General features: G+C 31.8%; 3 protein-coding genes across 3 annotated transcripts; 2 read left to right on the top strand and 1 right to left on the bottom strand.

Annotated features, from left to right (window-relative positions):
- Positions 1–10,234: 10,234 nt before the first annotated feature.
- Positions 10,235–10,651, bottom strand: LOC114381747. Its single transcript, XM_028340969.1, has one exon. The coding sequence runs from the start codon at positions 10,649–10,651 to the stop codon at positions 10,235–10,237; it is 417 nt and encodes a 138-aa protein (XP_028196770.1).
- An 11,562-nt stretch (positions 10,652–22,213) lies between these two features.
- Positions 22,214–29,460, top strand: LOC114382767 (condensin complex subunit 3-like). Its single transcript, XM_028342372.1, has 12 exons — positions 22,214–22,648; positions 22,907–23,110; positions 23,578–23,723; positions 24,306–24,574; positions 25,029–25,126; positions 25,530–25,677; positions 25,768–26,207; positions 26,749–27,263; positions 27,356–27,416; positions 27,530–27,808; positions 28,150–28,411; positions 28,861–29,460. The coding sequence occupies exons 1-12, from the start codon at positions 22,283–22,285 to the stop codon at positions 29,172–29,174; spliced, it is 3,102 nt and encodes a 1,033-aa protein (XP_028198173.1). The 5' UTR covers positions 22,214–22,282; the 3' UTR covers positions 29,175–29,460.
- Positions 29,461–44,370: 14,910 nt separating this feature from the next.
- On the top strand, positions 44,371–46,268 carry LOC114380818 (nudix hydrolase 18, mitochondrial-like). The gene is made up of 5 exons (XM_028339877.1): positions 44,371–44,606; positions 44,990–45,104; positions 45,225–45,308; positions 45,551–45,679; positions 45,769–46,268. Exons 1-5 carry the CDS (start codon positions 44,509–44,511, stop codon positions 45,976–45,978), a joined length of 636 nt encoding a protein of 211 aa, XP_028195678.1. The 5' UTR covers positions 44,371–44,508; the 3' UTR covers positions 45,979–46,268.
- Positions 46,269–72,089: the final 25,821 nt, after the last annotated feature.

The raw sequence follows: 72,089 nt of genomic DNA on the forward strand, positions 1-72,089 counted from the left end.
AAAAATATTGAAAATATCTTTAAAAATATTTATTTAGCAGTTATTTTTTGCTTAAGTAATAATAATTGATATTTTTATTATTTATGGTTTGGAGATATGAAAAAAAATATCCAAAAGATATTAATAATGACTAAATATGAACTATTTTTTATAATAAAAATATATTGAAAATATCTTTAAAGATATTTAATTAGCAATTATTTTTTGCTTAAATGATATGAATTGATATTTTTCTTATCTATGGTTTACAGATGTGAAAAGAAAAGCAAAACAAATCCAAAGGATATAAAAAAATATAAATAAAGAAGATTTGTTGACATCAAGCGCAAGTCCAAAAAGGAGGGAGTGAAGCTAAAGAGAAAAGACACTGAGTCTCAAAGCACTCTCACTACTACCTAGCCACAAAACTCTTTCTCTCTTTTCTATTATTATCTTTATCCCTTTCTTTACCACAATGGCTCCACCTAAAGAAAATTTGACCATCATTTACCACAATGGTCACATTGCAGACGACCTATTACGTTTACATAATTCATTTGAAAAATTAACAATTGTCTCCTTACTGGAGCAGCTGAAAAAGTTGCTTAATTGTTATTTTGTGTCCTTATTTCATTTCATCAAGGTCAGACACGTTATATTTCAGCAACACAACTACAAGACAATGACGATCTTAGGCGCATGTAATTCAAAGAGGTATAACAAATGGATTATCAAGAGTATCAGAGGTCATCACACTTGTCTCGCGTCAATGTTTAGACAAGATCATTGACAACTTGACAAACACGTCATAACACAGATCATCCAACCAATTGTCAAAACAAACTCAACCATCTCCATCAAGACGTTGATTGCAGAGATCAAAACGTTCATGAATTATATCCCATCCTACAATAAGACATTGTTAGCAAAGCAAAGAGCGTTGGAGATGATTCATGGAAACCGGGAAGAATCATATGCCAAACTGCCAAAACTTTTGGGAGCTTTGCAATCTTCTATTCTCGGGACTGTGGTCGCTGCTCAAACAGATCTTGTGTATGACAAAAGAGAAATTGTATCGAGCAAAAGAATGTTTAGATGTGTCTTTTGGTCATTTGGTCCATGCATTAAAGGCTTTGCATATTGCAAACCCATAGTACAAGTAGATGGTACATGGCTTTACGGGAAGTATACTGGTACAGCTACAGCACAAGATGGAGCTAACCATATCTTTCTGATTGCCTACGCCATTGTAGAAGGGGAGACAACTTCAGCTTGGGGTTTTTTCCTAAACAAAATTGCAGCTGAATGGCTTCATCAATTACCCAAACAAAATTGGGTATAATGCTTTGATGAGGGAAAACTTTGGAGACATATGACTACCAATTTGTCTGAGTCTGTTAATTCCATGTTAAAAACACACAATTTGGAGACATATGGCTATCAAGAATCTAATACACACGTTGTAAATGAATTCGACAGACACAATTATACTTTTATTATAATAGAGACTCAATCCCCACTTCAAACACACAGACCACCTAGAAGGTTTATAGTAGTGTTACAATCCCAAAAGTGTGATTGTGGTGAATATTAGGCTAAACACTTACCATATTCTCATGTCATGACTACTTGTAAATTTGTCAATGTTGATCCCATGAACTATGTGCCGATGTTATTCACTTTACAACACATTTTTCATGTCTACGAGAAATCCTTGGGTTTACTGTCACCCGAGTCAATGTGGCAAGAATATGAACAAGATCAGTGGGGTTCTGATCCAAGGAGAAAGATGATTACAAAAGGTCGTCCCGTTTCAGCTCGTATTCCCATTTAGATGGACGAAGAAGAAAATAAACGGGAAAGTAGTAAAAAATGTGGAATTTGCCTACAACATGGTCATAACAGAGACAATTGTCCTAACATATCTCCATATTAAGTTTTTCCTTAGCCAAGTGTAATTGTTTAAGTATTTTATTAATAATGCAATATAATGTTATTCTATAAATAAATTGTTAAACAAAAAGTCTTCTCATTTTTAATTAAATCTAATGACATAAAAAAACTAATTATATTTAGTAATATAATTATATTAAAAATAATTAAATTAGAAAATTCAGATTTTAAATAAAAATATTCACCTAAAAAATATCTTAAGTAAATTAAATAATAAAACAAAAATAATTATATTTAATAATATCATTTTCTTTTAAAAAAATAAAAAACAAAATTATAAAATTTAATTTAATAAATAAGTAATTTTAAAATCAATTAAAAAAATTATATAATATAATATTTATATTTTATAATATTTTAAATTAAAAAAAATGAAAAGGAGAAAGAAAATTTCAAATAGTATATATTGAAAATTAAATTGTGAATTAGTATAGAATGAGAAAAAGCAGGAGAGAGAAAATGTATTTATAAAAAAAAATCCTATTAGTTACACACTCTTATCAAATTTGAATATATTAAATTGATTTAAATATTTTTTCATCTTATAATTTAAGCTTTTTTTCATTTTTATTCTTATAAATCATTTTTTTTTCATTTTAGTCATTTTAACGTATTTTTTTTATTTGTCATCTTTAAAGAAATTTAGATATTAACTTATACAGTAAAAAGTATTATTTAAAATACTTTAACGATAAAAAATAAAAAATATTTTATAAGAATTAAAATAATTTTTTCTTTAGAAACGAAAATAAAAAAAATACTAAATTATAAAAAGAAAATATATTTAAACCTAATTAAATTAAATAAAGCCCCTAAATCAAATGTATGATTTGATATTTTGAATTTAGATGATAAACTAATCATCTGCCAGACTTCAATGGATTATTATTTTTTATATAAATAAAAAATGATAAAAAAGGAAAGCACCTTTTTGTTCTGACTTCACATGACATAGGAAAACAACTCTAAAACTTCTCTGCACAGTAGACAGTGTAGCGTGTCTATATAATATATTGGAACTATTAACATAGACCAAACTTTTTTTAACGAAACTTAAATATTTCTAGCTACTCAACTAACTTGTGAAAACTAGAGAACATCCTGAAGAGTTTTCTTTATTATTTCCTCATAAATTTATCTTTTACCCCTTTTTTTATTTGATACTATACTTTTGTCTTCCAAGTGATAATTCAATATATTTTTACAAATTTTAGATTTGATATGAAACTAAAATAATCATCCGTTAAAATTTAGTCACACATAAAATTTATCATCTTTCTCATGAGTATATTTTACAAAAATCAAACTCAAATCTTTTTCATAATTCAACATGTATTATTAATTGAGTAATAATCATTAATTTATACTTTACCCGTTTATAATTGACAATGGAATATCTTATTAACTTTTTATTTCAAAGCAACTGAGCGCCTGATTGTTTCGTCATCTGGTATTGAAATAATGGTTAAGATTAATTAATACACGAATTATAAAATAATTTCAATGAAAGCATAATTTTTTTTATAGTATTTGGAAAACCGTTTAAACCAATTAAGTCCTTAGCGGTTGAGATGCACAGTATGTCACGAAGTAATTATTTATTCAGGTTTACAGAAGAAAATATAAGGAATCGACCCATTATTTTATATTGGGAATATGAAAATCGACCTTTTAGTTTTCTATTTAAGTTGAAGGTTGTGAATGGTTTTCTTTGCATCTTATAAACGTCAGTATTTTCATTAGAAATTTAGAACTACTGTATGAGTCAATTTGCAATATATATTGTATATCTTGTCGTTGTTATTTGGTTACTGCAAATTAAGAATTGATTTTATTCATATGCAAATTCTTATATAATTCTAGTAGATTTATCAATGTATAAAAAAAAGAAGAATTCAGATCATTCAGGAAAAATTGTTAAGAATCATTAGAAGTGAAATTGCTAAAGCAGTTTAATTAGTTGATTCAAAAGGTTTTAAATACAAAGATAAAAAAAATAATTGAACACAGAATCAAAGTGTTTACTAGTAGTATAAGGTTAGAAATTTCTTACTTAAAGAGATAGTAGCTTAAATGATAAAATGTTATATAAAATTGTTTAGAATATTATTGGCTGCATGCTAAAAGACGTTGAAATATTGGCTCTCATTGAATGTTATTTGGTTGTCTTCAAAGGACATATTTGGTTGCCAGTGAGCTCATATTGCTGTTAATTTGACAATAACAAATTAACGATAATTACTTAATTACACACTTGCTGCGTCTAGTCCTAACATCACATAAACTTTTTAATTATCAATAATTAGTAAACTTGCATGAACTGCGCCGCATAAGGTGACATGGCCCATTTAATTAATTGCTTCTTCTTTCAAAACTACCTTAAATTAAAAACTTCATTGAATCAATATGTAAGTAAATTAGGGTACTATGATCTCTCAATAAACTAATGATGACATCGTATATGTTTTTTCTTTTTTCTGGATGAGAATTTTTTTATGCCATTGGAGAATGAAAGAATCTAATAGACGTCCGATGACTGATACAACATGATTCTAGCTGGACTACTCTATGAGGATTTATATATATATATATATATATATATATATATATATATATATATATATATATATATATATATATATATCATAGAAACCATATAATAAAAAGATATTTTAGTTAAAAAAATAACGAGAAAAGGACTTGTTATTTTCTATGGATTGGTGACGAAAGTGATGATGAAAGGATGAGAAAGACAAACAAAATAATCTAGCATATGCACCCAGCTTAATTACATTAGAAACCAGAAACAATGAGAGAAATGGTTCTATTAGTATTGTCATCATCATTGTGTACATATATACTATACACTTCAATTAATTGATGGCACCAGCACCAATATAGTCAAGAATGCCTCTCCAAAGTCCACATTATTATATTTTCTAGACAAGAACATGTACTGTTGTCCTCTCATTTTTTGTTTTTTTATACGATTTTTCTCACCTGTACAACTTTACCCAGGTTAAGTCCTATTAATTATATACTTTTCACTAATTATACTTATCTAGTTAATTGTGATTCTTTGAAAAGATTAATTTCTCTCTCCTAATTATGATACAAACTCACCTTCCTATACTAATATATATAATCTCTCTCTTCCCATCAAGTAATAGAAATTTACCAGCTCTTCAAATTGTACAATTAAATATTTTTCCCAAACCAATTACCTTCGCATCCAATTGCAACAAAAAGGTAAAATTTGCTTCATAAAATGCCGAAAACAAACTTTGAATAAATTTGACATATAATAATTTATCAAGCGTTTTTTCTCGGAAGTTTTTTATTATATGCTTGTAATAATGTTATAATGGAAGATTCAATTTTATATTTATAAATTAATATATTAGTCAAATAATTTATATTTATGTAAGCACTAATAAAGAATATTAAGTCAAATATTTTTTTTAAAGAATTTTTTTTAACGTGTTGCGTATGGAAGAAAAAAAAATATTGCGGTTACTTTTTTTAAAAAACATTTTACTTCAACGGATTGGTTTCAAGTCTTTAATCCAAAATGCTAGAGATATCAGAGAGTCAAGGAAGCAAGGTAACATTAGGGCGTTTTATTAATTGCTATTTGCTAGTATAATTTTTAATTTGAAATATAATGTTTTGCTCCTTTTCTAACAATGAAATAACATTACAAACGTATAACGAAAGACATCCGAGAAAAAAACGTTTAATAAATTATTATCATATGTCAAAGTTATTCAAAGTTTGTTTTCAGCATTTCATATATGAAACAAATTTTACACTTTTATTGCAATTGGAGACTCGCAGAATGCAGAGGGATGCGAAGAAAATTGGTTTTTAGGAAAAATATTTAGTTGTACCATTTGAAGAGACAGTAAATTTTCTATTAATTAATGAGAAGAGAGAGATTATTATCCTGTCATTAATAGGAGAGAGAAATTTTTGGTTTTTTTTTAAGAATCACAATGAACTAGGTAGTTATAGTAATAGTAAGTGAAAAGTGGATAATTGATAGGGCTTAACTTATCTAACTTTGCACAAGTTAAAAAAATCATTTTTTATATCATTAAGCATTGAGTATGACGACAATTTAAAATATTAAAAGTTTGATTTTTTTTACTAACAAAATACTAACAATTGATTATTATTATTTATTCATTAAAAAACATTGAAAATGATGCCATGAACATGACAGCGAGCATATTACTTGGTGTAAAATCACTTCTTGTTCGTTCATCTATACGTGGGATTTTGATGAAAACGGAGTAATTTCACTAAATGGGAATAATTTTCAAATAGGGATAAGTTGTAGATATTTTTATAACTTTTTGATATGAAATCGTAAAAAAATTGACGATTTCAGCGTTTTTTATAATAAACTAGTTAGTAACCTGTCTGTACACCCAAATCGTTTTAGTTTTTATAATTTAATTTATAAAAAGAGCTACTAAATTAATTACTATAAACATTATAGTAACTTTTAAGCTACAAGAATGAAAAAAAGATACAAATTGTTCATTGAAACCAAACCAAATATAAGAATACATTAAAAAGATTATAACTCTATTCCTAACAGCAATTAAAAGGGTGACTTTATAATAAATCAGATTATGAGAGTGAATCTTTATTCTACCACATTCAATCAAGATAATGAGAATGACTTTAAAACTGCACCTACTCTATGTGAAATCTTGAACCTGCTCTTATTGCTCTAATTTTAGCACACTTTCGATGATCAGACACATACAACACTTGGCATCTCATTCCATTTCCTCATTTTCTTGCTTATGCCTTACATACTAAACAATCTCTAAATTTTACATCAGTAAAAAATTAGTAGACCAGATTGTGCCCCCCACTTATAAAATTATGCCAACTTACTCCTAGCTATATGAAACAACAAGCATCCATGTATTTGCATCATTCATCCATTCCCTATGATATGGCATAACCAAACAACAACAAAAGCAACCACGTGGCAATGCATTACCCTGAGCAACACTTATATTTATAGTTCAAATCCACATTTCTCAAGCACGCACTGGCTAAGACATCCACTAACAGAATTTCATGTGCATCTCAAATTGCTTGGATATTGTTGGAAGTGATCATAAAGATTTCCAGCAAATACAATGTATGAATTCAGAGGGAGCAATTAAATCTCACATTACATTCTGGTTTGCTTGGAGAATTTCGATTTATAATAAGTACTTTAAAAAACAGTCCCTGATATTACTGATAAGAAAGCAAACCATAAACACACACATATACACACATACACAAAGTGAAATAATCTAATTATGTATATTTCTTTCAGAAAATTCAGCATGTGAAATTGAGTAAGTCTGTTTTTTAGTAATGTAATCCTAAAATTCTAATTTAGCCATCTATGCGATAAAAAAATTCAGTAATCCAGTGAATCATTGACTCTGAACAGTCCCTGATAATAACAACAAAAAAATCCCCAAACATTACTAAAATTAAGCTAACATGTTTGTTATACTGCCAAATCATGTGTATAATAATACTGCTTAATCAAAGAAGCATTTAGTTGAAGAATACAAAATATTAATTCAAAAGAAGTGGATTTTATGATAGATATTTTTTTTTTTGTATTCTTCAATTAATTACTATGATTTGGTAGTATCATCTATTGAACTATAAATTTGCACTATTGTTTGGATAACAAATTGCATCACCTGCACATAAATTGAAAAGTGTAAAACTTTTAATTAAGTAAATGAATGACAATGTGAGGATTACATTATGTTAGGTTCTAGTAGAAAGGAACAATATAAAATAAATTACTTACATAAAAAAGGAATAGGCAAACCAACGAATTTTATGGGATATGGATCCATCTGAAATGTAAATCTACATATAAGGGGTAACACATTTTAATATGAATCAATTAGAGATTTTGATATTCACTAATATATACATATCGAGTCAAATTTTAACAGCAACTTACATGCTCAAAAAATAATCCTCTCCATAAAGTCCTGTAATTTCAATATGGCATCAAAAAATTGAAATTAATTGGCAGGTGGGCTTATTAGTTTTATCAATGAAATGTGATAGTAGTAGATGCAAACATATTTAAAATCACTTAGTAATTATCATGAAAAAATTAAAGATGTATCCATTAAAGGTTTTGGAAAACCTCTTTGAAAACAACATTGAGAGTAGATGTCAATGGTTTTCTTTCCTTGTCATGGATGAGGATCTTAGTCCTTGTTCGCTTTGAACTCTAGAAACGCCCATGTATAACTTACCGTGACTAAACATTGGCCTAGGCAAGTATAAACCAACGCTTACTAGTGATTGACCTTAAGATTTGTTGATTGTCACTGCATATGAGACAATGATCGAAATTGTCTCCTAATGAGTTTAAAAGGCCATGGAGACTATGATGGAGACATAGACATGCGTGGTATATATATCTCATTACTAGTTGTATTTGCAGACATGATCTTTACTCCAATAACATGATTTGCTAGCCTTGTGACAATCAAGCGAGTACCATTGGACGACCCTTTTGATCGATCAATATTCCTTAAAAGCATGATTGGTGTGCCAACCTTCAATTTTATCTTATGATTTGGAAGGCCGGATGTTCTAAGAGGGTTCAGAAATTCTGGTGTAAGTGCATCAAAATTTTGGCTCTCAATTGATTCAAAATTGTCAATAGAATCTGAGCTCAAATATTTTGTTTTCATCCCCTACAATAATAAAAAGAAAATAAGAAAGATTCTACATATAATTTAATTTGTGTGGAATGTAATTTGCAAGATTCATAAGCTAATATTTGAAAAAGGTGCTTGGAATTAACGACAACACATATTCATTGATTTTGTCAACTATTTAAATTGTTGTTGCCAAGATAGGGGTGAAAGATTCTATTAATGTAACCATAAACACACCATGGGCATTAGTCACACCAAAGGACATAACCAAATACTCATAGTGACCATAACGGGTCCTAAAAGCAGTCTTTGAAATATCCTCAGACTTCACTCGGATCTGATGGTAACTTGATCAAACATCTATCTTGCTAAACACACAAGCCCCAACCAAGCTGATCCATAAGGTCATCTATTCTAGGCAAAGAGTACTTATTCTTAATCGTCACCTTATTCAATTGGCGGTAGTCTACACACAACCTCATGGTGCCATCTTTCTTCTTCTCTAACAACACTGGTGCTCCCCATGGAGACACACTAGGTCTCATAAACTGCTTATCCAATAAATCCTCTAATTGTTTCTTAAGCTCGACTAACTCTATAAGAGACATCCTATAAGGGCTATGGATATGGGTCCAACACCGGGTACTAGGTCTATGAAAAACTCTCTCTTTCAGGTGGTAAACCGGATATATCCTCAGGAAATTCTCTCACAATAGGGAGGTCACACATGGAAACCTTGGTTTTTACTTCCAGGTTAGACAAGATCATGTGCACTTGAGCATCTTCTTTTAAAGATGTCACAACTTGGTTGGCAGAAATAAACATTTCATCCTTACTCACTCCAAAATATCAAACATCACAGTTTTATCAAAACAATTTAACAAGACATGGTTGGAAGATAACTAGGCCATACCCAGAATAACATCAATTTGGCTCAAAGGCAAACAAATCATATCAATTAAGAATGTTCTACCATAAATTTCCACAGGACAATTCAAACACACATTAGAAGTTAACCCAAAACCACTAGTTAGGATCTCTACTACCAGATCTTTATTTAAAAAAGACACATAAAGCTTAAGTTTCTCTACATAGGAATAAGATATAAAGGAATGTGTTGCACTGAAATCAAATAGCACAAGTAATGGAATCCCACTTATGAAACATTTACCTTGGATTAAATCTTTGGATTTCTAAGCTTTGATGCCATTAAGAGTAAAGACTCTTCTTGTGGCTTTCGGACGTCCAGTTTGGTCATTCAGACCTCCACCATTTCGCTCCTTCTTAGGATGTGGGCAATCCCTCTAAATTTGGCCCTTCTGTCTGCAGTTGAAACATGTCATGTCTTTGTCTGCACAATTTGAAGAAATATGGCTTGGCTTACCACACCTGTAACAAACTATCTAAGCTAAGAAAGTTGAAGGTTTGCTACCACTACCACCAGAAAACCCCATAGCAGTAGTTCTCTGATTGCTAGGGCGATTACCATAATGCTTAGGAGGGATCGGGTATGGTTTTCCTCGATTTTAGGATCCATTCTTCTTGTTCTTCATTGGACCCGTACTTTGATAATACGCTGCCCTATCTCAGAAGTCTTCATCCCAAATTCTACACATGTTCACCAATAGTAAGAATTGATGAACACCTTGATAATTCATAGCTTGCTTCACCTTAGGTCGCAAGCTATTAAAAAAATTCACACATTTTGAGCTTTCACCATCCCTTCCTTGGTAATGAGGAAAATACCTCACTAGCTCTTCAAACTTGGTTGCGTATTCAGCTACAGTCGTGTTCCCTTGCTTGAGCTCAAGGAATTCCATCTCTTTGTTGTTCCTAACATCTTCAGGGAAGTATTTCTCCATAAATACCCTCTTGAAGGTTTCCCAAGTCACAACTTGACCTTCAGCCTCCCAGCATTGGCGAGTGTTCTCCCACCAATACTCAGCTTCTTCTACCAGAGTGTAGATGCCAAAAGAAACCTTTTGCTCCTTTGGACATGCCATCACTCAGAAGATTTTCTCAATCTCCCGTATCCAATTCTGAGCACCATCAGGGTTGTATCCTCCATTCAAAGTAGGGGGATTATTTCTTTGGAAGTGATCAAACCCTTGATACTCAACAACTCTTGTAGCTTCTCCTTTATTATGGTTCCCTATAATCTGGGTTAAGGCATGGAGAGCATCAACTATCGCATGATAATTTTGTCCAGCCATTACTCCCTATGCACAACAGGAAGTGAGAGCATGGAAGAAATACACACAATAAAAAGGATAAGATGATTTCATATCGATCTGGAGTCCCACTACTTAAGTTACTCTTGAGAGTTGATGCCTCAAGAAAATACTCCTCTAAAATAGTCTTCCCTTGAGACAATAACACTCATTTTCCATCCTTCATATTTCTGACCGCTTGCCATGTCATCCCATTTCACTTCACAAATTATACAGATGGCCAGTCTGATAACTCATGACAAGACATTGAAATTCATGGTATAACATATATCAGGGATACAGACATGTTATCACTACATCAATCAAATCTCTATCACTCATGGAAACACAACAAAGTGAGTAAGTTCCAAATCCAAACAATAAACACCAAGCATTCAACGAGGTAACCAGAGAACGTACAGAGGAACATAACAGACTCACAACTCACTGGCCAAAAGGTTCGACTTGCTCTGATACCATTAATGTAATGACCCGCCTCGTCGCTACAATATTACTAACTATAAAATGTGACATTTCAATTTTAAGTGAAAGCTCCATTAATTTGATTATGAAAATGATGATAAATTTTTCGCGATGTACATTCATCAAATAACGCACAAACACGTGAATAAAGACACACATACACACACATATACATCTATTAAACCACTATACATCATTCAAATGTCAGAACATAATTCAATTTTTACATATATCTAAACTTGGGACTTACATGCCCAATCAAAAAATTCAAGGAACCAACTAAGGAAGAGTTGATAACAAAACACAACTCTCCCCTAAAATAAATTCTAACATTATCACGTTGATTTGACGGCTCTAACAAAAGACTTCCCTCCAAGTCACCTACTGCTGCTCATCTTCTCCCATGAATGAAAGTTCAAGATCATCACAAGCATCAATCAGACGGTAAAAAAATTGCAAGGGTGAGTTTATCATAAAAGATCAACAAACACCAAATGACAATGATTAACAAGAAAACAATAACAATAAACACAATCATTCTCAATAACCCATCGGTTCAACATACACTTAACAAACTAGTCATCAACTTTTTCATAATTCAAATCAATTATGCTCAGAATGATGCATGTACCTAACTCAATTCTAAAATGCAACGTGGTACCATTTATCAGGAAATAGCCTAAGCGCGTCTACATGACACTCTCACTTAGGAAAACTAGGCAACAAGTGTCGAGGTCACCCTGTCGTGCACATGCAACTTCCCCCCATAGTGATCAGCATGAGTCTCAAGGAAGTTCCAAACTGAGTGACTTGCCCCCAAGTACAAGTATTTTTCCTCATGAAAAATTACGTGTACTTACTAACAAAGTTTATACTATTTTTATGCAATATGAAATATGAAACATGAGCATCATCAATGCACTGACCATGTATAATTAAAGATTCTAAGTCATCCCCTTCTTTCTCCAGGGATGCTTAAAACTCTTTAAACACTCTATTTCCCCTTCCAGGGATATCCAATATGGTCACTGCACCACCCATGTACATACACAACATACATCATCAACATCATCTCATTTCAATGTTATTGTCAACATCAATATAATCTCATCTCAACATCACAAGCAATCACATTCCACATACATACATATAAATTCATGCATGGGATTCACATTCCCCAGGTCTTCCGACAACATAAACCTCATACAACAAGAATCCATAATATCATGAGACTAATATTTTAAGAAAAATGCTAAATTAAAGAGGACAACTATGGTATTCAAAACCAACTCTTATGCCCATTTAAAATTTAATAAAGAAGTAAATAGAAAAACAGATATAAAATTTTGGACAGAGTTTCCTCTGTAACTAAGACTTTTTCCAAAAATTTCAATCAATACAACAACAACATCATTGACAATTTAAATCATTAATAACAAATATATCACATCACATTAGTTAAAAACACAGTTTTTCTTGAAAACCAACATGCACATCAATAACAAATATATCATATCCAATTAGTTAAAAATACAATTTTTCTTGAAAACCAGCATGCACATCAATAACAAATATATCATATCCCATTAGTTAAAAATACAGTTTTTCTTGAAAACCAACATGCACAAGGACAAACATACATCCCCATAATTGGGTTCCTTGACCCCAACTATGGTATCAAAAATTCTAAACAAATAATAAACTCCCCCCACTTATCTATATCTCTCTCTGTTAGTTCCTTGTGGTGTTGTTCTAAGATCTCTTAGGTTCACATCCGTTCGTCCAAACGCAGAGCTCTATATACCAAATGTTAACTTGTTGGCAAGTGCACCAATTTGTCACAAGTAGTAAAGTAAAATGAAAGGCTGAGTGTCGAGTCCACATGAACTTTGTTTGTACTTAGATTGGTGCAAACCCAATTTACCAACAAGAGATAAGGAAATTTAAAATAAAAGATAAAGAGAGACAGAACATAAGATAGAGATTTAAAGTAAAAGATGATAAAGATAGAAGATAAAGATGATAATGTGTTTGAATGCTTAGAGATAAATTTAGAATTTAAATATGCTAGCCTAGCATGCCTAACTATCCTTCATGCAATATTAACATGTTTCTCTATTTAATGTTATTCCAATTTTCACCCATATCTAATTAGACACTCAACCTTGATCCCTCATGATGAAGAACCTAATTTATCTATTATCTCTCCTAAATCCCTTTGCAAAGACAAAATAGTAAATTGCATAAAGTATGGAGATGTATGCATAGGCAAAACAAGATCATTCTATTCCTAACAATGAGTTGTTTAGATGCCCTTTTCCATTTCATTAGAAATTACCATTTCCCAATGTATAATCCCTAAAACAAATGCATAGATGATCAAACCATACAATATAATGAAGAGCAAAAAAGAGACAATACAAACAAAAATTACATTTAATAGATAGTAAAAGAAGTTACATTACAAGGCTGTTGGCTACTAGGCTCCCAACAAAGAGGTTTTAGCCTCTCATTGTCATGAGAGACTTTGCACTTTAGGGGTTCATATGGATAGAAAAGAGGGATGGATAAAGGAGGAGAAGGGCATAATGGACATAGAAAAAGGGTTTCTCTTATTAGAGATACTCAGGCTTAGGATGCATTCATTAGAGAGCTCTGAGTCTCGATGTTTTTTTCCTTTGCTTTCTACTCTCCTTTTATAGGCCTAAGGTAGTTTAAAATTCACGCGACCTTGCGCTAAGTGGGTCTTCTGAGCTTAGCGAGTATGACAGTGATCACACGCTTAGGGCAGGATTCACGCTAAGCGCGCCTTTGGAATTTCTTGTGGGCCTTCTTTGTGCTAAGCGTGAGCTGGCCGTTAAGCGATGAGACGTGCTAGGCTTGTCTTGTGCGCTAAGCGAGCTGTCCTAATCTTTAACTTTTTTCTTCATGTTTTTGCACCAATTTTCCTCCAAAGCACTTGAAATTTTATTCTTTTGAATCCTGCTGGTAAAAAATTACAATGATATTAAATTTCTCATTATTTCATTAATAACAACAATAAAGTGAAGGAATTCAAATCGTTCTTAGCCAAAATTGACTATCAATTAAACTCAAATTTCGCAGTTATCCCCAAATCAAAGATAATTTAGTATAGATTTCAAAGACAAGGTTAATATCATCTTTTGGGGTCAAATACCCATCCAATTTAAAAAAGGGCTAAAAGGATGTTTTGAGATCCATATCAAAGAGACGTCATTTTGAAATTCTGATTAGGCTACTGTGACCAGGGTTCAACAAATGTTACAAAAATAAAGTATATTTTATAAAAGGTAACTTTTCAAGGGTTTTCTAAATGAAGTGTAAAAACATCCCATAATGGTACCCAAGTCATAGGAGATGCAAATATAGACTCAAACTAACTAGGAAAAAGCATAGAAATCATGGTTACCTCGAAGAAACTACGAAGGGAGGATTGGAGGCTTCTTTCTCTACCAAATCCTCGAGTTGTGTTTTGAAGATCCTCTCCGATTAAACTGTTTTTCTTTGTGCCATGGTCCGACGGCAAGCAAAGGCGGCTTATGGCAGTCACCTATGGTCAGTGGTGGTGGTGGAGGAGGTTGGGGGTGTTGGGGGAGGGTTTAGGGGAAGAGATGGAGGTAAAAATGGTTGTTTTATGCTGCTGGACGTATTTGTAGCCTGCAAGACTCGCCCAAGCGAAATTTGGCTCGCTTGGACGAATTCTGCTCCAACAAATTTTACTGCTTTGGGGAAAATATCATATCTCATACTCTAGATGTTATATTGCAAATCCCAACATTTAAAACATGCAAAATTGGGTTGCAAGCCTACAATCCAAAATTGAAGGCAATCCAACGGTTAACGAATTCAACATCACAATTTTAATGAAACAGATTTAGGTAAAACTTGAAATCTCATAATTTCGACCTAAGTCAATAAAAGTCCACATAACTCAACATCCACATCAAGTAAATCATACATGACTAATTCACACAATACCTTAAATCATCCAAATTTATCAAGTAATCAAATAACACAAGATAAACATCAAACATCTATTTTCAGTTATCGAAATTTCAAGGCGTTACAAAACACTTCCTTAAGAACAAATTTGAAGGAGATGGACATTGAGAGAGCAACCAAGGAGAGGAAGGTTGAGAGAAGTTGTTTTTGATGATAGAGAACAAAGGGTTTTTGGTGATATGATAGAGAAGAAAGGAAGGAAGTGAGAGTTCGATGATAGCCGGAGAAGAGGAAGAGCAGGGTGCAACAGAGTGAATCACCTTATGTCAACCATTGTTCTCTCTGATAATCAAAATTTTTTAAAAGCGCATTTTAATAGCTCAGTTCTATCTCATTCTTGGTACATAACTTTTTAATAGCACAAAAATTTGAATTGACTAAAACACCCCCAAAGTGTACATGTGTCAAAATTCCAAAAGAGGTTAAATTAAGAATATCAATAGGCCTAATTTTTTGTAATTAGATATTAGAGTCGTAATAACTCCAACAATTTCAGTTTTTATTTTAATTTTTTTTATATAAAGTCATAAAATTTATAATGATTTCAAAGTCGTGCTATTTTTTTAATTATTTATTTAAAGTCATAAAAAATTTTACAACTCAAAGTCATGCTAAATTTTCTTAAAAAAATTAAATTAGTTTTAATTTATACTTCCGTATATTGTTTTATTTAATATTGTCTATATTTTTGTTACTAATGTTAAGGATTATTATTTATTTTGTGGACTGTTATTTGTTTTGTAAATTAAAAAAATGGTGTCGACAAAAGACTTAAATTCAAATTAAAAAGTACTACACATAGATTAGTTTAAGAAAAAATGAAAAATGTTAATAGTGGGATGATGTCCGATAACTAGAAATGTTCATGGTTTAGATTTGAAAGACATAATTATAATAAGTGTCCATATAGACAAGTTGAAAACTAATATTATTTTTATTTTTTAATTTTATATTTGTGTTTACTTTGTATTATTTAATTTATATTAATGTATTATGTTGTTTTCATTTTAACAACTATTTTTATTATTAAATTATTTCTGTTGTTAATATTAAAATAATTTTATCAAATAAAATTAATTAATGATATTGTATGAAATTATTAGTTTACTTAATGATGAATATAAAAAATAATTAAAAGACTTTAATATTATTTGATAAATTTTAAGTTAATATTATTTTTTAATATAGGTATGAAAAATATTAAAAACATTGAAACAAAAACTATTAAAAAATAGAGAAGCCATAAAAATTAAAACTACTTTAAAGTTGTTCAAAATTAATTTTGAAAAAAAATTAGCACAACTTTGAAGTCATTATAAATTTTACAATTATATATATATATATATATATATATATATATATATATATATATTAAAAATATTAAAACAGAAGTAATTGGAGTTTTTATGACTCCACTATAAGAAAAGATTGAAGTTGTCAATTTTTTTTCGACGTCATAAAAATTCGTACGACTTATCCTTATTTAAGAATTAATTAAAAAAAATTACCCTATTTAAAAAATTTCAAATAGAATTATCCCTTTTGGTCAAAACTCCTCATACTCATCTTTGTCACTAACTATAACTAATTAGCATAGCATAAATTTACTCTAATATAATACTACTATTTTAAATTGATGTTATTGCTTATTAGTCTTTTCAGGATATTAATTAAAGAACTTCAAGAAAAAAATATTTATTATGAAAATTATACGAGGGCGTAAAAAAGATTACGAATATCATAAATTTGTATATTTTAATTTTTTAACTAATGTTCTAAGAAGTCTGATTAATAATTTTCTTAAGTTAATAACCATCAGACTTTTTTTTTCCTAGCCTATGCGGAAAATGAGTTTTCAGTTTCGGATTCAAAAATCTGTGGTGACTCGATCGCTATGCATGCCTAGTGCAAATTACACAAAACTTCTGTGTCTGTCATAGGGTTTATTGAAAGCACCAAAATGGCTTTGTTATTGTCATTGACTCATTGTTGATGAAAAAAAAAAACTTGGATAGTTAGACTTGGAGATGACGAGGGGGCAACATTGTAGGAGATGACGGGTTTTACTTCTCTTTTATTAGTGTCCTAGAGTGTGTGGCATCTAGTGCCAATTTATCAATTGCAGGCTTTGCTTCTTGTGTACATCTTCAAGGTGTGTAGCTTGATACAGCTACTGTTAGCCTGTTACACAATTCATTTTTCTGCAAATGTAGTCATCGACAACATTATTTTTCATTGCCTAAATGACTAGTTTTGTTCTTAAAAGTGTGAGACCCCGTTATTCTAGTTCTTGGAAATAGTAAAATAAAAAAAGTTCTTGAAAATACATTTTGTCACTCATTTTAGTCCAAAACTAAAAAAATGTGATTTAAGTGACAACATTAACCTACTTTTGAGGATTAAAATAATAAAAAATAGTTAAGTTTAAAGATTAGATGATAAACATAGGAACTTTTAAGGATGCTTTTGTTATTTTATTACTTTAAGGACCCAATTGACAAACACCTCCTACTTTTGGAATGAAATTGGTGTTTTACTCATTTTATATTAGAAACAGTCTTATTAGATATATATTATTGATAATATCCTCTAATTGAAAGTTACAAGTTAATCTTTCTAAGTATGTGTTAAGATCTGTTGGGGAGTTAACTTTTTTTACAAAGATATCTCATACACATGAATGTGAGAGTTTGATTCTTTGTTGTATACTTTGAAAACATGGTTACTTATACGAATGTAAATGAGACTATCGTTATACTTTGAAAGCAAGATTACTTATACAAGGGTAAATGAGACTATCGTTATTTATGATCTATTTAAATCTGACTCTTAAATGCTTGTTTGTTTAATTAAATAAATAAACTCAAACTTAATATTTGATGACTAGTAAATAAATCATTTATTTACATTCATTATAAGGATTTTACTATCTTTTTGTTATTTATCTATAACTATTATAAAAAGAATAATCTCATTTGATATCCACTTTTTTAATGGACATTTTTATCCCAAAAATTATAAACTTTCAATTTCATTTAAATTTTTTAAAATAGATCACACCAATTACATGTATATTTATTATTTATTTTTCGTGTGCCTGTGTTTGTCCCATTATATTCATAATGAAAATGTGTATTTTGTTAAGAGGCTTAAAAAATTGTTTTTGAAGTTTTTTTTAAGTAGTTAAGTTATAAATTTATTTTATTGGATTATGAAAAATGTGATAGTGTACAATATTTGAATTTCACAAGTTATATGTTAAGCACATATTTTTATTTATAAATTATCATTTAGTAATACATTTTGTGTCAAATACTAAATCAACAAGGTTAAATGTAATTTTAAAAATAAAAAAACAAAAAAATTTATAAATGAGTTAAATAAATTAAGTTCAAGTTTTGTTTAAAAAAATATGTTTTTAATTCATGTATTTTTAATCAAACTTGATTTTTGGTATTTGTACTTTCAAATTTGATAAATTTAATCCTTTAATGTAAAAAAAAAAAAATTAGTCCTTTCTCTAAGTTTGTAGTGATAAAAAATGTCTACTAAATGTTACTTTTAAATATGAGTTGAGACTAAATTCACGTATTTTTTTAAGTTAAAAGACTAAATTTATTAATTTAAAAGTAAATGAATTAAAATGAAATTCAACTAAAATTATAGACTGAACATACAATATTTTTCTATTTTTTTAACACAGAAGTCCAAGACTTCAATTACACTTATTTAAACAAATGAGATAAACTTAAACAACTTTTTTTTTCTTCTATGATCCAACTTAAAGTTGCCATCTACCCTTCTAGTTATTTGTCAACTATGCTCCGATATGAAGATTCCGTAGAACATGGACCACTAAAATGTTAATTAAAAAGTAAAATTTATAACTCTGTCAATCATGGAACATTAAAAAAGTAGCCTTTTGGATAGAGCAAGACCGGCATCAGTTTTTAATGTCAGTAATGGAAAAAGCTTAAGTAGTTAAGTTAGTTTGTCATTGTAAACAACGTAGCTAGCTAGGCTATATCTACCTGGTTAATATCATCATGCACTTTTTAAATAAAATTTCAACGATAACTACTACCATACCATCGTTTCTTTTAAATAATTAACACCTGTTCTAATCTGAACAGATCAAATATAGCTACAGTACATATATAGAGAAGAGTTAAAAACTGTCGTACTTCGTACATAATTGGAGACTAATATTTAGGTTAATTTATCAATAAATGTTAGTGGTTAATTTATTAATGGAAGAATTTGAATTCATAATTGATCTTTTTCTTTATTTTTTTTATCATTAAATTAATCTTATATCTTGTAATTAATATATGCTGTAATTAAGCCTCACGGCAATGTGACATAAGTCTTTTACAATTGTGTAGTTTATGCTCGTCGCCGCGTTTTGATTATGACAATATTAATTCTAATGATTTTTATTTGTATTGGTTCGATTTGAAAGAGTAAAAGTTTTTTAGTGTGATCATTGATGATGTCAGAAGAGACTGAAGAGTATTTATTGTATGCAGGAAAATAAAAAATGAAGTACTCGAGTTCCATGGACAGAGGTTACCAAATAGCATAGCAAGTTGTTTGGAGTATGTTGCTGTGACTAAGAAATTTTACATTAGATTTAAAGGTATTGAATAGCATAAAAGTGAATGGTAAGGAATTATACATTTAATAGCTCAAGGTTTTGAGATGATTTAGTGTTTAATTTATGTTCTATTCCTTTCTCGTGAATGGAAAATCACTTGGGTATTTTAGACTCTAATAATTATTCAACTAATGGGAAAATCCGATAATTGGTTCAAGTAATTGGTTGAAATTGTGATGTAAAATTTGGTGATGAATCCATGTGAAGATCATTGTATTGAATGATTGTAAAGGTTATGTAGCATTTGTGTCAACAATGCTAATAATAATACAAATACAAAATGTGTTATTATCGAATACTTATAAATAGTATTATAACAACAGTCAGGTTGTTATTGTCACGTGTTAAATGAATAACATGTAAAATTTTTTTTTTCACTTCTTTCTCTTTTATCCTCTATTTCTCTCTTTAATTTTATTCCAAAGAAATGTACATTAGCATGAAACTATCAACAACAACAATAACAATAACAACGCCTTATTCCACTAGGTGGGGTCGGCTACATGGATAAACTTCCGCCATAATGTTCTATCAAGTACCATACTTCTATCCAAATCATTAAGTTCGATATCCTTTTTGATAACCTCTCTTATAGTCTTTTTGGGTCTTCCTAATTAATTATAAAAGTCAATCAACTCATCACATATTATAATTTGTGATTAAACATATTAAAAAATTATATTATTTATGAATATATTATTTATTCTCTTAAAAATAACAAGGAGAAGTATGCAAGGGAGGCATAAATAATTCTAATCTCATAAAATGCCGGTATATAATTTTTTTCAGTAATTCATTTTCTTGCATACGTGTGGCAGAATTTAACAAAGATGCAAATAGAGGGATTTTTTTTTGGGCTGTTTTATTATTGTACATGGGAAATTGATATTGGTCCTTTAAAATTGTTTTTAACCCCTATAATTAATACGCAAATATCAAAATATTTTTCGTCTCCTTTCCTTCATCTATAATGTCTATAACACAATGAAATTATGCTTTTATTGTACCATAAAAATTGTGACGTAATAAAATCATAATTATATTATGTTACAAGAATTGTAATTCAATAAAATCATAATTTTGTTAGATTGCAAATTATGCAATTAATTTCTAAGTTAATTTTACCTGTCAAACAATGAAAAAACAAAAAAAGTGTACAACAAAACCATGATTCCTGGGCAACATAGTCATGTTTTTGTTGTACATTCTTTGTTAACTCTTACTTGCACAATAAAATTATGATTCTGTTGTGCATTTCTTTTTACAAACTTAGTTGCACAATGAAAATACACTTTTGCTGCACTAATGGGAGTGCAAAAAAAAATATATATATATATACATTGAAATCACAATTTATGTTGTACAATGTTTTTAGCACCCCAATAGAAGTGTATTTAGGTTGTGCATTATGGGGAATTGCATTTTTTAAAATTTTGAAAGATATATGGGAGGCCAATGGCAAGTCGTTGTCCATGATATATGTGAGGGTGATGCTTGGTGCATCTAGCATTATTGCTGGTGAACCCAGCATTTTAAGTGAATGGACGAAAATGTCTTTCACTCAAGTTGATCCATATGACTCATATGTATTAACTTGATCTGTATGAGTCATAGTTGATCTATATGAGTCATAGTTGATCCCTATGAGTTATACGGATCAACTTGATCCGTAGGTGTAATTTTAACTTACGGATCAACTTAATTTGTATAGATCTTACGGATCAACTTGATCTGTATAGATCTTACGAATCAACTTGATCCATACTTATAACTTACACATGCGGATCAACTCACGCACACCCAGCAAAATGCAGCAAAATGGTGTACCTTAAATGTCGACGACGACGAAACAACCATCGCAACAATCACCACCGACCCGTAACACTTTCACCTCGACCTAACCGGCAACTCTCTCAATAATGAAAAACCAACACGAATCAACAATAGAGGGAGAAAGTGAAGAAAAAAACAATGGAGGCATAAGAGAAAAAATAACACTGCAACCAACTTCAAAAGGAAGAAGACACCAGGGGCATTTAGGGAATTAAAAACAATTGTTGGGTGCACAAGCAATAATGCTGGTGCACCGAGCATCACCCTATATGTGAGCCGTAACGGCCTATAATGACTTAGGCCCAAATCGACTAAAACTCCAACTCCCGCTCAAATTCAAAACCAAAACGCTACGATTGAGATTCAGTTCAGACTTCAGAATTCATTGACACACTCCTTTTCACATTCACTTCATCGAAGAGAGAGTCATGGAGGAGAACGATGCAGAAGAAGCGAAGCGATTGATGCTGAAAATCGCCGCAATTCTCGACGAGGCTCGAACCTCATACGCCACTCACAACCGAAAGCTCAAGGAATTCTCGCTTCTCCGATCCAAATCCTCTTCTCATTCGCACTTCTTCTCCGCCTTCTCTAAAACCCTAACTCCTCTCTTCGACTTTCAGAGGCGCCTTGCTTCCGCCGACCGCGTTGTTTTCTTCGTCTCCGCCTTCGCCGTCGCCACCACCGCTGCTGCTTCCGATGAGTTCCTCGACCACTTCCTCAAGTTCCTCCTCGCTGCCGCCACGGCATCAAACAAAACCGCCAGGTTCCGAGCCTGCCAGATCGTCTCTGAGGTATTGAATTCTCCATTTCTCTCAGCTTCCGAGCAAATATTTAATCTCTAGTTTTGCAAAATGTTACAAAATTTTATTCATATTAGTCTATTTTGCAACATTAAATTTAAAAAATTAGTGACCGAAGTGAAAGTTTTATGAAGTCTGATACTAAGGTGGAAAACGATTATAATTTCACCGTCTAGGATTACACAGAAGATGTGAGTGTGCAGCGATAGTTGAAATTAGAGTTAATTTCTCCGATTGGTTGAATCGTAGATAATATTGCGGCTACCGGATGATGCTGAAGTTAGCAATGAGATATGGGATGAGGTGATAGAGTGGATGAAGGTGAGGGTGCGAGACAAGATCCCTGTGGTGCGTACTTTTGCGGTTAGAGCGCTTTCGCGCTTCGTGAATGACTCTGTGAATAGTGACATCCTTGATTTGTTCCTCGAGGTGCTTCCTTTGGAGCAGAATGCGGTGAGTGTCCCAATTGGTTCATGTGAATTTCTTTTTCTGTTTCCTCCCTTGATGCCTTTATGCGCTGTTTTGTGTTCAGGGTTTTTAATTAATAGGTTACTATTAGATTATATTCTGTTGGCTATTAACTTCTCATATTAGCACGGATTTGCATTGTATTGTGACATGACCATGGTTACACGATTATTTCAGAGATTTCCCCTGCACCTTATGATTATTTGGGTACATTAAATTTTGATTTTCTGTTACTTTAAAGATTTGACTAAAAGGGATATATTTTTGGATTTGGACTATATCGATATGGATTTTTCTTTTTAATCTAATTTTGGAGTCTTGAATCTTGTGTAGTGTCTTTGAATGGAACAATATCTGCACAAAACATTTTAGGATTGCTGGTACACATCTTAATACTACATACGCATGCAGATAGGTAGTATTCTCGTTAATAATTTTGAAATGGTGTGCAGGATGTTCGCAAGATGATTGTTTTATCTTTGCCTCCTTCTAGTGCAACCTCTCAAGTTATCATTGATTGTACCTTGGATGTGAGTGAATCTGTACGCAAAGCAGCATACTGTGTTCTAGCTAATAAATTTCCTCTTCAAAGCTTAAGGTAAAGTTCCCCTATAGTAAAGCAATAATAATACTATCGCCATCATCTAACATTGTATATACTAGTTTCCACCTAGGATTTGGATCCTTTAATGTGAAGGGGGTTTACACTGTTGAAAAATTAAAACCAATGATCTTTGTTTTCATTAATGCAAGCACATGGATAATGATAATCACTCCATTTATTTTTCTAACTAGTGGCTACGGTCACTTTCTAAAATCCACACTACAAGTTAGAAGATCTCAATCTTTTCTTCCATTTTACAAAGACTAATACTTTCTATGTCTTCTATGCATGTCCTCTTCTGTAACCTCTCATCTATTGTCGCTACACTAATAATTTGTAATTGGTATAATTTGTCTTCTTTGTGTTTGCCCCCTGTTTTAATGTATATTTGAAGATTATTATCCGTTTTTTCTAAAAGAAATTTATAGATCATGTAGTGTTATGGAATCCTATAATTACAGTCACAAAGGGTGGATATCTTACTATATTGCAATCTCTTCAAACATTTTTCCACTGTAAATTTACTTAAGTACCCTTGTCTAACCCTTTTCCCTCTCATTTGCCTGGTTTCTGTAGCATTAAACTCAGGACAGTAATTCTTCGGAGAGGACTTGCTGACCGGTCTGTTGCTGTCTCAAAAGAATGTTTTAAACTATTGAAAGATGAATGGCTCATGAAGTGTTGTAATGGTGATACTATAGAACTTTTGAAGTATCTTGATGTTGAAACCTATGAATCAGTTAGTGAATCTGTAATGGAGGCGCTTCTTAAAGCTGGTTTGGTAAAACTACAGAATGGTGCAAGTATCCAGCAGTACATATCATCAAATGGTGACAGAACAGAAGGTTAGCTAAATATTTGCACTTTAATTTGTTATTTATTTATTTAATTTTATAATTTTTTACCTTTAAGAGTTGTTAGTTGTTACATATTACATGATTAAATCTATCAAAATGAAATTTAAATTCTTGGGTTGATGTCATGTTTGTGACAATGCTAAATAATCAAGTTTTCGAATATTTGGTGGCTAACTATTTCAATTTTCACAAACATGAGTTCAAAAAGCAAAAAGGTTTATAGAAATGGTTGGTTGGACAAATATATTGACTGAAGCTGCGTGACTGTGTCCCTGCGCCATCTGGTACTTTAACAACTGCTATTTTATTGCCTCCAGGAATCTAGTTTCTTGAATGCTATTATGAGAAGTTAACCAATTATTTTTTAACTGCTAGGTGGAAATTAGATTAAACCTGAGTGGTATTGTGTAGCATACTTTATTGTTTCCCATTTAAATTGTAGGGGATGCGGTTCATTGCCCACCAAGCATTCATCCGATGGAAGCAGAGGCTGCTCTTTATTGGAGAACTGTTTGCAAGCATTTACAGTCAGAAGCACATGTGAGTGAAAATGAATATATCCAATTTTCACATTTAGTTATCTTTATAAGTGCAACCCAAGAAAAAAGCAGAGGCATGTTTTGTCTCATTTTGTTTATTATAGATTAGTGGTTAAATGCAAAAATTAGTGCAAAGCTGATATAAGATGTCAACATACCAGTGATACCACTGTAATTTGAATAAAGCTGTCTACATTTATTATTCCGCTAGAATATCAATGAATGTTACTGGTAGCCAGAATTTGCTATAAGAAATTATAAAAATAATAATGCTTTTCTTTAGTCAAAATTCTGACTTGTTTCATCATGTGTTGATACTATACATTTTGGAATTTAATTTACAATTATTATGGTTTTCTTCTTTGTTTTGGAATCACTAAGGATTTTGAATTGTGCCCCAATAGGCCAAAGGCTCTGATGCTGCAGCAACAATGGGTACTGAAGCAGAAGTATATGCAGCAGAAGCATCAGATAAAAATGACCTTCTAGAAAAAATTCTTCCTGCAACAGTTGGTGAATATATAGAATTGGTCAGAGCTCATACTAATGCTGGTGAGTATAAGTTTATATGAATGATACTGATATACTCCAAACCGTTTAATACATACTTAAGTGGTCTAATGACTAATCTAATATCTTCAGGATCAAACCATCGCTTTGCATGCCGGCAGCTGCTTTTGCTTGGTTGCATGTTTGATTTTTCTGATGTTACAAATAGAAAGACTGCTGGTGCATTTCTGCATGAGCTTATGTGCAAGCCTCCTGAGCATGAGGATGATGATGAAGGGAATATAGTTGTTCTTGGAGATGGATTAAGTTTTGGTGGGGACAATGATTGGGCTGAAGCTGTAGCCAGTTTAGCAAGGAAAGTCCATGCTGCTCCTGGTGAATTTGAAGAAGTTATTCTGGCAATAATAGAAGAGCTCGCCCAACCTTGCAGGGAGAGAACAGCAGATTATGTGCAGTGGATGCACAGCCTCTCTCTTACTGGCCTTTTGCTTAAAAATGCAAAATCACTTCGCTTTCTTCAGGGCAAGGCTATTGAACCTGATGAGCTACTCCAATCTTTACTACTACCGGGGGTAATAAATTGTTGCATTCTCTATTGTTTTTAGGCATTTAGCTAACTTTATTTTTTATATTAATAAATTTTAGCAGGTTTATTTCGATAAGAATTGATTCTTGCATCATCATCAAAAAATTGTGAAGGAACTTAATCAATCTTTTGCCATAATTAAAATTAGGCGAGAATTTAGATAAAATTTGGCTCATGGCTACAAAATAAATTTACTAATCTATCCAATCGTAAATAGTTAATGAATGCCTCATTTATTGATGTTATTCCTTCAGTTCGGTTCCTTATAGATAGGTGAATTATGATAATGTTGACATGATATTAAACGAATTATTAAGAAAACATAGAAAATGATATATAGTCTATACATACATATACCACAATACCATACATTTCAAGTATGTATTGTTGGAAGGTATTAAATTTCCAATGAATTATGACTTGCTATTTAGAAAATGGCTTGATGAGGACCAACTCAGCCCACACTGGTACATGTTTAAGGGCATTGGTTGCTATTTGTTTACTGATGTGTGAAATTAAATACTCAGGCAAAACAATCTCATTTGGATGTGCAAAGGATTGCAATCAGATGCCTTGGCCTTTTTGGCCTTTTGGAAAGGAAACCAAGTGCAGAACTTTTGAAACAGTTGAGGATTTCATATATTAAGGGGCCGCATTCAATCAGTATAGAGGCTTGTAAGGCATTAATTGATCTCGTGATGTGGTATGGTCCTCAAGAAGTTGACAAGATGTTAAACCTCAGTATTCCATGCCAATTAAACAGTGAGAAGACGACTTTTTCTCCTCTGAACTTTTCTGATTCAGAAGAGGAATTAGATGTTGGGACGCTTGATATCTTATATGGCGGCTTTGAAAATGATGACTGGGCGAGTCCTTTACCTAGCAACGAAGATGAGTGCGTTCATGCTATTCTTGGAGAGGGGTTTGCCAAAATTCTTCTCTTAAGTGACAACTATCCAAGCATACCAGCTTCTTTGCATCCTGTTATTTTATCAAAGCTCATTTACTTGTATTTCACTGACGTGTCGGAACACTTGCACAGGTGAGATTTGTTCATCTCCCCCTACCATGTTTGTATTATTCTTGCACTGTACTGGCAGCTCATTGAGATTTAATTTGTCGCTTGTTTGCCAGATTGAAGCAATGCTTATCTGTTTTCTTCGAGCTTTACCCATGTCTCTCAGCCAATCATAAGGCAAGCATCACTTATATCATATTTTCTGTGTACTACCTTGTCCACCATTCTTACTTTTTAATTTATTGAATGTCAGAGATAACGCCTTAGTTGTTTTATTTCTATGAATACAGAGGTGCATAACGAAAAGTTTCATTCCAGCAATGCGTTCAATGTGGCCAGGAATTTTTGGCAATTCTGCGGGTTCTACTTTTATGGTGTCGCAGATGCGTAAGCGTGCTGTTCAAGCTTCCCGTTTTATGCTGCAGATGGTGCAGATTCCCTTATACGTTAAAGAGACTCAACCAGATTGTGAAAATACTAGCACGGAACATCCACAAGTCATAGATAGTTGTGTGGAAGTTCCATTTGAATGTGGTGAGGAGGGGCTCGCACTACGCTTAGCCGTAGAGGTAATCATCCACAAATTTGGAGTTATTTAAAGATATGCTAATATTTGCTTTTTTGTTCACCTGGCAATTGGCATAATATTATAAGGCTTCATCTTAGTATGAATCGATAGTGGTAGTCCCTAGAATTCTGCTTTAATTGCTACGTTCTAAATCTGATATAGAAACTACATCTAAGAAACATTCATTGTATATAGGCGTCAGTTGATATTGTTAAATGAAAATGACATACATGGATTTTGTATCAGATGGTTAACCGTTAAATGAAAATGCTGCATGATTCAAATTTAATTAACGATTGTTTGTTCTATTTCTTTTTGCTTCTTATCCTTCACTTTGTTAAGGTGGCAAGCTTTCAATCGAAGAAGACAGCAGCTGAGAAGGCATATGTGTCGGCTTTATGTAGAATACTTGTTTTGCTTCAGTTTCGGATATCAGAACAAGGACCAATAAAATTTATGAGGAGGCTTTTATGTCGCGTGCTAGAATGTGCATCTTCAGAGAAAGATATTGTTAAGGAATTGAAACGCATGTCTGAACGTCTCATGACAGTAGATAATCAACCAGATCAGGAATTGATGCAAGATGAAGTTAATCTTATTTTGGGTAACTCTTTATTTTTCTCTTCTAATATGTTTGAAATGAAAAAAATACCTAGCCTTTGGTAATATTCTGTTGCAACTGTCTTAAGCCTCAAATGGTGATCGGGCCACGTACTGATTCTAGTTGTTATTATTATGATGTGTCGTGGGGGAAAAAGGGATTTGTTCAATCAAGCAAGTGAACTAGCTAACTTATAAATTAAATCACTAACTTGAAATATCACTCGTTCAGGACTTCAGGGTACATGTTTTACCTTTCCCTCTCATTTTCCATGATACAAGATTTGATTAACACATCAGAAAAAAAAATGCAGTATTAGGAAGTCAATTTTAATCTTAATTTTTGATATACTTAATTCATTTGCCTATTGAACATCTTTGCAAACCAAATGCTTTCCCCCTTGAAAACCTTTTTTACTGCTCATATGTGCCTTCTCATCTTATATATTGAAGGGAAATTGGAACTTGATTGCGACCTGGATTTGAATGGTTCTGTTTCAATGCCACAAACACCAGCTGCACCCCCAACTAGGCCAACACGTTCCAGGAGAAGGGTAAGGATTGAGGAAGAAAGTTCTGATGAAGATTCACCTTCTGCAGTTCCTACCACCCATCATTCTGTAATAAGTCGCTCACAGAGAGCAAGCAAAACGGCAGCAATGAACAAGATGTCTTCTGCCACTAGATCGCTCAAAATTGATGAAATGGAAGAACTCGAGGAAGAAGAGTCTGATGTAACATCAGAAGCTTCTGATGCATTCGATTAGTACAGTTAAATATGTGCTTAACATGATACATCTAATGGTCATTAAGTTGTTAGCATCTTGTTGTTGTATTGTTTGATTACTTAGATTGCAGGTTCTGTACAGAAGAGCGCATCAATAGTCAAGATAGCATTTGATCGTTAAGTCATAGTATATAACTGTAACAGTATCGCAATGAATTGGAGTGAATGAATGAAAGAAATTCTTGTGTGTAGCAATTACTGGTGACTCCGTTGGCTTTCTTATATCTCATTGGATTGCCTTTAATGAGAATTATTGTTGTGAGAAATCAGATGTTAGTGGTTTCAAGCGATTGCTTAAGCAATATTGAGCTTATGTGGATTAGTCGCATGACCTGTATCTTATAAGGTTTGGCAAGCTATCAAAACTGAATACTTCACAAGTTTGCTGCCACGTTCATATGAGCACTTTTTATTCAAAGGTTGGATTAATGAAATTTATTTTCGATAAAAAATATTACAGGTCTCATTTTAACTACTAAAGTTTAATTGTCCATTGAATTTTTTCCATATATATATATATATATATATTCATGAATAATCTAAATATATTAATGTAATGTGAGCATTCTGAAATGTAATGGGTGCAGGGAGATGCAAGAAGCAACATTCTTACAAAAGACCCACAATTAGAGAACTCCCTTTGCACCTCCTAAAACATAATGTGGCACCCCCTAAAACCATGTTTCTAATTATTGGGCTTGTATTCAATTTCGGCTAAACAAGAACACATGAGACCATGTTATTGGTTATGGTGTGATACATTAATGAGGGGGGAAGAAAGACTCGTTGTATAATTGATCAAAATATGAATGTAAATGTGGAAAGAAACCAATAATATTTGATTATGAGAGAAAGGTTATTCAATCCAAGACAAACAATACTTAATATACTCCACTAGCACCACCCTGATTCTAATTTAATGCTAGCTTATGGTTGAATGGACCGAATTGAAGCACCCATGCTGGATGATGTATCTTGTCTCATGCGTGGTCCCATATAATAATGTCGTCATATCGATGTTGTATATAACCAGACGAGAAAATTGGACAACACCTCCCACAAATCTTAAGCACCAAAAAAAGGGAAAATAATAACAATATTTTAGATTTCTTTTATAAGGTTGCATAAGTTGGCCAAAAAAAAAAGAATCCTCTAATGACGTTTCGTCTAGGGTTACTAGTGGTTGATGTCATGGAGAGCACATCCAAACCCCACAAATAGGGAACCTTTGCCCTCCTAACCATTCCTTTGTGGACAGCATGCACATCGGTGGGCCAATTTCCATTTTCATGATGCAGTTTGTGCACCTATAGTGTAAGGTTCAAAAGAAAAGGAAATTGTTAAATAAATGAAAGAAAATAACGTGGGCTATCAATTAAATTAATGTGGGGTATTGACCTCTATACCTAAGTCTTTCAAATGGACAATTTGCCTGATCTCTACAGAATACGTGGTCCCCATGGTTTTCCCTTTCATTTTCTTCTTTTTATGACCTAAATAACGTAGATGATACAAAAGTGAGTTCAATAAGTAATAGGTTAAACCATAAAATGGAAACTCCAAAGGTTACAATTGGAAAGCAATAACCACAAAAATTAATAGGGATTGGAGATGGAAGCAATTAATATCACTGTCCATAACTTAAAGAAGTAGTAATCCTTTGCGTGTAAGTAAGAACTCCATATTAATTACCACGAATGCACTAAATCTCTCGTATTGTGATCACAGTCTGAATTATTTCATCCTTGGAAATTGCGTGCGTGTATGTCAATTTATTTTACCACATATTTTACGCGGGAATGAAGAATAATTGCTAGGAAAAAGGGTTTTTTTTCTTATTATCTTTGCTACGACTTTTGCTTCCGTGAACAATGTGGGGACCAATTAATATTAGTATAGTTTAACATACTAGTTAATTATAATAAAAAAAACATAAGGATAATATTTTCTTTGAGTACCTATCTAAAATACGAATTAATTTATAGTTTGACATAACTTCATCTGTATATGAGCATATGCTGCAACCTTCAAGTAAGGCATGAAATCTCAGCATACACATGGGTTGTTATAATAGTACTACGAGTTTGGCCTGTTATTGTTGTATATGTAACAGAGCATTGATATTTTTGTTCAATTGCTTGTGCATTGTCGGGGGAATTCATTAATTACATTGAAAATTTATAATAATGGTGCTGTCTGACTGGAAATTTAATGTGCTGTACCAGGAATTTAGAAGGAAATAGTGAAGACAATACGCAATTTGCTCCGTAGCCTATAGCTAGAAAAGGTTCCTGCCCTAGAGATCTAGATATAGCACAACACTTGCATAAAGCTCATCCTTATACTACTATTAGATTTTCAAATCATACAATAACATGTATTTTTTTTTCGTGATTTTGTTTCTTTAAGTAAAGGGATACAATTTAAAAAATAAAATATATTCATAATTATTAAATCAAATCAAATTCATAATATATTATAATGCAAATATGTTTTATCTCAATTTTAATTAATGAATATAAATATACTTGATCTAATTTTAAAATATACTACTATTATTTATTTTAAAGGAGTTAAATACTTCTTTCTAACCGATAAAAAAATACTTCTTTATAATAGTAGCTTTGGACAAAAATTACCCAGATCTTCTAGCATTGAAATTTGAAACTATCCAAGTGGATCCTTGGATTATGTTATCACTTGACAGAATCCTCCAATTGAAGAAAAGGTTCATATTAACACAACTGTAATATATTCGTTACCCTCGCTTTTTCTTTTAAAGCCTGAATTCATTTGCCAATAAACATGCTATCAATGCACTAACAATATTTTGAGCTGGCCACACTCACCCTTTGCTTTAGTTATGAGGTAAGCTAAAGAAGTTTGAAAGCAAATAAAAAGGCAACTTGGGAACTGTACAAGTGACTTCTTTTTTATATTACTGTGTATGCTATTGATATAAACTATCATTTTAATTAAAAATAATACTCCCTCCCACCCATTATAATTATTATTTTAAATTATTTTACACTGACAAAAAAATTAATAAATAAATAAAAGAAAATAATAATTTTATAAAATTAATCTTATTATCATTAATTCATTTTTTTTAATTTTATTAACCCATATCATTAATATTATAAAAGATATAAGTGAAAAAAATAATTAATATTATATTATAAAATTAAAACAACAATTATTTTGTGAATTTTTTTTCTTACACTGGGTTAAGGAAGGAAGTAATACTAACTTAAATTTTTTCAAAATAAAATTATCTAGTTAAGGAATCCTCCTAAACTATGATGAAGCTTGGCCTTACCATTACCGTGATTATATTATCATATTAGCGAAAGGTATCAGTTAAAGAATTAAGATTATATTTGATAAAATTAGTCTATATGAAAAATTAGTTAGTAGTTAAAAGTTGAAAGATGAAATTAACTTATTAAATGATAAGTGTTTAATAAAATTAGTTGTTGAAGTAGTTAAAAAGTGTAAAATGATAAAAAATAATAAAACTATAATTTATTTAAAAAAGTAACAAGAAATATGAATAAATATATTAAGAATAAAAATATAAAAAATTAGAAGTTAATATTTTAAAAAATGTTAGAATATACTAAAAATATATTGATTGAACAGTTAAATCAATTTTCAACTAGTAAAAAAAAATTAGAAACTATCTGAATGTCTCGTCAAACATAATTTAAAAATAATTTTTTTATTGAAATGCATAAAATTATGTTATCCATGATTTTCTTTGCGTCTATAATTTTTACAATAAATATTTTCTCATTAATTTCTTAATAAATATTCTCAAGGCATTAGTTAAGGAGACCAATTTTAAAATGAGAAAAAATGTTATACGTTAAAAGTTTTAAACAATTATTTAATTATAATTTATATGTATGATAAAATTATTAATTTTTAAAATAATTATTTTAAAATAATTTAAATTTTCAGATTGCATGGAAATTAATTTTTTTTAAAAGCGTTAAAGGTATACTATAGGGGTATAAAGTATGTGTTAAAACTTATTGTAAGACGTTTTGAGCTTTTTTGTTTTTGTATGACAGAGTAAGACGTAAGTAGGTAAAGGAAATTAGTAGAAGTACTTGAATATATATAATGTTTGAGGGCACGATGAATCATATCAAAGATCCTTTCTTTGTTAGGTTATAGGTAGCAGAACCAATGTCCACCACACACCGACCAACTAATTGTGTGGTGTGTGTGTGTTCGTGAATCTCTGGAAACAACAAAATATTTGCTGATTCGTTGCTAAACATGCGCATTTGCGGAGGATTCTGCATTCTTTTTTTTTAACTAATCACCACAGGGAATCTTATTCAGCCATGGGAGCTAGCGTTATTCTGCCATTGACCATTCCCATTAAGCCTTAAGATTAACAATAATTCATATTACTCTTATTAACTTAATCTCAACATCAACTATCGTTTCTTAATTTGATTGGTATAATACTAGTATTATTATTAGTGAACCTAAAAATTATTATAATTAATGAACACCAGAAACCAATCTTATTCGACTTAGCTCTGACCAATAGGATCAATCCATTGAACTGGGAATTGATCACCTGAGTGGTTTGAGTCTTTAATTCGACCAATTGTGCAATTAAACCACTATAAACTGGTTTTTCAAACTTGGTTTTCTTTTTCTTATTTTTGGTAAATTTATTAGTTGAACACGACCAAGTTGGTTACCAGCCAAATTGATGGCAAATATAAAATATATGTAGTCTTATTATAAAATTTATTATACATCGAATCACGTGAGTGTATTGATTTATTAGATTAATCTCTGATCCAATAAATATTTCAAGTTGAGAATCAATCCGAGTCTCTTGATTATGCTAAAAATTATGAGATAAGTTAAAATAATGTCAACCCCCATCCTCAAGTTTGTAAATTAATTAACGCCGAAATGGTGGCTAATTTTGGTGGGACTTTGTTAGTTTAATGTCAATGATCAACAACCATCGTATATGTGAATACGAAATTATAAGGTTGAGGGAGTAAGAAAGAAAGAAAGAAAAAGGGGTAGGTTTTATTTCTTTTATTATAATAAAATAATAATTAATATTTATTAATAAAAAAACATCTTATGTGAACTTCAATGACTCTCGCAGTTCGAGAAAGTGTAAACAGAAAAAAGACAAAAGAATATTCAAATATAACGGTCGTGTCTCTGTCCGGTTTGTTCTTAAGCTAAGAAACTTTCAATCGTTGCTTAGGCATATAGTGAAAGTATGGATTATTTGCACCCTTCCATCCGTTTCGATAATGAGCAACAAAAACTTCTTATTTTTTTAAATATAACTAAATTTTATCAAAATATATTTTATTAGATGAGAATCTCTCCAAAATATTTTTCATTTAATAAAATTAAGAATTTCTTTTATATTTGATATCAAATTCTAATAAAAAAATATTTATTTTTAATTAAAAATGACATCCTTTTTTTCTTATAATCCAAACCAGAGATTATTTTTTATTAGCTATGAATCCAAGCATGCATGCATGCATGCGTTAAAAATTGTAATAATACTGTTTTTGTCATAAATTAAAAATTTCAATATTAATAGTTTGGTGTGGAAAGTGATGTAAACAGAAATCTTATTGGTGGGATAGTTGTATTGGGTTTGCATAATTTTCTTGGAACTTGGGCGCATGGAGATGCATGCATGCTTTTGGCCAATTCGTGAAATTCGACCATTTCCATTGCTTACATAAAAGGACAAATTCATATATGTGTCATGTTAACGACTGGAATATCTCATTAATAAATGAGATTAAGAAATATTAATAAAACATTCTTTTAAATATATTTTATCAAAAGAATATTAAGGTTAATTTAATAATAAAGAAATAAAAAAAGAAAAAAAACATGGATTCAAATTTTCTTGCTGACAAAAAATTAACAAATTAATAATTAATATTTATTAATAAATAAACATATTTTCTAATTAATTAATTTTTTTTAAAATAAAATTTTGCAAATCCTACATTAACGTCAGAGTGTATGTTCATAACACTCCTCAGTGAAAAAAAAGTTATATACTAAGTTTTACATTATCGTATTTAATTGATAATATAAAATTATTTTATAAAATTATTTTATACTATCACTACATTATTATTAAACTTTTAATAAATACTTAAGAAAAGTATACGCATGATTTTTACTGATTTTGAACCATAAAAAATTGGGTCTAGTAAAAAGAATTAACATTTACAATGTAAAAAGTCATGACTGAAATTTTTATGACAAGAAGTGTTCATGTTTAATGTGTGACTATTGAAAAAATATTTTGTGAGAAACTATATCTATCTATATTACAAGAAGTGTTAATGTTTAATACTATGACATTGTTTTTCTTCCTCTTTGGTTGGATGACAGTGGTGAATTAATTATTGGCTTATTGATGCATTGTGTGTATTAGATTGAATCAATTTCATGTTTCTTAAGACTTCCGTTTGGATATATTGCGGAGCAATTGCTTCACCATCCAACCATATATTAAGTCGCAGTCTCGAAGAAACGATGTGCGGCGTTGCAGAACCAAGTCTCCTCAAATTAAAAGGGTTGACTTCAATTTTGCTACTGTTCATGACTTCTACCTTTCAATTTTTCTCTTCTAGAAAAATTTAATATCAATATGATGATCATTACAAATGGATTTTTCTTTTTATTGTTTTCACGGCAGACTTTTTGTTTCCCTTTGTTGATTGAAAGATAGTGCGATATAATTACAATGTGATTTTGTATCTTACAATAAAAAAAGGTAAAAACAATAATGATCATCGCCTAATTAAGATCCACATTTGTCTCACATTTCTATAGGACAGTTGTAGAGTATGCTAAAACAAGAAACTATAGTAATAAATACATTTTTCATTATACAGTATACTCTTTTAAACCCATATTACTAGTGATTGGAATTTATAAGAAATAATTCTATTTATGAATCTTATTTTTAATTTAATGAGATTTATTCATAATTTTACAATTTTTAACTTATTATAAAGAGTGTATTAAAGATTATAGTACTGATATCCCTCCCTCAAACCAAAAGGAACACTTAATTATATATTAGTCAAAGTTTTATTGTGTTCCATGTAATAGGAATACAGAAATTAATGATTCAATCTGTGAAATGATATATCTAAACATATTATATAAAATGAAGTTGGAAGCCAATATATTTAATTGATAGACGTACCTAACTCTTACTTTAATTTGTATGTTAAATAAAAGATAAATTTCCACCAAAGAGATTTAATTGAAAATTAAGACTATATTTGATTTGCAGTTGAAAATACTAAAACACACATTTTAATACAAATTCAACGGATGAAAGTAAAAAGTAGAGATCCTAATTCATTAACAAAATTACTTTTAACGAACGGAATTAAAAATCCAACATGCACTATAATTCATTAACAAAATTACTTTTAACGAACGGAATTAAAAATCCAACATGCACTAATTAAATCGATCCTATAGTTTGTTCGGTTCTTCTAATTTAATTTGTATCTATACATATAAAAAATGCCACCGATCCACCAACCACGTCCACATGACAGCTAAAATTTAGGCACCTTTCAAGTTTAGGAATGGTCCTTCCAATTCCTGTCTTGCAGAAGCTGATGATATTATCAATTTATCGGAATGGGTTTAAGTATATATAGAAATAGTTAAATATAAACTAATTTGTATATTTTCTTATAGCAGTGATCATTGATAGTATTAAAATCAAGATAAGTCCTGGAAGGGGGATGGTTGGTTGTAGGCCAACATCCTATATATCTTAACAAGCCTGGTATATTTAAATCAGATTAAAATAAAAGGTCTACTTCTAAAAGATTACAGACTGTGCTTGGAGAGGGCTTAACATCCCATTTGATAAGGTCAATGAATTATTACTTATTAGAGTTTGATTGAACCCTAAAACAAATGGGTTTAATAGGTTCCTATGACAATTCTTACTATATTCATCTTTAAGTATTTACATCACAAAGCTTAATGCTTGGAGGATTATATATTGTCTGGGACGATTCTTCCATGAAAATTGACTAATCTTTAGACATTTATGTTATAAGACTCAATGTTTAAAGGATTATACACCATTCAACCAAACACTTCATCGAGACTGATTAATAGTGATTGAAAGAATATTGAATAGACAATAGCGAAACAATTAAACCTCTAATAATAAATTTGAGACCTTAAACCTAGTCACATTTCATAAATAAAAAATGACTCTCTCTTATCATCTTGACATATGATTTAAGATTTTGTAACGATTTTAGAACCTTTATCTTTGGAGTATCAAAATTCAAACGTGAACAATACTTAAATATATTAGATCACCTATTAAAGATGGAAAAATAAAAATAAAAAAAAAGAAAATTGGTTTGATTCATTGAGTTTTACTCGAATAATTGGAATTGGCAAAAGTAAAAAAATAAAAAATATTTAATTAAACTAGCTGAACCAGTCTAGATTTCTTCACGTTGCTTTTTGCTTTTTGTTTTTGCTGTCTTCTTCATTTGACAAACATTTCCATTATATAGAAGCTTGGCGTGATTAACACTTCATTGTAAAGAAAGTGTATTAGCATTTGGATGGAAGGAAAACGCAATTCGTATCACAAGTTGACATATTATCATCAGCTTTGATTAGAACCGTGACAACTGTCCTTGTTTCATTCTCAGCCATTGTTTTGAAGAAATTCGACTCATTTAATTTGTAAAACTAACATTCTGTGGGCTTGTTAATTATAACGATGCCCAAAAAAGTTTCACTTTGTATTACATGCATGAATGGATAGCTTTTGTTTGAAGTATTTTTTGAAACGAAAGCAGTGTTTGTCTCATTCTCAGCCATTGTTTTTAAGGAATTCGACTCTTTACAAAACAACTTTTTCTATGGGCTTGTTATAGTCATAGGGACATGTGTTACATGCACGAAGAAACGTTAACCTTTTTTTTTAAAAGTATTCTTTGAAATGAAAGCAGTGTTTAATTTGTTTCTACACGTCATGGTCAGTTGAATCAGCACATCATTGGGGGCCAAAGGCCAAACCTAATTTTTGCTGATAGACTAAATTACAATTTTAGTTCTCTATAATTTTTAATTTATGATTTTAATTTTTCTGTTTTTTTCCAACAATTTTGATCCCTATTTATATTTGGTATTTCTATATATGCATGAAACAATGTAAGGTAGAAAATGTCTTTTTTTATATAATAAAAATTTAGGAATAGAGGATGACACTTCAATTTAAGGTAAGAAACAAAAATACTTATATTTATTTCACCACAAAAATACAAGTAGAGACTTAAACCTATAATATGTCATATGTTTGTCTTACTCTACTTAATTAACTCCAGCTCGGAGTTGAGAATGTTTGTTTTATGCCTCTAAAGATTATTGAAAATAAATAAAATTTAAAATAAATCATATTTCACTAATTAAAGTGTAAATAAATAATAAGTCCTTTATTAATTTTTCCAAAAATATTGGGAGAACTTAGCAATTGTTGACTTATATTTTATGCATTATGATATTCCTTACAAAATTGTATAAGTGAATATTTTCCACCAAGCATTGAATATGTGATGTAAATGCATAAGTGGATATGTGATTTAATCCTTTACAGTATGTTTGTCGAACGGTCAAAATATAAACACGACTTTTTAGACAATTTTTATATGTAACAATTAATCATCAAAGTTTAGTAGTAAATGGTTTCAATTCAATCATATCAATCAATTAATTTTCTAATTTTCATTCATACACTCTTAGTTTTAATTCTATAATTTGTTAATTAATTTTTTAGATAACCATATGAATCAGAGACAGTCTACGTTGATCCATTAAATACACTGATTTCTTTGAAAAACATATCCGAAAAAGGATAATATTTATTTTGAAATAAAAGAGAGGTTGAGAGTTTTCTAGGTAAAGCTGATTTTATTGGTAACGAACAACACTCTATCCATCATTTCAATGAAATGATGATAGGAATTTGATAAGAGAGGATTAAATATGATGCCGGGGATGACAAAGACATGTGCAAAGACGACTCTAGATTTGGATTCAACTCTTTCACACATAACACACAAATCAAATAATGAGTTGGTTTTTTTTCTCTTCTATGAAAACTGAATGCGGTGCGTGATCTGCAGCATCTTCATGTGATTGAGTGGTCCCTCTTCTTATCAGTGTCCTCTGGTTTTCCTCTCCCATTTCTTCTCCCTTCGCCTGATCCTACTTTACCTTCTTTTTCATCCAATTGGTCCATTTCCCTAATTTTATCTTTGGTACTATACTTAACTACATATATGCTATTCCGTGTAATTTGGGTTGGGTTTTATTTTTCAGAATATTTAGTTCTGCTAATTAACTAACTAAACTAAGGACACTTATTAAAGAATCAATTTTTTTTTATTGAAATGGTTGTATTGAAAATTATGACAGTACACTATTGATTTTTTTCCTTTTGCTGAGTAAGAAAAAAGTATTCTAATAAAAAAAATTTCTTTTAGGGAGCATTTGGAAGGAGAGAAAGTTTTTTTATGTCTCAAAAATCATGAATTCTTGTGAATTATGTTTCTTGAAAATGAATAAATCTTAGTGTAATAAGAGTATTATTTTTAATTGACTATTGAAAATATTTAGATAAATCTTTCACAAATTAAAGAGTTATTAGATATTTTTTACCATTTACCTTAATGTAATAAGAGTATTATGTTATTCTTAGTGTAATACAAGAAAAATTAAACTTGGAAAAATAAGATTTTCACTTCCTTATACAAAAGTTTTTGTGGGAAACTATTTACAAAACATTTCTAAAAAATATCATTTCTCATGAATTGTTAATTTTTTTAAAATGAATACCAAATATGAAAGACTAAGGTTTTCAGCGTAAGATTTTCAAGAAATAAAAAATTTTCTCCACTATTAAACACCTCCTTAATTTCTTAACCATAATTTTGTCACATTCAAGATTTCATAGGAGTTTAATTTTAATATATCATTTTGAATATGATTTTAACGTACGTAAATATTAAAAAATCAATGTCAATTATTTGATATTTATTATTGAATAATAACATTAAAAAATTGTATTATCAATATATATAATCAATTAAATTTATTTTATAATTATCTCACTATTTTTAAAAATTTTCTTCTTTTTTATTATATTATTCATTAAGGTTGTCTGTGGATTAGATTTGATATAACTGATAAGAATAAACCAATTAAGGAATCAAGAGTCTAAAGCTTTGGAAACAAACTTTAGAATCGACTCAATCGAGTAAGAGCGAGACAAAGTATATATATATATATATATATATATATATATGTATTGCAAAACTATACATAGATGATCAGAACACTGTCTTAAGCTTGGAACTTAGCACTCTAGTGATTGCATGCAAGCACGCTCTTTCTTTGATTGGTAACTTTGTATGTGATTTTATTCGTAGACAAACGAATTAAGTCACTTAGACGATCCTATGTTTGTCCATAATTTTTTCATTCTTCTTCTCATTGTATTGATGTTAAGCTTATTAATGAAATGCTAATTATAAACTTTTTGCAGTAAAGAAGAAATTAAAATCACACGATTACTTCAAATAATCATGTGATTTGTCACAAAACCCACATCACTTATATGCTTTAATATTGATTATTCAAAATTAAAATATAATGGTTAATATCATTTTTTTTTATCGATAATGGTCGATATATTTTTTTTTCTCGTTCTCCAAAAAAAAAAAAAATCTTTTTATTAGTCACAATTTATTAAAAACTATAACATTAATAAAGAGATTCTATATATAGGATGTGAGACTTATACTTTTTTGCATTTCAAATAAATTTCAACCTTTTTAAAAGAAGGTGTGTTAAAAAGAAAATTCAATAAGTTATTGTACTAAAAAATTCAATATCTGGACCAAACTGTTCGAGTTTAATATTTTTCAAACTGATTTTTCTTTAAGCAAACTATTATCGGATCTAGCTAGCTACTTGGCCAATAAGTTATTGTACTATCTACCATTCTTTTCTCTTTTAAATAAAAATATATACATTTCTTACATCTCCTCAATTCTAAACTTTGTCTAATATTTCTCTATCGTATTTCGCTGAACAAATTTCTTTGTAATCAAACGACTAACATACCTCTAGATCATCTTAACTAGAATGATGAGGCTATAATGTTTTATTTAGTTTTCACACTATTAGTTTGACATTTGTTAAAACTTATAATTTTAAAGAAAAATATATGAACTCCAAGTAGTGTTCATATGGCACTATATATGTAAAGAAACGAGAATCGTATATTCCCATGAGAATGTTTAAAATGATATATCATTTTCTCTTATTTTACCTCATTTATTTTTTTATTTAATCTTTTATGGGAATAACATTTCCAAACATATTATTCCTTAAAATATACTCAAATTCATGGAACAAATGCCCAATGGGAATCCAACTTTCATGGAATGAAAGATACCCAAAAATATTTTTTTGATAACCTCCTAATAAACATGAGAATAAACATTCCTACCTTCATATCCCTAAAAATACAGTGAAATAAACATCTTTTTATTTTCTTGAAATTTAATAGTTAATATTAGTGATTCATTATAACCATTAGATTTCAAAAAGATTAATAATAAAATATTTTTTTTAGTAAACCTTAATCCTTCCTCATATTATATATATATATATATATATATATATATATATATATTCATTATCTGTTTCTACTTATTTATTTATATTTTTAAAAAACTATACTCGTACTTTTTGAAATTTTCTTAAATTACATGTTTTTTTTTATTCTTACATCAATCTCCTTTTATGCTTCAACATATTACGCTTTATCCTCTTATATGTTATACGAACACTCTCTTAATATTTAAAATATTCCTCTAGCACTCTTAAAAAAATATTATTATAATGATTTAAAAAATAAGGAGTCTTTGTGTCGTTTTACGAAACTCTAAAAATGATTAGTGTATTTTTTTTTTGTTAACTGTTGTTCAACACGAGGTTTAAATCATATAATTGGTTACCTCAATCCAAAGTTTTATTAGTCCAATTTCTTTATTTATTTTTAACAGAACCAGTCCAATGTATTAAATGTTGTTTAAAGTCAATATCATCACCTAAACTTGGGATTTTTACAATAAACCCACATGAACACAGTGGAACACTCCTGATCTAGAGTAAAATTGTGTTGTTATTACGTTAAAATGTGATAATAGTATTTCTTGGAGGCATTAGGTCTCATATTAAGAAATCGAAGTCATCTCATAATCCTATCTATAAATATAATTAATATCACAGTATTAGATAAATATTTATTATATATTATCAATATGATAAAATTTCAATTAACTTGAGCTTGAAATACTTTTTGTAGGTGTATTTACTATTTTACTCAATTGGATCGAACTAAATCACTGCTATATGTGTACAATTTAAATCTCAGTCAACAAAAAATGAACTTCGATCAATACAATTTTTTAGAGTTAATTAAGGCCATAGCTCGATTCTATATGGGAAACTATTTTTTTAAATAATGCATAATACGAAAATTAAACTGGTATCAATAAAAGGAATTTCTGTTTTTTTATCATTAATATTTACTAATTCAAGAGTCTATAATTTTTTTTATTAAATCATGAATATATTATCTTACTATTGTTATCCAATAAACTAGGAGTGAATAAAATATTTATATATTTCTAAACAAAGGTACGGTTAATATTTATATTAAAAAATGCAAGTTTATGCAGTTGTCATGACTTCTGATATGTTGCTAACTGCTCATTAATTATTTGAGTTAATTATGTTTTTAATCTCTTAATTTTTTAGATTTTTTATTTTTAGTCCTTAATAAAAAATTGATTGATTTTAATTTTTGAGCTTTTTATCCGTTAATATTTTTGTTTCCTCACATTATATATGTGACTTATATGAGAGTCACGTCTTATTTTTTTTTACAATGATTTTCTAACCATCTAAACCTATTTATTTTAAATATTAAATAAATATATAAATTATAAAATAAATCTCGTTGATAAGTAAGAAGTTTATGAATACATGTAAAATATCATAACATTTTACTCCAAACATTTATTTATATTTGTAATTTAATTAAAAGCTATTATAATTTATTATTATTAGACTTAAATGTTTTTCATTCTTGTAAAATTATTAATTATGTTTTTTATTCTTATAAAATTTATAATAAATTTTTGGTCCTTATTAAATAAAAATGTGTATTTTTTTTGTTGAAATAAAGTTTAAATATATGAAGGTGTATAACTTTTTTATATTTAATTTTTTTATATTGATTATATTTATAAATGATGTAAATAAACATTATATTTATATTTATTAGATGTGTAATCGATATAAAAAAAATATAATCAAGCCTTAAAAATAAAAAAGATACATTTTAATTTAATGAAAATAAAAAATATATTTTTTTAATCATATTATTACATAAATAAAACACGAACCATTAATAAATTTTATCAAGTCATTAACCATAAAATTGTTAGTTACATTTAAGAACCAGGAAACTTTTCAACTCAATTTTTTCGAGAAAGTGTCAATCACTATCAAATATCAATCTCAAAGTATGAAATTCACAAAAAAGTCATGATACTTGATGGAAAAAAAGAAAATCAACTGAGCCGTGACAGCTTCTAGTAGCTGAAATTACAAGTCTTATTCACATCTAGATAAACACAGCAGCTTTTTGGTTTTCAGTTTTTCTCCTTAAATTAATTTTCTTCCATTTTTTATAATTACTTTCAGAAACAAAATAGAAAGTGTTGTGAAGCCAACAGATATTGAAAGCCAGGTAGGAAATCATGTGACACGTCATGCACACGTGTCGTAGGGTTGCATGCATTTGCGGCAGATCTGCTACAAAGTGGATCCCACCTCCAACGTCTAACGTCTAACGTCACTCCCCTTCTCTAGTTTCTTTATTTTATATTTTTTTAAAAATAATTTCAACATAAAATAAAACAAAATTATTTTCTCTCTCCTGTGAGGACACTCACACACACTCTCTCTCTAACCGGTTACCATTATTAAAAGGTGTCCCCTTCTTCACTTCCTCTCATGCTATCTACTGAACACAATTTGCTTTCGTTTGTTGTTGTTGTTGTTGTTTCTGTTCCTTCTCTTGTTCCTTAAACTCTTTGTTTCAAACATCCTTAGAAAAGGTAAAAATTTAAAAAAAAGAAAAGAAAATGGTGGCTGTGGTTTCCCAAGAAAATGTTGCGGCATTGGTTTCTCGTACCGGTAGGGAGTTGCAACGTTATAGAAAAGGTCGTCGCCAAGTTGTGGGGTTCGTCTCTTCCTTATCCTCTCTTCTTCTTTAATTTTGGGATAATGGGTTTTCATATAAATTCTGTTCTCATCCGTGTTTCTAATTCTATCTTTGTTTTAAGTGAAAAAAAAAACTGTTTTTCACGATGGGGTTTTGGTTTTGGTGATTTCGGAAACCATTTTTTATTCCCTAAGGCTTTGTTCTTGTATGGGCAAGTTGTGTTAAGGTTATGAGTTTGTGGGTACTAAGAATTAGAAAATGAGTTTCTAATGAGGGAATTGAAAATAAACTAGTTGGTGAATTCGGGATTGCATTGTTTCTCTACGGAGTTTTATGTTATACTTTTATTTTTGTTTTTTTGTTTTTTTACTAATTTTGTGTTTGCAATCATGTTCATGCAGATGCATACCGTACAGATTTAAGATTGGGGAGAAGACTTCCTTGGATGTTGTTTCTGATGAATTGGAAGTTCTGGTTATTAGTTCCCAGAAAGGAAAAGGGATGCTATTTCCAAAGGTAGACCCACACCCACCCAATTATTTGTCAATAATCAACAACTAAAAAATTACACATTATTTCCATTTATTTTATTACCCTCTATTCATTTATAATTTATTTTGGTTGACCAAATAACAGGGAGGCTGGGAATTAGACGAATCAAAAAAGGAGGCAGCTTTGAGAGAAACCATGGAGGAAGCTGGGGTGCGAGGCATTGTTGGGGTGAGCCATTTACTCTTAATGTTGGGCTATAAAAGCAATTATAAAATTTTAGATGCAATTTCAAAAGCATTTTTAGTATTTTATCTCGAAAAATTAGTGTAGCAAAGATTTCTTTTAAAATCTTTAATTGAAAAACATAACTAAGAGTAAATATGGAACTTCATCAAAGTTTTTTTTTTTTTTAATAAATTGGCAAACTAAAAAAATAGCTTCTAATCATTTATTTTTTTATGGTGGTGCAGGGTAAATTGGGCAAATGGAGTTTCAAGAGCAAGACTCATGACACTTTCTATGAAGGCTACATGTTCCCTTTACTTGTTCAAGAACAATTGGAGTTCTGGCCAGAGCAAAACGTTCGTCAAAGAATATGGGTCAGTAACTAATAATTAAGCCGTTCAAAAAAAGATGAACACATTGAATGATTATCTTATAATTTTGTGTTTGAAAATTTTCCCTTTAGATGAGCGTCACAGAAGCAAGGGAAGTTTGTCAACACTGGTGGATGAAGGAAGCTCTAGACAGACTTGTAAATCGTCTCTCTGGTCAAAAACAACTTGGTCATTATCGTGATAATAAGCGAGTTCTTGGATCTATGAACTGCAAAGGAGATGCCAAATCTGCTTCTGTAAATAGTGTAGCATCTTTGGAGGGTAGAGCTCAACTTTTTTGAGGAGTAGGATCCAGAAGAATTGAGCCAAATCATAGTATATAAAAATAATAATAGATAGTAGATCACATAGAAGTTGGTGATTCCCCCTATTTTTTTTCCCTTTAGAAAGGGAATTTACATCTATGTGTGGGAATTCACTATATCTGTATTATTGTGAGGCTTGTGGGATACCCATTAGTCCACAAACGAATTGCTCTCTTTTTTCTAGCAACAGAGTTGTGATAATGTTAAGAAGGGGAATAAGGCTTTGTTAAAATATGAGAAGATCCAACTTTTATTCCAACTATTCATCCCACTTTTTTACTAATTGATTATCGTTTGAGGGTTTTTAGTTCTCTTCCCTTTACTGGAAGGCAGGTTTTGTGCAGCACGAACTAAAATTTCATCGTTTATAGACTTTGTTAAACAAAACTAATGTTTAGGGATTGGCTCCATTTGGTACACAAATTACTGGATCATATTAACTAGTCTATTTGAGATCATACCATCTTGACTTTATTGTATAAGCTCTCTTTTTTTTTTTATTCCTTACTTAGTTGTGGCAGCATGTGTGTCAGTTGTTATAACTAACAATTATCCTTTGTTTGGTTATACCTTCAATAAGATAGATTGTTATAACTAACAAATTATCCTTTGTTTTGTTATACCTTCAACAAGATAGGAGTGTAGATAGATAGTGCCCTTTGTTTTCTTTGCATCTTGGAATACATTTCTTTGGGACATTGAGTTTGATTTTTTTTATTGGTAAATGTTAGTTATTGATTGCTAATTTTTGTTAGTGGTCAGATGTCCACGATTTCTCTTTCCTCCTTTCTTTCTTCATCACTGAATCCCTTAAATCTGAGGATTTATCTGATGTACTATATGAATTCCGATATTGTAAAAGTTACGACTTAAAATTTTTGTTCATTTCAATTGATGCCAATTGAGAGTGGATCGATGTTATAAAAAAATGTTTGGTACCAATTTTTTGGGAAGTCAAAGCTGATCAATCTAAACCATTTAGTTGATCTTTATGGCTTTATACCACAAGAGACTGAAGAGAGAGGTTATCCAAATATTGGACTCACTACCGAGAGCTTCATAGAGGATGTATTGGTCGGAGGGAGGGAAGGAAGTGGGGGGCAAAAGTACCAAAAAATTTATTTAAATGGACCAATCTCTGACCAAATGATCCAATAATTGTTGATTGTTTACACACATCAATTGGCAAACTGTTACACCAATGGGACAATCCAAGGGGAAGAAACGTGCATGGCACAAAGTGGGAAAGATTCATGGGACAAAAGCTGGTAGTACTTAACAACTGTGGGGCATAGAGTTACGAAGTTTAGCATTAATATTTAGCAATCTAGCTGTGCTTCTAATAAATGGAGAAAGATCCTTCGCCATTAGCAATAAGACTAAGACCCCACGAAAAAGGTGTACCTGAGTTGGGGAGGAGTATCAAAGGAAACTCTTGATATATCCCAAAAGCCAGCTCAGGAAATGCACACTTTGAAATTTGAATAAGCTCACCTTTTATAAAGAGAATCAATTTATGAGTTGACCAATTGTTTGAGAATCAAAATACACACTCCGCAGGCACAACGATTGAACCACTCCCACCGTAAGAACCAGGCCCAATTTACTTTTGGGACCATGTTATTAAAGAGTCAAAATGGTCGAAAACCATGATATCAAAAGGATAGGGGGATCCACCTAGCTTCATCATTTGCTTGACTTACAATGCTGAGTTCCAGCTTTAGCATTTGTGACAAACTCAAATCCGCAGGCATCCTCAAAGATCCTATGAGATATTGTCTACTTAGGTTTGGTCGACCGTCACGGTTTTATTCTTATAAAAGATACTTCACGGGTTGAAAGAAAAAAATATTTATAAATGATTTGTGACCTCAACTCCTATATGATGTAAGACTTTGTGGCTACATAAATATTATTAGAGGAGATATCCTAATAGTGTGTTCGGATTGAATTTATAATGAAAATAATTAATTATTTTTTTACGGTGAAGACAAAGTAACAAATAATTGCTTTTATTTTTTCATGATATTACCATTTTTTTTAGATCACAAGGTATCATCATGATTTTTTTGGGTAAAATTTATTCTTGTTAACAAGGATAGACTTTGATGCAAAAGTAGGACGTGTCAGATAAGGTCAAAGTAAGAGAATTTGGAGTTGAATCAGTTGATTCTTAAACAGTTGACTATGTGATACAACGTTTGGGCTCATCGCTTGCTGAACATAGGCCAAGCCCAATGACGCTGAAGTCTAGAGAAGAATTGAGCTTAATCAGCTAATGTAAGAGAGATTTTATTTGTACCTTCCTTTTTTCTTTTATATTCCAATAGAGCCATTGACAAGTGTTTAATTTTATCATTCAAAAAATTAAATATCAGAACTATCTGAAATTATATAAAAGAACATATTCTTTTGAAATTTAATTTTGAGACTGATTCTTTTTTTTTTTTCTTGAAACTTATTTTTGAAAGTTACTTTGAACAATTGAAAAAAAGTTTCCGGAACACTGTATTGAACAATTGAAAATATAGCACCTACTCGGGAAGGTAGAGATGGAAACAAAACAAAAAGGTGTGAAGAATGCAACATTACGCATCAATTTTGTTTCCTTAAACGTTAGAGTTGTTTTATATTCAAAATTCATAAAAAAAAATCAACTATTTGAATAGAAAACAAAATACTAAGGGATATAGTGTTATAGATAATAAAAAATTGATGACATGACCAATTTTATTACTTTTTAAAAATAGAAGAATCTGAATGATAACAATTACACTTAATCTAAACCAAAGAAATTAAAAACACTATTAATTAAGTAAAGAAAAGTGTAGTTAAAGCTGCTGAGTGTCAAACTTCTCTACTCTACAAGTTATTACACACACACACACAGGTTAAAAAAGGTATTGCTTCACATTCTTCTAGATTTATTTGGCTTGACTCACTTGCGGGTTGTGGTTAGTCAATCCATATGAGCAAAGCAAACCCATGTTACTTTTTTTTTTTTGTTCTAAAACTTTCAATTTTTTTTTATTTTAAAATTTTCTGATATTTTTATTTTCATCATTTTTGTTATGAATTAATATTTTATTGTTGTATTAATTAATGTTTTCCAATTTCTGTATTTTTTCTTGTCTTTTAAAATGAAAAACTGAGTTAACTCATAAGGCAATTCAGTACTTAACCCATCAACTTGTGGTGACTTGAGCCGAATTATGAATGTTTTTGCTAAAAAAAAACAAAACAAACTGAGTTGTATCGACTTGCTTTTTTAACAAGAGGTAAGCCCAACCCAAGTTAGCGTGTTGGACCATGGAGTAATGCAATACATTAGTAAATTAGTTATCATAAGTGGTTAAGTCTACTCTTTTTAGCAATAATTTTAGTAAAAAAAAACCTAGCTATATAAATTGTCGATTTCGAACACATTCTGTTTTGGTCTTTAAGTGGTGCTGAAGAAACAAGGCAAAGCAAAAAAATCTTGGCGAGGTAAAAATTTGAAGGAATTAAAAGGTGAGGAGGAAGAAGGGTGTGTAGATGTTTGGATATATATCGAGTGTCCTATTTTCCGAATTAGAAAGTTTGAACTTTTTGGGCCCATGCATTGTTGTGGGCTGGCCTATATGATTTCAAGGGCTATTGTATCCTGCATTCTCTATTATTACATGCTGTATTTCCCATTATATTTTGAAACGTAAATTCACATTCTAGAATGGACTTTGTAGAATATAATGAGAGATGTCCAATATAATAGTGAAAGTGCAGGATATAATGCCCATTTCAAGTTGTAGATGACAAAGACAATTTATGGGCTAGCGGTGCAAGCCTGCATGTGGGCATTTATTTCTTGTATTCCTTCTATTTATCCTACATTTCCCATTGCATTTTGGAATGCAAATTTATATTTTAGAAATAACTTTTCAGAATAAGAGCGTGGGATACAATAGCTGTGCATGTGTTAGAGGCTAAAAGTAAGAGACCAAGACAAACGCACTTTAAGATTACCAATACAACTTTGAAAGTTACGTTTTCCTCTCCTATCTCACTCACTCATTGTGTTTATGAACTGTGTGAAACACACCCGCACTTCATAACATGATGAACTGGTGGTGGCTAAGAAACCATGCATATATGCGACAGACCAACAGTATATATGAAAATAGTGAGAAGAGAGGGAAGAAAAGAACCAAAGAGACCACGAACTTTTCTTTGGTCTTGTTTTTTAGTGAGGGCAAGACCTCATCAATGCATTAAATTTCAAGTGTTTGGATCTTAACCGTTGGATCGACTAAAGATAAAGTAATTAAAGTTCAAACTTTAAGCCTAAAAAAAATTTATTTGTTATTCGTTTTTATGAAGTAAAAGGTTTCATATGTTGACAAAGAATCCATGTATATTAACCAAAAAAGCCTACTATATAACTATCACATTTAAAATAAAATATTTCTCTTAAATTTTACTTTAAGTTTCGCTCAGGGTTTGCTTAATCTTATAGTCTATTGTTTAGGACTTAGGACTTAACTAAAGAAAGGGGAAACAGAACACCAATTGTCTTCAAGTGAATAATCACCAGACTAAGTAGCCTTTTGTTGTTACATTAACGGTTTGGTCTAGACAGAATTTTGACCTGTTTTCGTTACAATATTTTAAGACCTATTTCGTTACATCATTTTCAATTTTAGTAGTTCTGGTCTGGTACTCCAAAATAACTTGTTTTGAGCTTTGAGTTTATCAACTCATTTTGCAATTTTTAACAGGACAACTTACAGATTGTTTTAGGGTCGTCTTTAACTGAATAAACCTTGCATTTCATCCCCAAAGGATTCCAAATATTAGAAATTATAATAAGTATCTTCTAAGTAAGTACTAAAATCAAATTAGTCCCTACACGTTAGTAAAAGTATTACAACTTAGGAACTACTAATGAATATTCAATATTTGAGATATTATTTATAGTATAGTTTTATTATTTTAGGACTACATAAGAGAGTAGAAAATACTCCAGAGATTAAATTGATGGTTTATTAGAGTCTTTAAGTACTGCAAAAGTGCAAATCTCAAATTCTTGATTTCCGATGCATGATCAATTGGTGGAACCAGAAAAAAATTAGCTTAAAATAAAAGAAAGCGTCTCGGTAAGTGTTGTTTTATAATGGAAAATAATGTTAAGATAAATAGATTGTTTGTTAAACACGAAATATATCGTCCGTCTTTAATGTTATTTGTCTGAACTTTAACACTATATTTAGTTGAATCTTTGTCATCGACTTTTCGTTCCTTTTCCTCTATCGGTAGTAAGGCTGGAATGGACAATTGTGAGTGTGAGCCTTTAGCCTTATTAGCCTAAATGGATATATCGATCTAAACTTTTGGTTTAAGTAAATGAGTTCAAAATGTTGTTAAAGAAGTCAGAAATTTCATATGAGTGTGGTTTTTACGTACTAATCATTATATCTAACGTATATTTTTTTTTTGTTACACACGTTATAGACTTTATAGTAGGGAACCTACTTTTTGTTAACTTATATCTATATATGTTAGAGCAGTTGAAGGTGATCTCATTGGGGGACCATTTTGAAATTGGAAACTGTAATTTACTAACTGCAATGGGCATGGTGAAAAATGGAAATAACAGGTAAAATTCCTTTGTGATTTTGTCTATACTCAAACTAAACTTTCCCGTGACTTTCCTGTAGTGTTCTCAACATGCATGCTATTATTTAAGGCCCACTACTTTTCTCTTTCAAGTTCACATGAGAAAGCTCAAAGCTAGCTTGCATATATAATTTTCATGCTGCAAAACCAACTCGATGTTCAGTGTTCAGTAGTGCCCTTTGGTAGTGACTTCTCAGCTAGCTATTTCAATATAAACTATGAAAGGCTATTTTCCAATTAATGTGCCAAGAATTAGACCTATACTATATACTAAAATGAATATTCTAGCTAGCTAGTTTTGTTTGCTATAAAATGAACATGACATTCTTGAAGATTGGAGGTGTAGTGCGATGTCACAGTTGTACTTTGGCGTCTTCACTCGAAAAAAAAAAGTTATACTGTGCTAATAAGGGAAAAAGTGTTAAAAGCCCGTTCCTATCTGAGTGTGTGAGGATTACTTTACAATTAATACGTATATTAATGTATGCTAAAGTCGCTAATAGGGGAAGTATTAAAGTCACTTCTTACCTGTGTCTGATTGTGTACTTTTTCAGAGGCCCTGAATTCCATATAAATGTCATGCATGTATAGCATTGCGACGATCGGAGATTATAGTAATTTTGAATATTTGTCATTAGATTTTAGAAATTGATTTTAGTGCGTGAGTACGTGGGTTCTTGGTAACAGTGAACCGACTTCATCGTTGGCTCTTCTTGTTTTCTCAACCTCCCTTAGTCCTAACGAGAAATTTAAGTTATGCCCTACAAACTTGAATTTAAAATGATGATATCATATAGTAGCTTCGGGCCATGCTATCACTATAATCCTCACTTTGTTTCTGGATACGTAACTCATACCTTTCTCTTTTGCTATCATAAAATACTAGTAGTATATTCAAACCAGAACTGAATACATATACTGATTGATACAGCAATAACTACAATGATTAAGTTTATACTTAGTTATAAAAGGGTTTAGCATTATTCTTTTAGTTAAAAAGAAAAGGCAGAATTTTAAAAACGAAAAGTTACGTTGGATTAAGGAATCGCGACAAAGTAGACATGACGAAAACCAAGAGAGAAAAAAAAGGAAGATTAATTATAATATTCTTTTTATCACATTAATTAACTGTTATACCCGAGGCAGTTTTCTCTGTTTTCAGCCTAAAGTTTATATATAGACCTAATTTAATTTATATAACAATATAATATCGTGTGACCTTCTTATAAAAAAATAAAGTATTTTAACAGGAGTTTGAATAGTTTATATGAAATTTTAGATCCAAATTAAATAGTAATATTTATTGTAGAGAAATTAAGTATTTTTCACTAAAAATAATGTTTAACTTATATAGAATCATGATATGGATCTTTAATAAATTAATGTAATTACATATTTACATTCAAAATTCAAATCACTATTTTCCCATATGTATCCAAAAAAAAAGTTGAGATAACTATTTAGTAAGGTGATTGATAATTGCAAACCTTCATATTGTATAAGGACAACAACAATATCTTTTTATCTATCAAATCATATAATCTATGTATATATTTATGAGTAATATATGAATCCCTTATAATTTTATATATCTCACTATATATATCTATATATATATATATATATATATATATATATATATATATATATATATATATATTCCTTTCTTTAGATATTAAATAGCATATTGAATGTTAATTCTTTTCATATACTTATACTATACTTGTCTAACAATTATTATCCAAAAGAAAAGAACTAGACAGACCCCACATGGTTGGCAGTAAAATTATGAACAAGAGTTTCTTTCTGTTTTATTCACCGTTGATGACATGACCATGGCGTGGACGGACTTGGCTATGTTGATGTATGGTGTAATTCAGTTAGCTAGTTAGTGATTTATTTTGAAATTAGTTTGACAGCTATGAAGTTTGTTATAGCAACATGTGCAATGTGTATAAAAATAATAGTGATTATCAATGAAAAGTATGAGAGTGCAAAAGTTTTTTCAAGATTCTAAGTCCTCTCTATTTTTTCTCAATCAATTCCTTCATCATCTTCTCTTATTCTTTAACATAGAGTGATAGTGAGTGCATAGTGTGAGTGCGTGTGAGAACTTTATTGTTTCGACAAATTGGTATTCAGAGCTGAGGTTCAAGATCCCTGGATACCAAAATTAAGATGGCTTCCTCGAATAGAAATTTTCCAGCATCTATGCCTGTTCTCATAGGCAAGAACTATGAGGATTGGTGTGCTCAGATGAAGGTAAGCTTTTGATTTCAAGATGTGACAAAAGTGGTGCAAGAAGGGGTTCAAGAACCTGAAAGGAACTCAACTGATGCGCAAAAGGTGGCTCGCCCTGATTTGATGAAAAGAGATGCAAAGACATTGTTCATTATTCATCAATGTGTAGATGCAGATAATTTCCAGAAGATTAGATCTACTGATACTGCAAAGAAGGCATGGGATACTCTAGAGAAATCCTATGTAGGGGATAGCAAACTCAAGAAGGTGAAGTTGCAGAACTTGAGAAGGCAGTATGAACTTCTACAAATGAGTGATCAAGAAAATATTGGTGAGTTATTTTCTTGAATCTTGGCAATTACAAATCAAATGAATGCTTATGGTGACAAGCAATCAGACTTGGGGATCATTGACAAGGTATTAAAAACCTTGACACCAAGATTCGATCATATAGTGGTGGCAATTGAGCAAAGCCAGGATCTTGAAGAAATGAAGATTGAAGAACTGCAAGGAATACTTGAAGCTCAAGAGATGAGGCTCAATGAAAGAAACTCGCAAAGATCAGCTGAGCAAGCTATGCAAGCCCAAACAACCAAAGGGAACAACTATGATGGTGGCAAGAATAAGAAGGGAAAGGGAAGGTGGAAGAACAATAAGTGGAAGGGGTCAGGTAAGGGCTCCAACAGTTCTGGAAATCATAACCAGAATGAAGAGATTGACAAGAAAAGTGAAGGGAATCACAAAGTGGGCAAGAAAAAATTCAACAAGAAAGGAATTTAGTGTTATAATTGTAAGAAATGAGGACATTTTGTAGATGAATGCATAAATAAAAGGGTTCCAAGAAATGCAGATGAGACTCAATTGGTACAAGATGAAGATTTTGACTCTGATAAAGTGTTACTAATGGAAACTACAAACTCAAAAGAAGACAGTGTTAATATGTGGTATCTTGGCACAGGCTATTCCAATCACATGACTGGACATAAAGAGTGGTTTGTAAACATTGATGATAAGGTGAAGAGCAAGATCAAGTTTGTATGTTCCCAATATGAAGAATAATTTGCTGAGTTTGGGACAATTGCTAGAAAAGGGCTACTCAATGCAGATGGAGGACAACCAACTGAAGATGTTTGATAGCAATAAGAGGTTGATTCTAAAAGTCCCTTTGTCAAGAAATAGAACATTCAAGATTGGAATTCAGATTGCAGAATTTCAATGCTTGGCTGCTTCTATAAGTGATGAAAGCTGGATGTGGCATCACAGGTTTGGTGTTGAGTGAATTGAAAGGTAAGAAAATGGTTGATGGTCTCCCTCAAGTTGAGATACCAAAACAGTTATGTGTTGAGTGCTGTGTGTCAAAGCAACCAAGGAATTCTTTCAAGTTAGAAATTCCAATCAAATCCAAAAGAAAGCTTGAAGTGATCTATTCTGATGTGTGTAATCCTTTTGAAGTGAAATCCCTAGGAGGTAATAGTTACTTTGTGTCATTCATTGATGAATTTACTAGAAAAATGTGGATCTATCTCATTAAGCAGAAAAGTGAAGTGTTTAACATCTTTAAGAAGTTTAAGCTGTTGAGTGAAAAACAGAGTGATAAAGTAATCAAAGTGCTTAGAACAAATGGAGGTAGTGAGTATAACTCATATGAATTTTAAGTATTTTGTGATGAAGAGGGAATAATTCATGAAATGACATCTCCTTATACACCTCAGCATAATGGTGTTGCTGAGAGAAGAAACAGAACCATTCTAAACATGGCTAGGAGCATGATGAAAGGGAAGGGAATGCCTCATTACTTCTGGGGAGATGCAACTTCTACTGTTGTGTATATTCTAAACAGATGTCCCACTAAGAGATTGCAGGGATACACACCTGAAGAAGCATGGTCAGAAAAGAAGCCTAGTGTGAGTCATCTCAGAATATTTGGTTCACTGTGTTTTAAGCATGTGCCTGAGCATATCAGAAAGAAACTTAATGACAAGGCTGAACCAATGATACTCATTGGATATCATCCAGCCGGTGCCTACAAGTTGTATGATCCTAGAATGAGGAAGGTTGTGATTAACAGAGATGTCTTGATAGATGAAACCAAGGGCTGGAATTAGGAAATAAATGCTGCTGACAATGGTGAAAGAAAGGTGATTGTGAACCTTGAAGACAAACAAAGTGAAGATGATGTACCATAAGGTGGAGAGCAACTCAAAAGGTCACAACGAGGGAGACAAGTACCACAAACACTCAGAGTGTATGAATTGTATCCTGATATAGCAATCACTGTAGAAGGGGATTTTGTGCACTTTGCTCTACTTGCTGAATCAGAACCAATGAATCATGATGAAGCATCACAAAGTTCACATTGGAGAGCACCTATGGAAGAAGAATTAAGATCAATTGAGAAGAACCAGACTTGGGAGTTAGTCCACTTACCTCAAGGAAAAAGACCAATTGATGTGAAATGGGTCTATAAGACTAAAGTAAAGCCTAATGGAAATGTATCCAAGTATAAGGCAAGATTAGTAGCAAGGGGATTTCTGCCTAAACATGGCTTGGACTACAATGAGGTTTTCGCTCCAGTTGTAAGACTTGAAACTGTTAGGCTCATTGTGGTAGCTGCTAGCAACAGAAACTGGTCTCTATATCAACTTGATGTGAAGTCAACATTTTTGAATGGGCCACTTAAAGAAGAAGTCTACATAACTCAACCACCGGGTTATGTAGTGGCAGGTCAAGAGGATAAAGTTTATAAGTTGAATAAGGCACTATATGGCCTTAAGGAGGCTCCTAGAGCCTAGAATATGAGAATTGATAGCTTCCTAGTCCAGCAGAATTTCACCAAGTGCACTATTGAGCATGGAGTTTATGTCAGAAACACAGATTCTTGTGAGTTTTTGATAATATGTCTTTATGTAGATGATTTACTAGTGACTGACAGTAGTAAAGAAGATATGAGAGTGTTCAAAGGAAGAATAATGGAAGAATTGGAGATGTCTAATCTTGGTGAACTATCATACTTCCTGGGTATTGAATTTGTTTCTACTAGTAAAGGGATTTTCATGCATCAAAAGAAGTATGCAGAAGACATTCTGAAGAGGTTCAATATGATGGAGTACAATTCTGTGATTACACTAACTAGAACTGAAATTAAGCTACAAATAGATGGGAATGAGAAAGAAGTTGATCCTACCTTGTACAAGCAAATTATAGGCTCATTGAGGTACCTATGTAACACCAAACCTGACATTGCCTATTGTGTTGGGTTGATAAGCAGGTTTATGGAGAAACCAAAGAAACCTCACTTCCCGACAACAAAGAGGATTATGAGGTATGTGAAAGGAACATTGGATCTTGGCATTTTATATCCTTACAGTCAAAAGAATATAGAAGGAGAAGTGTTTGGTTATACTAATTCAAATAGGTGTGGAGATAAGGATGATAGGAAAAGCATTCCTGGGTATGTTTTCAAATTTGGAACAACACCAATCTCTTGGTGCTTAAAGAATCAGAGTGTAATTGCTTTGTCAACATGTGAAGCAAAATATATTGCTATTGCTATGGCAATGTGTCAAGCTCTATGGCTGGAAGCTTTAATGGAAGAATTGAACTTGAGAGATTGCAGTCCTATGAGGTTGTTGATTGATAAAAAATCAGCAATTGATTTAGCCAAGCATCCTGTGGCACATGGCAGGAGTAAACATATTGAAACCAAGTTTCATTTCTTGTGTGATCAAGTGAGTAAAGAGAAACTTGAATTGGAGTTTTGTAGGTCTGAAGATCAAGTTGCAGACATACTAACTAAGCCATTGAAGTCTATCAAGTTCAAGGAATTGAGAGACAAGTTAGGAGTGACATCCTTGAAAAATCTGAATTAAGGAGGAATGTTGATGTATGCTATAATTCAGTTAGTTAGTGATTCATTTTGAAGTTAATTTGACAGTTATAAAGTTTGTTATAACTACATGTGCAATGTGTATAAAAATAATAGTGATCATCAATGAGAAGTATGAGAGTGCATAAGTTTTTTCAAGATTCTAAGTCCTCTCTATTTTTTCTCAATCAATTCCTTCATCATTTTCTATTATTCTCTAACATAGAGTGATACTGAGTGGATAGTGTGAGTGTGTGTGAGAATTTTATTGTTCCAACAAGTTATTTAAAGCAACTCCATGTCCAACCTCTATTCTCAAGCAATAGCCACCATGACATACATGCACATAATTCAGTAGCACCATATCCAACCTTCATTCTCCAGGTTATTTATATCACCAAATCAAATCCACCATGACATACATGCATATAATTCAGTAGCACTACCACAAACAACATGCATTAACTCAACTACTCATTCACTCTCATCAACCTCGTACGTCACAAAAGAGACTACTATTGGCGAAAACAAAGTTAACCTTAATAATCTCCTTCGCCACCTTTTCTGTTGTTTGTTTCTTTTCTCCAGCGGATTTTTTCCTCTATGGGAGGTGCACGCAGCAACGTTACACCGCCAACTCGCCCTACGAGTCGAACCTGAACTTGGCCATATACTCCTCCTACAACAACCTCATCGTGGTGGGGTCCACCTAGAGCGGCGACGCCATCTACGGTCTCCACCAGTGCGGTAGAGACCTCGCCATGCCTGAGACTGCGTCCCCGATGCCGAAAACCTCTGCTTGGCAACGTGCGGCGACACCATCCAACTGGTCGGTTGCTTCGTGAAATACGACAATGTCATGTTCCTGGGAGCGGAGGACAAGACAGTCGTTTTCAAGAGTTGTGGGCCCCACCATGGAGTTCGGATCGGGTTAGATGGATGCGGGTTGGTGGGTTCGGGTGGATATTTTCGGGTTTGCGGGTTGGGGGAGGTGAGGGGTGTGGCGTACTGTTATGGGGATTTGAGTTTCGCAAAGTGTTAGGTTTGTGTTGGGGATGTGATCGGATGGCTAAGGAGTGAGTGTGGTGCTGCAGATTATTAGGATGTGTGTTCTTGGGGAAGTGTTACGCTAGATTCTCCATCAGTGGGGCTCATGCTTACAATTACAACAATAAGGCTCATGGTAAGACCCAACACTTAACAAAAACATTAAAATAAATAACAAAAAGGAAAGGTAGAGAGTTTTTGGGATTTTGTTAATAGAGTGTTAGGAAAATATTTTTTTAAGTATATATATTTCTTCAAATATACTTTCTATTGGTTTAGATTTTTTTGAAGAGGAGGAATGAAGTTACTGTGAGAGTAACTTTAAGTTACTCCTCATCTTTACTATTTATTATTTTAATATTTAATAATTATAATAAGTAATTAATTTCAGTTATTAAATTTTAAGAAAATAAGTGATGAGAATAAAAAATAATTCTAAAAAAGAATCACTTTTAAAATAAGTTTATTTCTCATTTTTTTTAGATTACAAATTTATGAGTATGACTTATTGAATAAGAAGTGACATTCACGATATAAAATATAGTTTCTATTTAATAACTTTCAAAAGAGTGGTTATGAATATTTTTTAATAAATTTCGGTTAATAAGAAAGATTTCGTTAAAAAGTGGATTTCATTTTTTATCTATGAATATGTTTAGTCGTTATTTGTTATTTTGAAAAACTAAATCTAAAAATAAGGGTTGTTATGTTAATTACTTAATTTTTTTAAAAAAAATTAAAGGCTTATGTATGACCTATATACACATCACATTCACATTCACACCTTATGATTGATTTGCATTTTCAGTCACTTATTAAAAACTTGGTCGAGACTTAATCTTATTGTATATTCTACTCAATATTCTTAAAAATCAAGGAGAGATTTACATTTCAATAATGATGCATGCAGCTGAACACTCACATCTTATTCGATACTAGGAAAAATATATGAGAAAAAGCAAGTAGGAAATTTATTTGATCAATTAATGAAAGAATAATATTTTCTTTTAACTTCTTTTTAACATTTATGTTAAATATTCAAAAGTATTACTTTATATCCTAGTAGGAAACCTCAATATAAATAGATGAAGTTTTAAAATATATATTATATAAATCATCTAAAAAATATAAAAAAATATATTTTTTTCTCTAAAAAATACTGAAAGCATGATATTGAGATCTTCATTTTACGTAATCATAAAGAATTTCATCAAAAGGATTCATCTCAAAAGTATATAAAATGAATGAAATTTAATAAAATTATTAATAATTTATTTTATGAAAATAAAGAGCAATCTCTAGCATGCATTGCAAGTTACAACTTACAACAAAAAATACGTGTATCAGGGTTTGAGAGCGTTATAGTTTTTTTTTTTTTTTGTGTGTGTGAACTTGAAGGTTTTTTTATTTATTTATAAAAAGCTAAATATTAATTTCTTAATATTTTTTGGTGCAAGAAAGGGTCCATCCCAAAAAACACCCACGAGAAAAAGCGATAGAAAATACATCAGCCATTACGACATTCAGAAATTTATTGTTGCTATTTGTTTCATATCTCTGATTAATCGACCTGATAACGAGAGATAACACCTATTATTCTTTTCATCAACCTTCATCAATTTCATCTTTTGTTTATTTGAAGACTATGAAATATTTTCAGTATTTTGGTATGATTATTTTATGCTTGGACGCCCACTTATCCTTAATCATAATTTAATTATTTTTAGTGAATTTTGAATTCATACTCTACATAATTTGGTCAATACTTAGGTGCACAATATTATATTTCTAATATAATCAGATGCTAATGTGGTTGACTGGCCACCGTTAGCCGCCGCATGGGCATGGCTGCTGGTAGCCATGGAAAGGAAAGCAGAAGTTAAATTTCATTAATATAAAGTTAATTTTTTTATAGACAAGTTGCACAGAATGAGCTTTGTTTTTATTTTTTATTTTTATTTTTTTTACATAAATATTATTTTAAAGTTTGTATCCAAAAAGAAGTGTCAAATTTAACAAAGTAATTAACAAAATCATTATCAAGGAGAAGAAAATAAAATAAATTATGGAGATAAAAAACCAAATTTTAATTTATAGAAGTTAAAATTAACTTGTATATCACATTTTTTTAAAATTCCCTTATTTAACTTCTCCATAGCCTATAAACACAATAAAATTAAACATTCTTGCCTTTAAAAAGTCCGAAGAAGAAAATTTTACAATTGAAAAAATATCACAAAAATGTTTTGCAGTTAAATGACCAAAAGAATAATAATAAAAAAAACATTCTTATTGCTAGCCTATGGGAACTTAATTCGAGGGCACCTGGGCCTATGGGAACTTAATTCTGTCTACTACAAGTTGAAGATTTGGAGAAAGTTTCTGTCTCCTGCCAATGTGAACCATAAGGATTTGAGTCTCAATACATAAAATTTTTGTATTGATTGATTCCTTCTTCAAAGAAATAAAATGCAATTTCTACAACAATATGTTATTCTCCAGCAGAAAACAAAAAATTCTCTGATAACACATGTACAACTATTACAATGCAAAATGATTTTGTAGTGAATTTGTTAAATTCTTCACCAAAATCCAGTGATCGAAAAAAATAAGTTAAATATCTCATCTTTTGTATACTTAAATAAAAGATAGTTCAAAAGTTCATGACTTCTAAAGAAAGGTTAAGAAGGGTTCCAATGCACTTGGGTCAAACTTGCGAGCAAAGAGGTAACAAAAGGGATCCAATATTCCTTATAGACTATAAAAGCCACAGTTATATTGGCTCTCCCATAGGTTGTCGGATGAGGACCCAACATTGACCAGTCAACCCATGAAACATGTTGAGGAAGGTTGGAATGTAATGTTCATCTGGGTACACAAGCCTGTTCCTTGCTTTCCAGATTGCCCATATAACATGTTAAAAACGTATTTCACCACCTCCATGTCTTCCTGCTCTAACCATTTCTCCACCCAATCTGCGAAACTGTATTCACCAACTGGGATTCGAAGTGAAAGGTTTGAACCAAAACAAATTCGTTGTGCTTGCATGCAAGTTAGCAGAATGTGTTTGGTAGTTTCGGCTTCAACTCCACAAAAATGGCACACACTGCCACACATAAGGAAACAACATAGGATCTCAAAACTAATTGAGGAAGACAATGAGAAAGGTGAAGGAAGGTTGATGAAAAAAGTGAGAAACCAGTTGATGGTTGTGCAAGAGGGAGGTGCAAATTTAACAAATAGAATGGGAGTATTTTGGGAATGTGAAAGTAAAAAAGTAAGGTGTGATGAGAATCAAGAGGAACGCGAATAGAATGACCTTGACATAAATCTTAGAAGGCCCAAAATGATACTATCTACTTCTCTCAAAAAATGAGGGATTGTAGAAGAAGGCTTAGGTTAGTTGGAGTCTTGGATACTAATCTAGTTAGCTCAAAAAATAGTAATCTAAAGTGCGGAGATAAAAATGGAGGAGATTATTCCTGGATAAGATAAAAAGAAGAGGAGGTTAGTTTGTTGATTTTGATGTAGTACAAATATAAATAATCCTCTATGTGAGTTCATAATGATATGCTCTCTAGACTTTTTCTGAATCATGTTTGTCAAATTCATCTATTTTATGAATGTCAATGGTTGTTGACTTGTTCATTTTAAGAATGAATGAAGAAGTTTTCTGGAATATTTTTGTATTTGGCTTCATTTTTCGGTTTACTTATTAGCCTATTTTGACTAACTGCAACTATGCATCGATTCATAGTAGATTGTGAAATTGTGATTATCAACAATAAAGACAAAGTTATATGGAATTTTGGATTGTTAGTCATTCGTCTTTTGTGTTTGCTTCGAGGTTTAGAAGACTCTGTTAAGTGATAAGACTTTCCATGATGGATATAGTTAGTGGCACATGAATATTTCCCTCCAAATAATACCATAAACCTTAAACCTTTTTATCTATTTAAAAATATATTTAGAAAACATTCCATACTTTGTATTTTACAACAGAATTTGGTATAAAATATAGAGGAATAAGTTTGTAACTTTTATTGATAAATTTGATATTAGTTTACAGTGATATATATACAAGTGAACAGCCCTAATATGTAGTGAATCAAGTTACCAATCTCCTAATAATTCTCAACAAATCAGAATTGGAAATAAGAGATTTGCACAGATTTGCACGGCTAAATAATTAAAGGAATTGAAAACTAATTATTATTATTGATATCCTCCCGCAAGTTGTATAATCTGGATGAGAGATACAACTTGGACAGTAGCGATTCGAACCGAGGGCGAAGCAGAGGCTTTGTTAGAATATCAGCAAGTTGATCATCGGTAGACACAAAAGACACTCGAAACTTGCCATGTTGAACATGTTCTCGGACAAAGTGGTAGGCTAAGGCTATATGTTTCATCCGAGAGTGGAAGACAGGATTAGCACTGAGATTTGTGGCACCAAGATTGTCATAGTATATGACTGGATTGGCAGTGGGCATGTGACCAAGTTCTGTGAACAAGGAAAGAACCCATAATAGTTCACTAGCCGTGTCAGCCAAGGCTTTGTATTCTGCTCCAGTTGATGATCGAGCAACAGAACGTTGTTTGCGGGAGCTCCAGGAGATGGGAGTGTTACCGAGATACAACAAGTAACCAGTGGTTGAAACATAATCATCCTTGTCACCAGCCCAATCAGCATCCGAGTAGGCATGAAAGGTCAAAGGAGCAGTCGTTGAGATGAAGACGCCTTTGTCACAAGAGCCCGCCAAATATCGGAGCACTCGTTTGAGTGCAGACCAATGCGCCGTTCTTGGATTTTGAATGAACTGTGCGAGTTTGTTAGTGCTGAAGGCGATGTCTGGACGTGTAAGACTCAAGTATTGAAGGCTTCCAACCAGTGTGCGGTACTCATTTGGAGAGGGTAGGAGATCACCAGAATCCTTAAGTAATTGAACACTCGCTGACAAAGGAGTGGATGCTGGTTTTGTATTTGTCATGCCTGATTTATGTAGCAGATCAATGATATATTTCCTTTGTGAAAGAAACATTCCTGCAACGGAAGGAATTACTTCAACACCCAAGAAATAACTGAGACATCCAAGATCTTTTAACGAAAACCGAGCAGCAAGTGTGGCAATGAGTTTGGACAGCTCTGTAGATGAATTTCCAGTGATAATTATATCATCAACATATACTAATAAGTAAAGTGTAACCTCTGGTTTTTGGTAGATGAAAAGAGATGCATCTGCAGTGGAATTGACAAAACCAAGGGAGAACAGGAATATGCGAAGCTCCGTATACCAAGCGCGGGGTGCTTGCTTTAGCCCATAGAGTGCCTTTTTGAGGCGACAAACATGATCAGGAAAGTTTTTGTTGACAAAACCAGGTGGTTGTATCATGAAGACTTCCTCCTTAAGTGTCCCTTGAAGAAATGCATTGTTGACATCAAGCTGACGTATGGGCCACCCTTGACGAACTGCAAGAGTTAGGACAATGCGAATGGTCACCGGTTTAACAACGGGGCTAAAAGTTTCTGTATAGTCCCAACCAGAGCGTTGGTGAAACCCTTTGGCGACTAACCGAGCCTTGTAACGATCAATTGATCCGTCTGGATTTCGTTTGATTCGAAATACCCATTTACAGCCAACCAAATTTTGATCAGAGGACCGACTGAAAGGATCCCAAGTGTTGTTGTGGTGTAAGGCATCAAATTCGGCTTGCATGGCTGAGCGCCAATCAGGGTCGCGAAGGGCCTGGGTGATGGTGTTGGGTTCAATGGGAGAGGAGGCTTGGACATGGAGATTAAGCTTTTGGATGGGTTTGATAATGTTGTTTTTAGACCGAGTGATGATCCCACCTCCATTTGGGTTGACAATGGTTTGGGGTGGTGGAGCAGAGAGTTGCGGGGATGATTGTGAGGTTGGAGGAGGAGATTGAGTGGGGTTTGTGGGTTCGGTGGAGGACTGGGCCATATATGGGGAGTTGGTGATGGATGGGGAGGAAGGGACAGGAGATGAATCTTCCGGTGGGTTCATGGGTTGTAAGATGGAGAGTTGAAGTGGGCCTGTTTGTTGCTCCGGACTTGGACTAGCGTGAGTTACTAGGGAGTTGAACGGGAATTCAGATTCAACGAACTTCACATGCCGAGAGGTGTAGATCCTTCCTGTTGTGGGATCGAGACACAAATATGCATGTTGATCAGCCGAGTAACCTACAAAAACACACATAGCAGACTTTGGTGCAAGTTTATGGTTAGCATATGGTTTAATCCAGGGAAAACACAAACATCCAAAACACTTTAACTTATGATAATCCAGACTAATGTTGAGCAATTTAGAATAGGGTGATTGGTACCCAAGAATTGGAGTTGGGAGGCGATTTATGAGATAAGCGGCGGTGGTCATGGCGTGAGGCCAATAGGTGAGGGGCAAGCCCAAGTGATGGAGAAGAGAGAGACCGGTTTCAGCAATGTGACGATTCCGGCGTTCTGAAATTCCATTATGTTCAGGTGTATGAGGTGGCGTTGTATGATGACTTATACCATGATTTAGTAAAAAAGGGCGAAGACCAATATATTCGCCACCATTATCTGTGTAAAGAATTTTTATTTTGTGATGATAGAAATTTTCAACTAGCAATTTAAATTTGGGAAATATAGTTTGCACATCAGATTTTCGTTTCATTGGATATAGCCAAATATAGCGAGTAAAATGATCAACAAGCATGTACTAATAGCGAAGACCATCAATTGATAAAATAGGAGAAGTCCAGACATCAGAGAAAATTATTTCTAATAGATAACAAGATTTAAGAGTGGATTCATGGAATGAAAGTTTATGACTTTTGCTAATTTGACACGAGTTACAATCGGATTGCGAAAATTTATTTGAGCCTAAGGAAAAATGTTTCTGAACAAATTTGAAAATAGAAGATGAAGGGTGCCCAAGCCTATGATGCCATGATGCAGAAGATTCTGTTCGAACCGTGTGGACGGAGGGTGAGGTGGCGGGCCAGAGATAGAGTTCATCCACACATGAGCCTTTATGGGTTGTGTGACCCGTCTGCAAGTCCTTCACATAAAAGGAGTTTGGCAGGAAAACAACAGCAGAGTTAGTTTGTTGGGTAAGTTTAGAGACAGAGATTATTTTTTGTTTCATGGAAGGAACACACAAAGCATTAGACAAGGATAAATCATTAAGTAAAAGTGTTCCAGAATGAGTGATGTTTAAACCTGAACCATTACCCATAAACAGTGAGTCAGGACCAGTGTACGGATGATGAAGCGCCAGATTATCGAGATCATTGGTTACGTGATGTGTCGCTCCACTGTCAAACAGAAAATCATGTTGCGATGGGCCGGCAGTTGCAGTATTGACCTGAACCTGTCCAGTGTGGGCCGGAGAGTTACGAGGTGGCGGTGGGACACTAGGATGCTGCTGCTGGAAGGTTTTGCACTGAGAGAGAACATGACCTTTGATGTTGCACCACAGACAGCGGCCGAGAAAAGGTTTGCGAGTGCCAGTGCGTTGAGTTGATTGTGCAGGGTTTTGTCCATGCCGAGATTTGTCATTGGAATTGGGTCGAGCCTGAGCATTCAAGGCTGTCAGCGGGGCAGGAGTTTGTCTTTGGGCAGCACCAATTGAAAGTTCCTGAATCAGAAGCCGTTCATGGAGGTCATCAAAATTGATTGGGGTGTCCCTTGCATTCACGACATCAATGATTGCTCTATAGCCGTCGTCGAGACCGTGTAAGACATAATCAGTCATGTCTTCAACAGAAACAGGAGAGCCAAGTGATGCAAGGAGATCTGCAGTTTGCTTTAGGTGATGCATATAGGTAGTGATGGATTGGGTACCTTTGGAAGCCGTACGGAGACGTTCCTTTAACTGCTTGAGATGGCTGCGAGATGCTTTGGCATAAGTGTTTTTGAGAAGGATCCAGAGATCATGCGAGGTCTTGGTTTGAGACACCAGGGAGGCCACTTCATTAGAGAGAGTGGTGAGGAGAGCACCATATATAAGGCGGTCCTGTCGACGCCAGGTTTGGTAAGCAGGATTCTGAGTTGTTACCGGAAGTGATGCAGTGGTGGGGGTCGTTTCCGACGGAGTCGGCGTCGAAGATGTTGGAGCGGTGAGGATCGTTTCTGACGGTGCAGGAAAAGATCCATCTGGATATTGGAGGAGATCATAGCCATCAAGGAGAGCTTCAACTTGTTGTTTCCAATTAGGATAATTGTTGGGAAGAAGTTTGGTGACATTGGTGAAAGTGATGCAAGCAAGGGGTTTGGATGGCTCATGGGGGTTGGGAATGAAGGAGTTGTTGTCGGCCATGGGAGGCAAGGGTGGGGAACGACGTCCTTAATTGAAGAAATAGGGAATGGGTGGATCGTTTAGGCTGATACCATATAGAGGAATAAGTTTGTAACTTTTATTGATAAATTTGATATTAATTTACAGTGATATATATACAAGTGAACAACCCTAATATGTAGTGAATCAAGCTACCAATCTCCTAATAATTCTCAACAAATCAGAATTGGAAATAACAGATTTGCACAGATTTGCACGGCTAAATAATTAAAGGAATTGAAAACTAATTATTATTATTGATATAAAATATTTGTCAGGATAAAAGGTCATTGCCCAAATCAATTTAATGAAGATAAATAGGGATTGTAAAGAGGCTTTAATACAAAGGACCTTTGATCCTAAATGCTTAAGCTGGCAGGTTAAAGAAAGCCCAGGGATGGTTTTTATGCAACTTATATTTTTTGACAGGAAAGTGGTCGAGCTGGCCGAGATGAACTTCCTTTTGAATGCCTACTGTACTTTAGAGGTGGCAGTGTTCCCTGTCAGGTGAAACTTTGCAATGCTTTTGACTATAAATTTTTGCATATTTTTGTCCATTTATCTTTTTCTGCAAAACTGGAGCTTACTTGAGATAAGAATGTTGTATCTTGAGCTCAGAAATATTGTTCCATTGGATATTGAGGTCTAATTTTGGCATTAGACCTCAATATTGCTGTAATTTCAGGGAATGTAATTCAAGCATTAAACCTGCTTAGACCGACAAGTTGGGGTCCTTATTTGATACTTTAGGTAATAATTCAACCCATTTGTTCCTAACGTCACTTAATATTTCTTTGCTGCATCTAGAATGGCATTGGCTAATTTTAGTTTATAATTCTGTTTGTATTAGTTTTCTCTGATGCTCATTAACATTTTACTCTTTCTATGTATTAAGATATTATTTAAAAGATAATGCTCTGTATCCTACTTGTTTAGTTGTGCTTTCGTCCTATGTAAATGAAACCTCCTGTATGATAATTCTATTTTACATAATTTTCTTTTGTGGTAAGAAATTATATATACATATAGTGCTAATTAAACTGACCTCCCTTGGTTTTGAAATGAGAGGATTTGAATATAGTATTGACAGAACTGGCGGCAAGTCAACCGAATTTGCTCATACATACCTAATTACCTATGTTGTTTTCGGCTTCAAAGTTTGTTGAATTTCATCTCACTTTTTCTTATCTTTCTCGATTAGGTTTCTTGCATTGTATAATCATGCATGGGCGACTCCATATTCTTCTTCCTTTTTTGAGTATGGAATATTTTGGTTAGAGCTTGTCATTCTGAATAAATGGTGCTTCTTTGCTGAATTTTTATGAAAATGCATTTTAAGGAAACAAGTTGAGAAAGGCTTGGCTGTTATACTCGGTATCATGTCTGTAGCAATTCTTTTAGCTGAGGCAACTTTTTTGCCTAGCATTGATCTATCACTTTTTTCCATTATTATAAAATCGGTTGGAACAAAGGAAATTAAAGTAGATGGAGTTCTGGAATTTTGGAAATCACAACATTTTAAAGGAAATTAAAGTCTATCATATCTAATATGTGAACATTTTTATGATTGAGTAAGCTGTGCTTTTGTTTGTGTATTGGTCTATAACATATATTGTTTTCTTTTAGTGAGTGGTTCATTTTTTTTTTTTAAAAATGAAAATAAACTTTCACCCCTTTTGGTTTAAGGCTGCACATAAATGAGACCCCATGCACGAGGCTGTAAATAAACTTACTATGGACGACATTGTACCCAATATATATTTTATGTTAAATGTAACTATTTGTGAAGGATATCTCGATAGTCACTTAATCTTTGTTAAATGGAATCATATTGTTTTTGTCTCTGATGTAGAAGTTTAAATTTAATGACACTTTCTTAATACTTTTATCTGACAGAAAATTGCTTTTAATATATATATGATCTTAAAGGATAATCCACAAGCCAATTCGTTCTGTGCAAAAGCAACTTATGTGAGCTACAAAGACAATGCCCTTCATTTGATACCTATAATAATAACCAAACTGTATTACACTGCTTTAGGAATTTGGCAAAAACTTCACCTCTAGGACGTTTGATGATACCCATAATAATAACCAAACTGTATTACACTGCTTTAGGAATTTGGCAAAAACTTCACCTCTAGGACGTTTGATGATACCCATAATAATAACCACATGTCCACATCCAAAATGATCCTTGAAATTAAACTATTATTTCACAATCATAGATTCTGTTTGATTCTTATTCTTTGAAACTGCTAGGTATAATCAACTTTTTCTTTGGCTTCACTTGTCTTTAATAACCTGTTCATTATTATTTGTCATTCAATATGGGGCAGTTGTGGCCAAGTTTAGACTGGTGCATTTTTGGATGGGGCAACTCCAAATGGTCTATTTGGACTAGGAATGGGTAATGAATCTGTCCCAAGTATCCTAGCCAAAGAAAGGCTCACTTTGAATTCTTTTTCAATGTGTTTTGGATCTAATGGTCTTGGAAGAATCACATTTGGGGATAATAGTAGCTTGGTCCAATGAAAGACACCATTCAACCTCAGGGCATTGCAGCAAGTAGTTATTCTTCTCTCCTTTTAGTCTAAACAAGAAATGGCCACCTAGATACATACTGAAACATACCAAAAAAGAATAAAAATGAAATAGTGCTGGCTGAATTGGTATTTAAAAAGTCTTTGGCTTGATTCCAGTTGAGGCTCATGACATGCCTTGACCTTAAAATGTAGCAGCCTTCCCCTCCCCTAAACTTCTTTGGTAAAAGAAAAAGAAACATAAAACAAAAACTGTAGAAGAAATTATTGAGTCTAACTTAATTTAACTAGTGCATACTTTAACATGTGTATTTCTTTCCAGCCCTACTTATAACATCACCGATACCCAAATTATTGTGGAGGGAAATGCTGCTGATCTTGAGTTTCATGCAATATTTGACTCTGGTACCTCGTTCACATACCTAAACGACCTGGCTTATAAGCAGATTACTAACAGTGTAAGTAATGTTGATTATAGATGGTTAAGAAGGTAACTAGAGCTTCATGTGACATGAGTTTTTTTTTCCATTAATGATCATTGATAACTAGAGCTTCATGGAACAGATAATGTAACAAAGGATGCAAGTGATTATCATTTTTCATCTTACTAATTGATGTGTTATGTAGCATAAGTTTATAGAAAGTTGTTAATTAAGAGATGAGTTGATGATGAATTAGTTTCTATTTACCATATTAATGTATGATAGATGTTCAATTTGAATTGAGAACTAAAACTATCTTCTAAATTACATAGGAAAGTCACATAGTTAGTTGTTTATACCAGGGAGCAATTTAATGAGAGAATAATAATTTGAATTTGTTAGTTTTATTATTCTATTATTAGCCAATTTGAGTAATGAAGTAGCGTTTTTGTGACTTTCATTTATGAAATTGATGATTGAAAGACTTGATGATAAGAGGACTTGCCTTACATGTTAAAAAGTGGTTGGTTCTAGGATTTGGTTGATTCTAGAGTGACTCTATAAGGATGCAAACTGAATGGCTTGTGCTCAATCCATAGTTATGTTAAAGTATTAATGTAATCTGTTATATATTAAATGTTGGTTAATCTAATTGACTAATTCACTTGTACTATTGTGATTTGTTGGTGCTTGTAGTTCAGGGATGTTATGGGGAAAGGAGCAATGAAGACTGTGTATAGGGCATTTGATAAGTTACTAGGGATTGAAGTGGCTTGGAACCAAGTCAAGATTGGTGATGTTTTTCACTCACCAGAGCAACTCCAGTGCCTTTATTCAGAGGTTCATCTCCTTAAGCACCTCAACCATGACTCTATGATGATCTTTTATGGTTCTTGGAAGTATGTCAACAACAGAACCTTCAACTTCGTCACTGAATTGTTCACCTCCGACACCCTTAGAGAGTAATCACTCAGTCCCTAAACCTTGTTTACTAATCCACGTAGCTTAAATTAACCACCTATATTTCATAAATTATATTATATTTGTGTTAACATACTATGTATTTATGTTTATAGGTATTGGAAGAACTACAAAAGAGTTCATATCAGAGCAGTTAAGAATTGGGTTCGCCAAATTCTAAGTGGTTTGGAGTATTTATACAACCATAATCCTCTTGTGATAACATAGAGATCTTAAATGTGACAACATATTTGTCAATGGCCACCAAAATTTTGTGTTGTTGGGGATGGTAATTAGCCCACCATTTTACAACTCAATCTAATCACACTGAAATGTGAATATGATGTGTTTTTAAGTAGAATAAAATGTTTTTTTTTTGTATTAATATATTTAAGAAACACTTTTTTTTAGCTTATAAGTTTATGATAGGGTTATCTCCTTAAAATAGAGGAATAGAATCAATATATAATTCAATATATTAAACTGTGAAATTTATTATTGTTATTATTATAATTAAATATTTTGTAAAAAAATAATATTGGTTGATCTAAAATTAATGTAAAAAGTGTCTTTACAACATCGATTTTTTTTAAAACTGTTATAAAAACACTTTTTATATTGGTTTTGCCAAAAATTGGTGTTGTATAGGACTTTTAACATCGATATTTTCCGAATCGATGTAGAAAGTGTTTTAAAATACACAATTTTGACCATATTTCTATATTAGTTTCAATTAGAACCGATGTAAATAATGATTTTCAACATCAATTTTAAAACCAATATTAAAAATGTCTACTTTCATTGACGACCATTTCAACATCGGTTCTAGAATCAATGTTGAAACTTTTCTAGAATCGATATTAAAGTTCTTTTATGTAATAGTGACCTATGATATATAGATGTATTCACGTATTAATAATTTTTTTATGAGGTTGTCATTTTAATAATAATGTAAATGCTTATTAATTTAGATATCAATAAAAATTTATTGAAAGTTTAAATTTTGTGGGAAGCA

The sequence above is a fragment of the Glycine soja genome, chromosome 13, assembly GCF_004193775.1.
Source record: "Glycine soja cultivar W05 chromosome 13, ASM419377v2, whole genome shotgun sequence".
Taxonomy (NCBI): domain Eukaryota; kingdom Viridiplantae; phylum Streptophyta; class Magnoliopsida; order Fabales; family Fabaceae; genus Glycine; species Glycine soja.

Excerpts from the sequence above, each read along its gene's own strand:
- LOC114380818 (XM_028339877.1), top strand. The coding sequence starts at position 44,509 with ATGGTGGCTGTGGTTTCCCAAGAAAATGTTGCGGCATTGGTTTCTCGT. Across the intron at positions 44,607-44,989 it reads GGTCGTCGCCAAGTTGTGGG|ATGCATACCGTACAGATTTA; the intron begins GTTCGTCTCTTC and ends ATGTTCATGCAG. Across the intron at positions 45,680-45,768 it reads ACGTTCGTCAAAGAATATGG|ATGAGCGTCACAGAAGCAAG; the intron begins GTCAGTAACTAA and ends TTTTCCCTTTAG.
- LOC114381747 (XM_028340969.1), bottom strand. The coding sequence starts at position 10,651 with ATGGCATGTCCAAAGGAGCAAAAGGTTTCTTTTGGCATCTACACTCTG.
- LOC114382767 (XM_028342372.1), top strand. The coding sequence starts at position 22,283 with ATGGAGGAGAACGATGCAGAAGAAGCGAAGCGATTGATGCTGAAAATC. Across the intron at positions 23,111-23,577 it reads TTCCTTTGGAGCAGAATGCG|GATGTTCGCAAGATGATTGT; the intron begins GTGAGTGTCCCA and ends AATGGTGTGCAG. Across the intron at positions 27,809-28,149 it reads CACTACGCTTAGCCGTAGAG|GTGGCAAGCTTTCAATCGAA; the intron begins GTAATCATCCAC and ends CACTTTGTTAAG.